The sequence below is a fragment of the Miscanthus floridulus genome, chromosome 3 (genome assembly GCF_019320115.1).
Source record: "Miscanthus floridulus cultivar M001 chromosome 3, ASM1932011v1, whole genome shotgun sequence".
Lineage (NCBI taxonomy): Eukaryota > Viridiplantae > Streptophyta > Magnoliopsida > Poales > Poaceae > Miscanthus > Miscanthus floridulus.
Genome location: NC_089582.1, coordinates 138,316,106 through 138,388,194, shown reverse-complemented (window position 1 = coordinate 138,388,194; position 72,089 = coordinate 138,316,106). Strand labels below are relative to the sequence as shown.

Sequence of the window (72,089 nt, the reverse complement as noted above, 5' to 3'; positions counted from 1 at the left end):
TTCCAGGGCAAATGACTCAACACTGGTATTCTCCTCATTTCACTAACCCCAGTGTTATGCCATTTGCTCACCCCCTGTCTTTCTATTGATGCAGAGCGGAGGCCTGGAGAACACGTGGCTTGTTGATTCTGGCTGTTCGCGCCACATGACCGAAAGTTCCAAATGGTTCTCCAGCCTCGACCCCATGCAATACAAGGAGTACATCACATTTGGGGACAATAGCAAAGGTAAGGTGCTGTCTCGTGGGACCATTCAGGTCAATGAGTCTTTTATCTTGAAGGACGTTGCTTTGGTTTCAAGCCTGCATTTCAATTTGCTCTCTGTTTTGCAACTCCTTCAAGATGGGTTTGAGGTGCGCTTTAAGACTGGACTTTCTCGTGTGCTCGATTCTCAGGGACATTTAGTTTGTCAGATCGTTCCTTTTGGCCAAGTTTTTAGAGCTGATTTCTCTCAGTCTTTCAGTTCTTCTCGCTGTTTGGTTGCCGGATCTTCTTCTGATTTGTGGAGGTGGCATAGGAGACTTAGTCACTTGAGCTTCGATCTCCTAGTGAGGTTGAGTTCTCTTGACATGATCCGAGGATTACCCAAACTTAAGTTTGAGAAGGATCTGGTATGCCATCCCTATCACCATGGAAAGATGGTGGCTGCTTCCCATCCTCCAGTGACTCAGGTCATGACCATGAGACCTGGTGAGCTACTCCATATGGACACTGTTGGTCCGGCTCGGGTTTGGTCAGAGGGAGGGAAGTGGTACGTTCTTGTGATCATGGATGATTTTTCTCGTTGTTCTTGGGTGTTTTTCATGGAGGGCAAGGACGAAGCGTTTTCTCATGCTCGTGACTTGATCTTGAGGTTGCAGACTGAGTTACCAAAGAATGCCATATGAGCTATCCGCAGTGACAATGGCACTGAGTTCAAAAACTCTCAGTTTGACACCTTCTGTGCTTCCTTGGGTCTTGAACATCAGTTTTCTTCGCCCTATGTCCCTCAGCAGAATGGTGTTGTTGAGCGCAAAAATCGGACTTTGGTTGAAATGGCCAGGACGATGCTCGATGAGCATAGGACTCCTAGGCGTTACTAGGCCGAAGCCATCAACACCGCCTGCCATGTTTCAAACTATATTTTTCTTCGTGTTTTCTTAAAGAAGACATCCTACGAGTTGCGGTTTGGGCGTCCACCCAAGGTGAGTCATTTTTGAGTCTTTGGTTGCAGGTGCTTCATTCTTAAGCAAGGTAATCTTGACAAGTTTGAATCTAGATCTTTGGACGGTATATTTCTTGGTTACGCTTCTCATTCACATGCGTACCGTGTGCTTAATCTTGAGACTAACCGTGTCGTGGAGACTTGTGAAGTCACCTTCGATGAAACCATGCCCTCTTCTATTTCGGTCTTTGAACGTGCAGGTGATGAAGAGATGGGTGACAACATTTTCGTTGAGGATGATGATGACGTTGATTGGGATGATCCCAAGCCATCTCAACCGGCTACCCCGATCGAGCCAGCTTCGACCACTTCGGCTCACGGCCCCGAGCCCTCCACCTCTACTTCATGGGGTCCGTGCGAGCCGCTTCCTCAATCAACTGAGGAGGCCCTAGCTGTAGATGAGGGGGAGGCGACTTCATCTTTGGGTGCACCTCGACATATCCAGCGACGCCATCCTCCTCAGACCATGATCGGCGACATCGATGAAAGGGTAACGCGTTCCAAGTCTTATCATATTTCCCATTTCGCTCATTCTGCTTTCGTAGCTTCTTTTGAGCCTCGAGATATTGGACACGCACTATCTAATGCCGATTGGGTTAATGCTATGTACGAGGAGTTAGAGAACTTTGAGCGGAACCAAGTGTGGGTTTTAGTTCCACCTCCACCAGAGTGCCACCCCATAGGTACAAAGTGGGTTTACAAGAACAAGCAGAGTGAGGATGGGGTGGTGGTGAGAAACAAGGCGAGATTAGTGGCTCAGGGTTTTTGCCAAAAAGAGGGAATAGACTATGAAGAAACCTTTGCTCCTGTTGCCTGTCTAGAAGCCATTAGGATTCTTTTAGCATTTGCAGCTTTGAAAGGGTTCAAGCTGTATCAGATGGATGTAAAGAGTGCCTTCTTGAATGGGTACATAGAGGAAGAGGTTTATGTGAGGCAACCCCCTGGCTTTGAAAATCCAAAGTACCCCAACCATGTTTTTAAACTCCACAAAGCCTTGTATGGTTTGAAACAAGCCCCGAGAGCCTGGTATGAGCGTTTAAAAGCTTTCTTGCTTGATAAGGGTTTTAGGATGGGTTACGTAGATAAGACTTTGTTCCTCCTCAAGCAAGGCACAGACATCCTTTTGGTTCAGATATACATGGATGATATAATCTTTGGTGGCTCTTCTCATGCTCTTGTTGCCAAGTTTTCAGATACTATGAGCAGGGAATTTGAGATGAGCATGATGGGTGAATTGACTTTCTTCCTTGGGCTGCAAATCAAGCAAACTTGTGAGGGGACGTTCGTGCACCAAGGCAAGTACATCAAGGACGTGCTCAAGAAATTTGATATGGGTGAGGCCAAGCCTCTTTCGACGCCCATGTCAACCATGACGGCCCTGGATGAGGACAAGGAGGGAGAAGCCGTGGACCAGAAGGAATACCGAAGCATGATCGGGTCCCTGCTATACCTAACAGCGATGAGACCGGACATCCAGTTCGCAGTCTGCTTGTGCGCACACTTTCAGTCTTCGCCGCGCACGTCTCATCGTCAAGCCATCAAGCGGATCCTCAGGTACCTTCGTTTCACACCCGAGTTTGGTCTTTGTTTTTAGCCTCCTCCTCTCTTTCTCTTTGTGGGTATTCTGGTGCGGATTATGCTGGTTGTCATGTTGAGAGGAAGTCCACTTCGGGGACTTGTCAGTTTCTTGGATCTTCTCTTGTGTCTTGGTCTTCTCGCAAGTAGTCTAGCGTCACCCAATCCACCACAGAAGCTGAGTATGTTGCTGCTGCTGCTTGTTGTTCCTAGTTGCTTTGGATGATAGCTACTCTGAGAGACTTTGGGTTAGAGTTTAGGCGAGTGCCTTTGTTTTGTGACAGCACCAGTGCCATAAGTGTAGCCAAAAACCCAGTCCTTCACTCAAAGACAAAACACATAGAAGTTCGCTTTCACTTCTTGCGTGACCACTATGAGAAAGGTGATATCGATCTGCACCACATTGATACCCAAAACCAGCTCGCAGATATCTTCACCAAACCACTTGACCAAGCCCAGTTTGCTCGCTTGCAAGGGGAGCTTGGAGTTTGTTTCCCTTTTTAGAGGAGGGGAACTTTGGTTGTTGTATTCTAGTTTTGCTTTTCTTTGTAGTTTAGCCTTGGTTTTTGTTTTTATATCATTCTTGCATATCATATCATCATGTATCATATTGCATCCTGAGCTTCATCCTTATAGTAGCTAGATTGACACTATGCTCTTGTTGGGGATGTTATGTATATACATGATGTGCTTTTGGCTTAGGCTCCTTTTGATCAATTGATACATGTTATGAGCTAAGCTTGTTTTCCAAACTGTGAACTTGATTAAAACTTGTTGAAACATGAAATGTGTTCACCACTACTTGTGGCACTAGCATGTGTAGAATGTGTCGAGATCTTTTTCTTGCTTCATATATATGCTTAGTTGCTACGGCTCATACCTTGAGTTACACACTTGCTTGAGAAACTTGAATTTGTGCTAAAACTTGAAAATCAAACTAAGTGATTTGAAAAGATCAGGATGGGTCTGTACTATCCTATGTCAGAGTATCGAGACAGCTCCAAATTGCACTTATTGGTGAACTTGAGCTCTGTAATGGATACCGAGATCATTGTCTTAAGCTTCTGATTGCCTTTGGCATAGGCTTGACATGGTCGCTAAGTCAGGTTTTGATGGCACAGATAACCTCCCGCACACACTTGTCTGACAAACTTTGGTAATAAGCTGCATAACTCCGATAAATTTCAATTGGTGTCTAAAATTTGATCAAACCACAAGTTTGTCTCATGACATGATGTGTGAACTTTGTTTGGGGTAGTTCACTTTGCATACATGTGTAGCACAAGGTCGATCTCCTGTCTATTTTTGCTATGTGCTCCCTTGGTGGTGAACCCTCTTTTAAAATTGCTCAAACTTGATCAAACTTGCTTAAATGCCATATTTCGTCTCATTTGGTCACCTTGAGCATTTGCTAGCACTTGTATGTGTTGCTATATATACATGACAGCATCCACTAGAGCATCCTTTCAATCTACTTGCTATAATCTTGAAGCTTCTGCATTCGTGCATTTCTGCATTCATAGCTTGTTTTGAGGGGGAGTTGCAATCCTTGGGCACTAGCTTGATAAGTGCATGTGTCAACAAGGGGGAGAAGTTTCCACACTCACAATGCCACAAGGGGACACAAGGGGAGAAATATTCAGAATAGGGGAAGAAACTTCCAATTCCACCTAAAGTTGAGAGATATGCATTCATTTAAGAGAGATTGCACTTGTTCAGGGGGAGTTACATTTGAGGAGCTTTGCTAGTGGTGTTGAGCCCGTTGCCTCTTCTTGAGGGCTAGTTTTGTTTTACTTGGTTGTGTCAAGCCGTTGCCCATGTCTTTGTGGACCAAGTTTTGCTCATTTTCAAATGACCCGGTTCTTGGCTTTTCTTTGGCTTTTTGTCATTTGGGTGATTTCTTTGTTTTCTCTTCTTCTTCTTCTTTTTCTTTTGCTCAAGCTGTTCGTGTATTGGTGTTGACAATGCACTCATCAAGGGGGAGATTGCGAACACAAGGTTGACAAGTATCCTTGTGTGCTCATTTTGTGATGAGTGATTGTCAATGTGATCCACAAAGTGGGTTGAGTGGTGACTAACTGAAAGCTCTAGTTTGGTTTTGGTGAATTGATGAAACCCTAAGTGCTAACCTAGTTTATCAAGTGATCATGACATAGGTAGCACACTTCAAGTAGAAGAAGCTAATGAAGATCATAGCATGACAATGGTGATAGCATGGAGATGATCAAGGGCTTAAACTTGAAGAGAAGAAAGAGAAAAACAAAAAGCTCAAGGCAAAGGTATAAACCATAGGAGCTATTTTGTTTTGGTGATCAAGACACTTAGAGAGTGTGATCACATTTAGGTTTGATAGCCGTACTATTAAGAGGGGTGAAACTCGTATCGGAATGCGGTTATCAAAGTGCCACTAGATGCTCTAACTTATTGCATATGCATTTAGGATCTAGTGGAGTGCTAACACCCTTGATAACATTTGTGAAAATATGCTAACACATGTGCACAAGGTGCTTGCAGGGTTGAGATGGGTTTGGGTCTCGGCGGGATTCGGCGCTTTTGGAAAAATGAAATGTCTATTTTCTATTGCGCCGGATGCAAAATTCTTGGTGATTGGCTCATTGGAGCAAGGGTGAAGAAGTTAGAAGTAAAAACGAGTTGGTCGCAAAGATGCCAGCGTCGGTCAACTGACCGGACGCTGGATCTGAATGCACCGGACGCTGGCAGGCTGCGTCCGGTCGCGCTGACGTACGGTGACACAGTAGCTGGAATGTGACCGGACGCTGGCTGCGTCCGATCGCATTCGACCGGACGCGTCCGGTCATGCTCGGGAGCTTACTGGAAACGATCGGACGCTGGGCCTTCAGCGTCCGGTCAGTTTATACCGGAGCATCCGGTCAGGTCAAGTGACCGTTGGAATCAGGACACGTGGTCGTCTGCGAGCGACCGGACGCTGGGGTCCAGCGTCCGGTCAACACGACTGGAGCGTCCAGTCAGAACGCGTTTTGCCCAGTAAAGGGGTATAACGGCTCTATTTGATGGGGGCTCTATTTATAGCCCCATGGCCGGCTCAAGGGATAGCTCTTGCATATTTTCATTGACATAGCAACCTTGTGAGCCTAGCCAAAGGACTCCCACTCATCTACATCATTGATTCATCATCATAGTGAGATTGGGAGTGATCCAAGTGCATTGCTTGAGTGATTGCATCTAGAGGCACTTGGTGTTCGTGTTTTGCTGCGGATTTCTCTTGTTACTCTTGGTGGTTGCCGCCACCTAGACGGCTTGGAGCAGCGAGGATCGTCGAGCGGAGGTGGTGATTGTCTCCGGCTCCGATCGTGGTGATTGTGAGGGGTTCTTGACCTTTCCCCGGCGGAGCGCCAAAAGGTACTTTAGTGAATTGCTCGTGGCTTGTGTGATCCTCATCTTGTGTTGGTTGTGCGGCACCCTATTGAGGGTTTGGCGTGTGAAGCCAATTAGCGCGTGAACCTCCAAGTGAGTGAATCGCCACAACGAGGACTAGCTTGCCGGCAAGCAAGTGAACCTCGGTAAAAATCATTGTGTTCATCCTTTGATTCCGAGGTGATTGGTCTCCATTGTTATTCATCTTTGTGATTGATTGGTACTTCATCTACACGGCGGTATAACTATCCTAATCACTCTCTTTACTTTACCGCAAACTAGTTGACAAGCTCTTTAGTGTAGCTAGTTGTGAGAGCTTGCTTGCTTGGTTGGTGTGGCTCTTTAGTTAGTCTTTGAGAGCACACTAACATAGGATAGTGTCTTTGCTATTGTGTGAATAGACACTATCTAAACTAGAATTGTGGTAGGTGGCTTGCATTTTAAGTAGGCTAGCGCAACACTCGCTTCGCCTCATAATTGTCTAACCACTTTGTTAAGTGTTGTTGTAGAAATTTTATTAGGCTATTCACCCCCCTCTAGCCATTAGGACCTTTCAACTGGTATTGGAGCCGAGGTCACCGTTATTTGAGGCTTAACAACCTTCGGTGTTAAAATGGCTCAAATCAACAACACCAAGAAGCCACCCCAATTTGATGGCTCAAATTATTCTTATTGGAAGTCAAAAATGAGCACACATATCAAGTCAATCAATAGAAAGGTGTGGAAGGTGGTAGAAACCAAAATTGAGATTGGTGATCCGGAGAATCCCACCGCCGCCGAAGAAGTGCTTCTCCAAAACAATGACATTGCTCTAAGTGCCATTCATGATGCAATTGATGTGAGAACATTTGAGCAAATCAAGAATATTGAGATGGCTCATGAAGCTTGGAAGAAATTGGAAGAATCTTTTGAGGGCACTCAAGCCGTGAAGGGTGCAAAGGCATATATTCTCAAAGAGAAGTTTGCAAGCTTCAAGATGAAGGAAGATGAGAGTGTGCCGGACATGTTCCATCGGATGGAAGTGATTGTCAATGATCTCAAGGCACTTGGTGAGAAGATAGAGGACAAGGACTTTTCAAATAAGTTCTTGAGATGTTTGCCCGCAAGATTTGGCATGTTAGTCACCTTACTAGTGAGGAGTGGTTTGAACACAATGACACCAAACCAAGTCTTGGGAGATATCATGACCGATGATGCTTATAGAGATGATGATGAGAAGGAAGAAAAGAGGGATAAGAAAGATGAGAAGAAGGATGACAAGAAGAAAAGCGTGGCATTCAAAGCCACATCATCCAAGGGTAAAGCAAAGCAAGAAACATCAAGTGAAGAAGATGAATCTTGGGATGATGATGATGATGAGAGGATGGCTCTATTTGTCAAGAGATTTGGCAAGTTCATGGTGAAGAAGGGCTATCGTGCTAGAAGAAAGAAGTCTTCATTCAAGAACAAAGAAGAGTCAAGAAGGTGCTTCAAGTGTGGAAGCAAAGATCATCTTGTTGCTCAATGCCCATATAATAGCGACAATGATGATGACAAGAAGAACAAGAAGAAGGACAAGAAAGAAATGAAGGAGAAGAAGGGCAAGCCATTCTTCAAGAAGAAGAAGGGTGGATCATATGTGGTCACTTGGGATAGTGATGCTTCCTCAAGTGATGATGATGATGATAGTGATGATCACAAGACCACCAAGAAGAAGGTTCTTGCAAGTATAGCAATCAATGAGAAGCCTTCTCTCTTCGACTCTCCATCATGCTTCATGGCTAAGGCCACTAAGGTACAAACTTGTGATGATGGAAGTAATAGTGAACATGATAGTGATAGTGATAATGATGATGATGAACCTACAAAAGATGAATTAATTGACATGCTAGAAGATGCTAGAGAACACTTTGACATCTCAAGAAAGGAATGCAAAAGCTTGCGAAAGGAACTAAAAGCCCTTAAGCAAGCATTTGATGAGCTCAATGCATCTCATGAGAGGCAAGAGGATGCCCATGAGAAGCTTGGCAAGGCTCACAAAAAGCTTGAAAAAGCTCATTCCACTTTGCTTAATGAACAAGATAAAAAGAAGCATGTTGAAACTTGTGATGTAGGTTTAACTTGTGATTTAATTGATACATCACTATCTATGTCTATCATTGTTCCTCCAACTAACCCTTCTTGTAGCACTTCCACTTCTACCTCATCTAGTAGTGATGGTCTCACTTGTGATACCTCACTAGTGGTTGAGAATGAGAACCTCAAGAAGGAGGTAACTAAGCTCACTCACACCTTGGCTAAGGCTTATGGTGGTGAGGACCGCTTGCTTATGGCCTTGGGTAGCCAAAAAGCTTCTCTCTACAAAGAAGGATTGGGCTATACCCCCAAGAAAGGCAAAGCGGCCTTTGCTCCTCACAAGACAAGTTTTGTGAAGAACAATGGTCGATTTTGCACTAGTTGCAAGCAAGTTGGTCATAGAGAGCACGAATGCACCAACAAAAGCAAAAATGCTAATGTATCCTCCATTAAGCTTAATTCTTCCTATATGCTTGTTAAGGGTACAAATGGTGTGAAGGCTAAGTTCATTGGCAAACCATGGATGGGCTCAAAGAAGAAAGCCATTTGGGTGCCAAAGAGCTTGGTTACTAACCTTCAAGGACCCAAGCAAGTTTGGGTACCTAAAAAGAATTGATCTTCTTTTGTAGGTCAATTACAAAGCCGGAGGAAGGCATTGGGTTCTTGATAGTGGGTGCACTCAACACATGACCGGTGATGCAAGAATGTTCAACTCAATCAACACAAATGGCAATGATGGTTATGATAGTATCACATTTGGTGACAATGGCAAAGGCAAGGTCAAAGGGCTTGGTAAGATTGCAATATCCAATGACTTGAGCATATCAAATGTGTTGCTAGTAGAGAGCTTGAACTTCAATTTGCTATCCGTGGCTCAATTGTGTGATCTTGGATTCAAATGCATATTTGGGGTAGATGATGTAGAAATCATAAGTGTAGATGGCTCTAACTTGATCTTCAAAGGCTTTAGATATGAGAATCTATACTTGGTTGATTTCAATGCTAGTGAAGCTAGATTGTCCACATGCTTGTTCACTAAGTCTAGCATGGGTTGGTTATGGCATAGAAGGCTTGGTCATGTTGGAATGAAACAATTGAATAGATTGATTAAGCATGACTTAGTTAAAGGCTTGAAAGATGTTGTGTTTGAAAAGGATAAGCTTTGTAGTTCTTGTCAAGCCGGCAAACAAGTTGGAAACACCCATCCTAAGAAAAGCATGATGAGCACTAGTAAAGCATTTGAGTTATTGCACATTGATTTGTTTGGGCCAACACAATATACTAGCATTGGTGGTAACAAATATGGATTTGTGATAGTGGATGATTACACTAGATACACATGGGTATTCTTTCTAGTGGACAAAAGTGATGTATTTGCAACATTCAAATCATTTGTCAAAGGCATTCACAATGAATTTGAAACAACCATCAAGAGAGTTAGAAGTGACAATGGTAGTGAGTTCAAAAACACTAGAATTGATGAGTTGTGTGATGAATTTGGAATTAGACATCAATTCTCGGCCAAGTACACACCTCAATCAAATGGCCTTGTTGAGAGAAAGAATAGAACACTCATTGATATGGCAAGGTCTATGCTTAGTGAGTATAATGTGAGTCAATCTTTTTGGGCCGAAGCTATCAACACGGCTTGCTATTGTAGCAACCGCCTCTATTGTCACCGATTGAAAGAGAAGACACCATATGAGCTCTTGAATGGTAGAAAGCCCAACATTGCATATTTTCGGGTCTTTGGTTGCAAATGCTATATCTTGAAGAAAGGCACAAGATTGGGCAAGTTTGACAAGAAATGTGATGAAGGATTCCTACTTGGCTATTCCACTACAAGCAAAGCATATAGAGTTTGGAATTTGGATAGTGGTACTCTTGAGGAAGTTCATGATGTTGAATTTGATGAAACCAAGGGTTCACAAGAAGAGAATGAGAACTTGGAAGATGTTAGAGGCATTCAACTTTCAAATGCCATGAAGAACATGGATGTTGGTGAATTGAGGCCTAGGCAAGTGAATGATGATGAAGATGATCAAGTGCAAGTGCTCTTCAACTCAAATGTTCAAGATGATACAAATCAAGATAGTGCAAGTAACTCTCATGACATTGATCAAGATCAAATGGCTAGTACATCATCTCAACCAAATGATCAAGCAAGTGCAAGCAATCAAGTTCCAATCCTTCAACCGACAAGTATTGCAAGAGATCATCCTTTGGATACAATCATTGGAGATATTTCAAGAGGTGTACAAACAAGATCAAGATTGGCATCATTTTGTGAACACTTCTCTTTTGTGTCATCCATTGAACCAAAGAAGATAGATGAAGCTTTGAAGGATGTTGATTGGGTGAATGCTATGCATGAAGAATTGAATAACTTCACAAGAAATCAAGTATGGGAATTGGTAGAAAGACCAAAGGGACACAATGTGATTGGAACCAAATGGGTCTTTAGAAACAAGCAAGATCAAGATGGGATAGTTGTAAGGAACAAAGCAAGATTGGTAGCACAAGGCTATACACAAGTTGAAGGTCTTGACTTTGGAGAAACATATGCCCCGGTTGCTAGATTGGAAGCAATTAGAATCTTGCTAGCCTATGCTTGTGCTCACAACATAAAGCTCTATCAAATGGATGTTAAGAGTGCATTTCTCAATGGCTACATCAATGAAGAAGTATATGTTGAGCAACCTCCCGGTTTTGAAGATGATAAGAAGCCCAACCATGTGTACAAGTTGAAGAAAGCATTGTATGGTTTGAAGCAAGCACCTAGAGCATGGTATGAGAGATTAAGAGATTTCCTACTCTCTAAAGGGTTCACAATGGGCAAGGTTGACACCACTCTTTTCATCAAGAAGATTGGAAAAGATCTATTTGTATTGCAAATCTATGTAGATGACATCATATTTGGATCAACCAATCAAGAATTTTGTGATAAGTTTGGTAAGATGATGGCTAATGAGTTTGAGATGTCCATGATTGGAGAGTTGAGTTACTTCCTTGGTCTTCAAATCAAGCAATTGAAGAATGGTACATTTGTGAGTCAAGGCAAGTACATCAAGGACATGATCAAGAAGTTTGGAATGATTGATAGCAAAGTCATTAGCACACCAATGGGAACCAATGGCAACTTGGATAGTGATGCAAGTGGAAACATGGTGGATCAAAAGTTGTATCGGTCTATGATTGGAAGCCTACTCTATGTGACCGCATCAAGGCCGGATGTCATGTTTAGTGTATGCATGTGTGCAAGATTTCAAGCCTCACCAAGAGAAAGTCATTTGAAGGCTACAAAGAGGATATTGAGGTACTTGAAGCATACACCAAATGTTGGTTTGTGGTATCCCAAAGGAGCAAAGTTTGAGCTAGTTGGTTACTCCGACTCGGATTATGCGGGATGCAAGGTTAAAAGGAAGAGCACATCGGGCACATGTCAATTGTTGGGAAGATCACTTGTTTCATGGTCATCAAAGAAGCAAAATAGTGTTGCATTATCAACCGCCGAAGCCGAATACATATCCGCCGGTAGTTGTTGTGCACAAATACTTTGGATGAAGGCCACTTTGAGTGATTTTGGAATTAAGTTCAAGAAAGTGCCATTGCTATGTGACAATGAGAGTGCAATCAAGTTGACAAACAATCCGGTGCAACATGCAAGAACAAAGCACATTGATGTCCGCCATCATTTCATAAGAGATCACCAACAAAAAGGGGACATTTGCATTGAGAGTGTAGGCACCGAAGATCAACTTGCCGATATATTCACTAAGCCATTGGATGAGAAAAGGTTTTGCAAGCTAAGGAATGAGTTGAACATATTGGATTTCTCAAATATGTGTTGATGCACCCCCACTCATATGACATGCCTCTCCTTCGAGCAATCTAAGGTAAAAGTTGATTGGCATGACATACATCCTTGCTAAGGACATGTTTAGTGCATCTAGTCATATTTTCAATCTCATTAGGATCTTGCATATGGTTCTATCTTATTAGGCTCATTCATGAAAATCAAATGAATTTTGATGTCAATATGGTATCACTATTGCTTCTATGCTTGACTTGATCTAGTGATGGCATATGACATGTTTATGGGCTTGCAAACCTAGTGTTTAATCTAGAAAATGAACTATAAGTGTTTAACTCAACATGGTACAAGATAACCCTTATTTGGAGGTGTGAAGAAGCTTGTCCTTGGATCAAACCGAGTTAAATATCTTTGGGAAATAATCTAGAATTGAACCAAATTTAGGAAAATGACCCTCACCCCATTGATTGACATTGATAATCTCGACCCTTCAAGTAATTCTATTTAGAACCTTTGTGGTCATTGATGACAAAGGGGGAGAGAAACAAAGATAAAGGGGATAAGGGGGAGAGAAACAAAGGAAAGGGATCAACTAAAATTTTGAGCACACAAGTAGGGGGAGCAAGCTCATGAACTTGTATGGTGCATTTGAACGTGCATTTCATATGTTTGCTTGCATGGTATAAGTTCCATATTTATAATATCCATGCTTGTGTGATGTATGCTAGTTGTAGATTTGAATGATGAAATGCAAACTAGCATGTATAGAATATCTAGTGATTTCACTTCCAAATATTTCTAAGTGGTATTGAGCTAACCATGATGCTAAGGATGGTATATTGGTGCACTCCGATTGGTATCACGCTTCAAAGGTCCATCTTTTATACCTTAGCATCATTTGGTACACATTGACTCCTACATTTCCTATCTAAGCATATGTGCAAGCTTCAATCCAAACTCTTAGCACATATGTAGGGGGAGCAATTGCTACCACTTAGGGTTCATGAAACTTGTCCATATCCTTTTACACATAGTAAATATGCTTGGGCAAGCAACATGGATTCAATTGAATTTCAATTCATATCTTTGTATAAGGGTTGTCATCAATTACCAAAAAGGGGGAGATTGAAAGCTCTAGTTTGGTTTTGGTGAATTGATGAAACCCTAAGTGCTAACCTAGTTTATCAAGTGATCATGACATAGGTAGCACACTTCAAGTAGAAGAAGCTAATGAAGATCATAGCATGACAATGGTGATAGCATGGAGATGATCAAGGGCTTAAACTTGAAGAGAAGAAAGAGAAAAACAAAAAGCTCAAGGCAAAGGTATAAACCATAGGAGCTATTTTGTTTTGGTGATCAAGACACTTAGAGAGTGTGATCACATTTAGGTTTGATAGCCGTACTATTAAGAGGGGTGAAACTCGTATCGGAATGCGGTTATCAAAGTGCCACTAGATGCTCTAACTTATTGCATATGCATTTAGGATCTAGTGGAGTGCTAACACCCTTGATAACATTTGTGAAAATATGCTAACACATGTGCACAAGGTGCTTGCAGGGTTGAGATGGGTTTGGGTCTCGGCGGGATTCGGCGCTTTTGGAAAAATGAAATGTCTATTTTCTATTGCGCCGGATGCAAAATTCTTGGTGATTGGCTCATTGGAGCAAGGGTGAAGAAGTTAGAAGTGAAAACGAGTTGGTCGCAAAGATGCCAGCGTCGGTCAACTGACCGGACGCTGGATCTGAATGCACTGGACGCTGGCAGGCTGCGTCCGGTCGTGCTGACGTACGGTGACACAGTAGCTGGAATGTGACCGGACGCTGGCTGCGTCCGATCGCATTCGACCGGACGCGTCCGGTCATGCTCGGGAGCTTACTGGAAACGATCGGACGCTGGGCCTTCAGCGTCCGGTCAGTTTATACCGGAGCGTCCGGTCAGGTCAAGTGACCGTTGGAATCAGGACACGTGGTCGTCTGCGAGCGACCGGACGCTGGGGTCCAGCGTCCGGTCAACACGACTGGAGCGTCCGGTCAGAACGCGTTTTGCCCAGTAAAGGGGTATAACGGCTCTATTTGATGGGGGCTCTATTTATAGCCCCATGGCCGGCTCAAGGGATAGCTCTTGCACATTTTCATTGACATAGCAACCTTGTGAGCCTAGCCAAAGGACTCCCACTCATCTACATCATTGATTCATCATCATAGTGAGATTGGGAGTGATCCAAGTGCATTGCTTGAGTGATTGCATCTAGAGGCACTTGGTGTTCGTGTTTTGCTGCGGATTTTTCTTGTTACTCTTGGTGGTTGCCGCCACCTAGACGGCTTGGAGCAGCGAGGATCGTCGAGCGGAGGTGGTGATTGTCTCCGGCTCCGATCGTGGTGATTGTGAGGGGTTCTTGACCTTTCCCCGGCGGAGCGCCAAAAGGTACTTTAGTGAATTGCTCATGGCTTGTGTGATCCTCATCTTGTGTTGGTTGTGCGGCACCCTATTGAGGGTTTGGCGTGTGAAGCCAATTAGCGCGTGAACCTCCAAGTGAGTGAATCGCCACAACGAGGACTAGCTTGCCGGCAAGCAAGTGAACCTCGGTAAAAATCATTGTGTTCATCCTTTGATTCCGAGGTGATTGGTCTCCATTGTTATTCATCTTTGTGATTGATTGGTACTTCATCTACACGGCGGTATAACTATCCTAATCACTCTCTTTACTTTACCGCAAACTAGTTGACAAGCTCTTTAGTGTAGCTAGTTGTGAGAGCTTGCTTGCTTGGTTGGTGTGGCTCTTTAGTTAGTCTTTGAGAGCACACTAACATAGGATAGTGTCTTTGCTATTGTGTGAATAGACACTATCTAAACTAGAATTGTGGTAGGTGGCTTGCATTTTAAGTAGGCTAGCGCAACACTCGCTTCGCCTCATAATTGTCTAACCACTTTGTTAAGTGTTGTTGTAGAAATTTTATTAGGCTATTCACCCCCCCTCTAGCCATTAGGACCTTTCACTAACCCTACCATGGCGAAAGCTATGTGTGCGACATGTCTATTGGCTTGTATTGTGTAGGTGTGGAGCTAGGATGCGGTGGTCGACGGTGAGGTGAAGGTCAAGGAGGACGTGCCGTGCCGACATACCAGGAGCGGTGAAGGACGGACGTGAGGCTTGGACCGAGGGACCCAGAGGCCAAGTGACTAGCCACGGTAGCTGACACTTGGGACATCGACAAGTGCAAGAAGACATAGGAGTGACGGTGTTGACTAAGTCAAGACGACAGATGTGCGGGTCGAGCGAGGCTCAGAGGACTTGGCGTGCCGGCCGGTCGAGGACGGCGGTGACATGTGTCGGATGGTGGGAGACGCGTATGGAGTACGCTACCCGCGGACGGTTTGATGGTTTGGGTCTCAAAACCATCGGATGGACGGTTTACGGGTTTGGGCCTCAAAACCCAGGCGGAGGTTCCGAGGAGGGACGGACGGCATGTGGCGGCATCGGAGAGTTCGCGTCGAGGCGAAGCTACTGGTGAGTAGGCGCGGTGGCCGTCGGATCAAGATTACACCGGGTTGGACAACAACGCTCTTGGGCTTAGCGGTTCAACTCATTTGTATCTAGGGGCAAAACTGGGAATGTGTAATAGCCCTGTTAAATAGGATGAGGGAGCCCCCATCTCCCTCACCTCTCCCATTTTTCTTTTCCTCCTTTTAGACTTAGGGTTTCTTGCTCTTGATAGAGGTCCAAGAGCTGAAAAAAAATCATCCTTGTTTTTTGCTTGGATTTTGTTTGGGAATGGAGGCCCGAATCCTCCTCGTGCCCTCTGGGGTGCGTCATCTTTTTCTGTGAATTTTTGGTGTTATCGTTCGTCTGTGTTCTCTTTTTTTGTTCATGGCTGTGATCCAAGTTTCCCAGAGATTGAGTAGAAATTGAGTCATGATCTTTTGAAGTATGCTCATCTATTTCGTTGTGATTGTCTGTGCCAAATTTGGGAACGAGTCATGAAGTTTTTGTCGAGATTTCATCAATTTTTCTCTCGCTCATCTTCTGGTTCGAGCAGTCTCTGTATTCTTCTGATATTTGTCTGAGGAGGGCTTGTGTGGGAACCAACCAGCAGCAGGGGTGCTCCAGTGCAGTGTACACCAGGTTCCAGTGCAGCTGCAGTTCATCCAAGGGAGCTTGGTGCTCAAATCTACTCGTCCCTGCTGTGTGTGGCTGTCCTCCGGCACCAAGCGCCATCGTCTTCTGTCGCTTTATCTGTCTTCCTTTTTTATTGCTAGCAGTGGTGTGCAGTTCCACCATCTGTCTCTCTCCTTGTGATTAGTCACCACCAACAGACCAGCAGGAGGCCAGCTTCGCTGGAAGCACTCGCCAGGTATCTAATGCCATCGATCTCTCTCTGTTTGTTTAGTCACAATCCCATGTCCAGTTCTCTGATTCAGTAGTAGTAGTCAGTTCCAGCGACATTTACAGGAGCAAGGTTCAGTTCATTTTTTGTTGTTGTCTAAACTTTGAGTGGTCACTATCAAGCTACGGTAGACTAATGATCACATAATTCTTTAGCTTTGTTAAGATCATGTGAAAATGAATTTGTGGTCCTTAACAAGTGAAGTTCCTTTCTACAATCATATCTCTGTCATGTGCCGTGAGCTCAGTTTGATCTTTGGTCTGGGACTTCAGTGAGCATATGCTCGGTCCTTATCCAGTCGAGAGGATCTAGTGCTGCGTGTTTGAGCTATTGATTAATCCTAGAAATTTACAGCTTGTTTCAGTAGTGTTTAGAGAGGATTTCAGTAAGCTGCAGAATCTATTTCGTTGGTTTGTTCTCATTGTTTCAGCTTCAGTACAGTGCATGAGCAGACCCGTGCCTGTTCTAGTTTCTTCCGCAGTTTGGTCGTTTGAGCTCCGATTCGATTTTCGTCTGTTGCGTCAGCTTTGTGGTATCCCCTGTGTTCTTAAGGAACATCCACCCACTCACTTGGGTCATGGACATCATAGTGATTTATCTGTGTGTTTGGTGGTGAAGTTGGGACAACGGCCAAATATTTCGCGAGAAATTTGAGGCTCCCATTCACCCCCCCTCTGGTCGCCGTTTCTGGTCCTTCATAATCAATGAGAAGAAATGCGCAAATGATCTGTCAAGTCACGAGTCAACCATTCTTTTGGGCGCGGCAGCCCACCGGGCGCCACCTGAAGCACTAGCCACCAAAGACATATCGCATATATTCTATGGTGGAATGGAATTGAAGTGTGGAACCACGTAAACACCGGTGCATGACTGAGCATCCGTCCGAATTGAAAAACCTCCTTTAGTCCCGGTTTTCTAATCGGGATTGCGAATTCAGGACTAAGGTGGTGTTTGGATTCAGTGACTAAAATTTAGGAGGTGTGTCGGGAGGATGTTGCATAGAGTGTTCGGATACTAATAAAAAAATAAATTACATAATCTATCAGTACTCCACAAGATAAATTTTTAAGCCCAATTAATCTGTCATTAGCACATGTGTACTGTAGCACCACATTATCAAATCATGGACTAATTAGGCTTAAAAGATTCATCTCGCAAATTAGTCGCAAACTATGTAATTAGTTTCGTAATTAGTTTATATTTAATACTTCATGCATACGTCCAAACATTCGATGGGACAACGACTAAAATTTAGGAGGGGCAACCAAACACCACCTAAAGGCCTCCCCTTTAGTTCCGGTTTTGAGAACTAGGATTGAAAGTGGACTTTTAGTCCTGGTTGCTATTACCAGCTGGGATTAAATGGTCCCCAGACCTTGTTCCGGGGCTGACACGTTTAGTCCCGGTTGGTGTTTCAATCGGGACTAAATGTTCCTTTTTTTCATTTTATGGGTTCTTTCCAATTCAATTTTTTTTTGTTTCGATTAGCTTTTCGTATACGAATTCTACGCTGCTAATATACATCCATATATACATACATATAAGGTTCCGTTCGAGCATTATACATAAATAACACACTAAAATGTATAAAACTATATATATAGAAATATTTCAAGAGGTTGTACGAGCATGGAATATGTACATAATAAAGTCACAAAAACCTTATACTCATGCCCTTGGGATTTTATTCAACCCAAATTTGCAGTCGTATGGCTACTAGGTAATAATTCTTTAGGGTCATAGTAGTACGCGCCTTTGGGATCTATGACCTGATCCATAAGAAATCATGATAATGACTCTTGAATTGTTTTGATTTGGTCACATCGTAGAACCTTTTGTTTCTTCCATTCAACCTTCAATTCGAATAAAAGGAAAAGTATGAATATATATATATATATATATATATATATATATATATATATATGATTATATATATCAACACAATGATAATAAATAAATTGTATATATTTTTTACGTACTTCGAGGATCTCTTCTGGAGTTCTCCTTGAGTACTCCATGAGAAACTCGCAGACGTAGTATCAACATAAGTTATTGCCCGATCTCTGCTGCAGACACCACTTTACAAGAAAAAGATTCATCATTAACCAATAAAGCATGGTAATAATGAATTGAACTAAATAAAGATACGGTAACCTAGCTAGTACTTACTAAGTATTAGACTATATTCAGATGCACTTTCCAATGACCATAATGGTGTTTCTGGGCGAACGTTTTTCGAGCACTGCCCAACAAAATAAATAAATGAAGCTATATCAATAAAATGGCATAAGAGAGTATACAGTGTGCGATACCGAAATTACCACTGGAGAATATCTATCATTTCTTGGTAATCTTCTCGTGGTTTTGTCGCTGAGTCAAAGATCTTTACAAGTGTGGCAAAACCGTCCGAAATAACTCACTTACGGAGACGCTTGTCTTTCACTAGACACTAAGCACCCCGAACATGAGCTACATCAGGTAGTTCTGTCGAGTACACCCCATGGGAGAACCCAAAAATCCATATTTTTCAACAGGATCCTAAATGGGAGAATAAAGCTTAGAACATTTTAGCCATTTCTTACATCACTTTCCATGCAACACCAGAGTATAATATTTATTGTTTATAACAGCGGAATATAACCATGTTATCAGAGTTTCAGCGTAAATAAAATCATTTAATGACAAGTTAAACATTAACATGATGATCCGTTATATACATCATAACAGGTTATAAGTTTTTCCATTATAAAACATTTTGGGTGAAAGTTTCAACTAAACTATATGTCCGCAACGTTAAAAAATCCTTGCTGAGCCCACTAAGAGGTTTTCATACACAAGTGTCAACTCCACAAGTTTCTGTCACCTGCAATAGGGTAGAACAAACCCTGAGTACTCAATTGTACTCTGTAAGGCTTACCCGTTAGGAGGAAAGAAAATACTCCAAGGATATGCAAGGCTATCTGGCTTGTGGGTTATTGCATCTGCAGGAAGCATTACTAAGCGTGTATCCTTATATTCAATTTTATTAGCAGTCATCATTAGTTCATTAACTAACCATTCTATGTAAGCACCTATTCTACTTTCAAGCAGGTGTTAAGCAATCAGAATTATCTTATCATCTTTCATATTTTAGTTCTTACTACGGTGCTAGATCATAGCTAAGTCATACCGTATTACACGACGATTCGTGAATCAATGTAGCCCAACTGGGTACCCCAAAACACACGCATCGCTTGTACCCTAGGCACAAGCAGGAGCAACCCACCACTCTCCTATCAAGGGGTCTAGGTCTCTGTCCAAACTTGGACTCTAAGCCCCCACACCTGAGTCCCGGACTCAGTGTGGTGCTTAGACCTCCACCATTCCCGCCTCCAATCAGTCGGTCCAAAAAAAGCCAGAACCCATGACAAGAGAGCAACGGGCCTTCCCATCCTCCATAAGCAAGTATGTGCTCAGGATAATAAGCTTATGACCTGACTAGAATCCAATGCAACGGTTGGTCCTTAACCGACACAGACGAAACAAGTGCAATCTGAGCCTCGCTCGAATGCCAAACCAAGTCTAGATCCAAAGTATCATTCCGCCCGATCTTCAATTATCGTTCATATATATTCTATGTGATAGTCATATATTAACAACAATAATATCTTTCCTATCTCTCGCGAGTGATAGGCAATCACTCGACTTCTACTGGAGTTCTGCAGCATAGCAATCTATATGATCCTGTCCTACTAGTATAAGGATATATATGCAAGTGTGTTTTCATTCAACTCCTTAAAACTTAATGCACAAATATAAAATAAAGTTTAGAATAATAGGGGTTTTGCACCAGGGCTTGCCTGGGTAAGATATAACTAAAAGTTAGCATTCCATCATGGTGACATGATCATCAAGGCACCATCTTTTTCGCTACATCGGTTATCTCCATGATCCATCGTTGTTCCTATTATGATATACGTGGATGTAACGTAGAGACAAAATTAATCAATGGTAACTGCAACTCTATAATACGATTACGCTCCGTGAGCTAATGAGCTAGCTTAATAACTAACGTACTAGTCTACGTATCCACGTTGTCAAGTAAGGCTTGTTTTCGAAAAATGTTTTTGTTCTACAAACTTCCAATTATTTTTGACATTTGATTGATTAAATATATATTTTCGTACTAGGGCTTATTTAGTTACCTTAACAAACTAATTCCTATGGAGCTACAAAAATTACAGTGAGCACCTAATAGTTATAGGAATCTACTGTAAAAATTTCAGAGTCATTAATACTATCAATTCATCACAATAATTCCTACAAGTTCATATTTTACCCATTTTAAGTGCTTCAAATTAATTAGTCTACTCTTGAAAATTCTATGAAACTAAGTGAATAAAACACATTAGAAAATAGGTCATGGTTTTAGAAACCTAACAAAATTGGTTTCACAATTTTTGGTTAACTACACAATTTTATATTGAATTTACAATTTTACCTTAGAAATTAAATTAGAAAATACATTAGAAAAAAGAAAGGGCCGGCAGCAACCCTTCAGGCCCGACAGTCCAGCGCAGCGGGCTGCGCGCGCGCCGTGGCGGCCCAGCAACGGCCCAAGGCCGGGGCGCCTGCGCGCGAGGACGACTTTGTAGAAAAACCCAAGGCCGGGGCGCCTGCGCGTGTCCTCACACCGGACGCCACCAACCAGCCGGCGGGCCTCGCGCGGCGTCGTCGCTCACGGTCACGGCCGGCCTCACGCACTGCACCGCGCGTACGTAACTCGTACCTCAGCTCGAATATAATTTAACCCACTGCTCTTGTTTGCACTGCACAAGATATATAATCCCCGTCAAATCACTACTTTGATGTGACTGCCTCGTCAACGAAGTGCAATCAGTCCAAGGAAATGATGATCCTGCCAGATCGTCAGTTGGGATCTCCTTCTAAATCTCAACATTGCAATGACAGTGGTGGTGCACACACCACACATCACAATCGAATCAGTCAATCTTGCTCTAGCAGATATTTTTTCGCCTCTGTTGCTCTACTAATTTCGAGCTCATTATGCCACCAGGCAGGGGTTGTTTTCTGGACGAAACGACTGCCACCTGTGGCGACCACCGACGCGTCACTTGGTAGCTGAAGAGTGGAGAAGAGACAGCAATAAGCAGACGCTGGGAGATCACTGATTAGCGGCAGGTCAGGCTGGTCAGCAGCCGGGGGCACAGTAAGCAGCACGTACTGACAGTCTGACACAGCTAGCACTGTTAAAGAACCAACAGAGAGATCACCGTCAGCTTCACTCCACATTCCCATCGACCACTCCATCAGCTAGCTCGCTCACTCGTGCTGGAGTAATGTGAAATGTCTCAGACAGACATGGGTAGGGCAGCAGGCACTTTTCTCCTCACTACGGGATCATGGCCGTCAGCGTCACTATGCTTTGTATAACCTCGCTTACTTTTCCGCTTAATGACGATGCGTGCGGTATTACAGGCCACATATTTCACTAACCCTGCCCAGCCGGCCCGTCGATATCAATGCATGTTCCATGTGGAAAGGAACTTGTAACCTGCAAGGGCATGGTCCCAGTGGCAGATTCAGGATGGGATCAAGGAGGGGGCTAAGTAATGGACATGTTGATTGATAATGAAGATTTAATGATGATTTATGCTTGATGCTACAGTAATTTAACGATGAATTAAGGCTCACCGGGGGGGGGGGGGGCTGCAGACCCCCTGGATCCACCAATGCATGGTCCCCATCCGGTCGAGCAGTACCGGTTGCACTCCAAATTATTATGGAAGTGTCTACGTGACGTTCAGTTAATTTGGCCACTCCTATCAACCGAATTTTTTTCATGTACTTTAACTGTCAGCTACACTTACACTGTCTTATTACTATATTTACAATAACTTCTTCAGTATAATTTATTGGACAGAGTGATATAATTTGGGATAACACAATACCTTCAGGATTGACATCAGAAGACATCTATAGTAAAATAAGAATGCAATTAAAATTTCTTATTGAACATATAGAGTCACATACATAAACACAATGTATTACAATACCAACATATGAGTATGACATTACAATACATATTTATTCTCACAATACTCCCGTCACTAACAAGTATGTACAACTCAAAGAACATAGAGTTTGCACAACTTAAATTATTACAACACTTGACTTGCTTAACATAATAATTAAACAGATATCAACTACGGATCGAGATCTTCAGTTGAAGTCTCCATACATGTCATTTGAGTTGAACTCCACGATCATGTCTTCCGTTCCTGGAAGCCTCTCATCCTTGTGAGCATTGTTGTTCTTTGGTTCCTCAAGAGCCTTGCTTGAACAACCCACTTCCTTTATAGCCTCAGAAGCAAGATTGAAATGAGCTTCATATCTTGTCTCTTTATCTTTGCCTTGCTTTGCTTCCTTTAAGGACTTTTGGTAAAGTGCAACCAAGTGCTTAGGAGTACGGCAATCCTTTGCAAAATGGTTGAAAGTACCACACCGATGACATTTAGTGTCATTTTTGGACTTAGCCTCGCCATTTTGCTTATTTTTAGCATTTGGCTTTTGCTTTTTGTTGAACTTGCGCTTACCGGGCTTGTTCTTTGGATCATCATAAGAAGATCCTTTGAACCTTTTATTATTCTTAACTTTTTTCTGTACATTATGAACTTCAGGAAGAGGTGCTGCACCAGTGGGGTGCTTGTGATGATTCTTCATAAGAAGCTCATCATGTTTCTCAGCCTGAGTTAATGTATGAATAAGTTGAGAATACACAGTGTAATTACTAGCCCGATATTGCTGCTGCAAGACTCGGTTAGCGGGAAGCATGGTAGATAGAGTCTTCTCTATCTTATCAGCATCCGTTGGCTCTTTCTCACAGAATTTCAACTTTGAGCAAATTTTATGAACGACATGATTATAATCAGCAACAAACTTAAAGTCCTGCAAACGCAAGTGGTTCCACTCATGATTAGCCTCAGGCCAGATGAGTACCTTTTGCTGATCATAACGCTCCTTAAGAGCAAGCCACAAAGTACGGAGATTCTCTTCCAGAAGGTACTCTTGTTTGAGATCCTTATGGATATAATACCTTAAAATCATTAAGGCCCCGAACTTCTTTTGCTCATCAAGCACCTCCTCCGCAATGGGTTCATTTATATATGCCAAAAGTCCACGGGATGCAAAGTTTATTTTGATATCCGAAGCCCAAGTAGGGTAATTGTGGCCATCTAAGGCAAGTTCATCGAACTCCTTAGCTAAGGCCATAGCCTACAAAGTAGGACCATTTGATTCATTAGACTTACACGTGGTAAATTAAAATTCAAATGGTAAATCAATGTTGTAATAAATGCAAATTAATTTAAATGACATAACTCATCATGATTAAGACAATCCAAGGTAGACAAATAAACATGTAAACCCCAATTATAACTCTCATCAATTGACTATATATGGTTAGATAATCTCAAATGCCAAAGGACATAGAATAGATCTTAATAGTAGGCAAATAATTTGCTGCCTAAGCACGGTCTCAAGGCTGAATAATTCATTTTTGAATTAGACGCAGCCAATGCTTAAGACTCTACTACACCATGTATAGTACAAATTAATGATTAAACAATGGTAATCACTACAATAGTGTAAGCCATAAATTTTCTTTAGCCTTAATCTTTTATTTTGAGAACAAAACATTATATAGGTAATCATCTAGTCCAATGGACATAATATAGACCTTTAGTAATAGGTGAATAAATCACAGCCATGGCATGGTCTCTGGGCAAAATAATCCAAAATGATTAAATGCAGCCTTTGCCTGGACTCTATTACCTAATGCTTTCATCTCAAAATAATAGAGATATGCATAAATTAATTGCCACAAGTCATCAGTAATTATAAACTAATGAGAACAGCGTTAAGATGGAGTATGTGATTTAAAAATTCGCAATAACGAAATAAGTATGAAAGTGCAAAAGAATAACACGAACATACTTGCATTCTATATTAGAATTCGAAATTGCATAGGTACAATGTAAACAAACACATTTGTACATTCACATAAACATCAGATGTCTAATCTCACAAGAACATAGACACTAATACTAATGAACAACAGTAATTAACAAAGTCTAAACACAAGGATTAAAGACTAAAACTGCTGAAATTTACGAATTCGGAAATAAAACAGATAAATGATAAATGGCTTCTGGCCCACGAGCACTGGCTGGCCCGCGAAGCCACTGTAGCCAGCCCAGCAAGGACCAGCAGTAGCCGGCCTAGCCAGGACCAGCAGTACAGCCGGCGCTGGGGCAGGCCGCAACCTGGGCCTGGGCTGCCGAAGTGCGGAAGCCGTGCCGCCGTCGCGCACTCAAGAGCCGGTCCGCCGACGCCGGTAGCCGCTCCGTCGCCGCTCTGGTCCACAGCGTAAGCGCGCGCTGATGCCGCAGTGCCGCGCCATCGTAGCGCCCAGGAGCCACGTCATCGCCATATGGACCGCCGCTGTCTTCCGCGCCCTCCTCCTCTCCCTCCGTCTCGCCCTCTGTAGCCGGTGACGAGCGCCGACGCAGATCGGGGAGGAGCCCGCACGTCGGCCCCAACTCAGTCGATGGCGACCAAGACAGAGGCTAGCGGCTCCCCCTCCCCCTCCGGTAGAAGTTCAAGCGGAAGGAGGGGCGCGCCCCTCTGAGGAGGAGGAAGCGCCACCACCGCCGTTCGCGCGTGGACTGGCGTGCCCGTTCTCCAGCGTCGGGACGCGTCCGTTCGCGCGAGGACTCGCCTGCGCGCGTGCGGACAGGCCATGCGGCACGGAGATCCAGGTCCGACGCATGGTCGGGCTCACCGCCTGGTCGACGATGTTCACTGCCGGAGGAGTGGACGGAGATGGTGGAGGTGGAGCCTGCAGGGCCGGATCTACGATCTCGCCGGCCTCCCTGGAGAAGAGTCGGAGCGGTGCCGCGGACCTGCGCGCAGCGAGGGTCGCGCGAGGCCGTGGCGTCGTCGGAGACGGAGTCGCGGCTGCGGCGGTTCCGTTGGCCAACGGGGTCGCAGCTGCGGTAGCCGACCCTGTCGCCGGTGGAGGTGAAGCCGCCGGAGCCGAAGACGATGGGCCCGCATCGGTCGAGGAAGAAGGTCCGGCGACTGGTGGCATGGCGGCGAGCGCAACTGGTACCCAGTCGGAGGATCCCGGCGCCATGTTCGGCCATGGTGGGTGGTATGGAGCCGCGCCATGGCCCGAACTCTAGGACGTAGGGACTGTAACCGCTGCTTGGGTCGGCGCCACGGGAGCAGATGCTCCATGACGACCACGGCGTCGGCGACGAGTAGGGCCCTCCCTGGCTCCCCCACGTTCCTCCCCAAGGAGGTTGCGCAGGGCGTTGAGGAGGGAATCACAGATGTCATCGTCGTCGAAGGGGACTCCAATGCGGCGCGCGTGGTAGTACACCATGAAGACGAGGCGCAGAATGAGCGCCGCAGAAGGTACGTAGGGCATTGGTGGCATCGTGTACCTTGATCGATCCAGCGATCTCCTGTCTTCACGAAGTCCTTCAGGCACTGTTCCTAGCCTTCTCGCTCAGCGGTAGAACGCTGATAACGTGTTGTAGTATTGTATTATGAACAGTAGAAAGTAGAGAAGAACAGTCAAAGTGAAGGTGTAAAACTTTATTGATGAACAGTACACAGATATATACATGCCCACGATGGGGCAGTTCCAGTGAACGTGGGAGAGCCCCGCTCCCACGTCCCGTCCGTACGACGCCTTTCAGTGGTCACGGTAACTGCAATTAGCAGTTGCTAATTGCCCACTAATTGATTATTACGAATATTAGAATATTCTTAACAGATCACGCACCCGATCGCGCGCGCCCTGGCCCACGCGGAAGGCGGACGGCCCCGGCCCCGGCCCCGCCAGCGTGGCGGAAACGGACGGCATCGGCGAGCGCCGGCTGGCCCCCAGACTTATCGACAAACAAACGGCCGGCGGCGCGACACGTTGCCCCCTCGATGCGTTCTTATCCCCACGATGCATCCGACGAACGCTGCCCCATTCTCCACTCCGCTCTCAAACCCCCTCCCCCGCTCTCCCTCCCAGTTCCAGCTCGCGCTCCGCCTCCGCTGCTCTCCTGCTTCCTCCCCTCCTCCCCTCCTCCCAGTCCCAGGCCAGATTGATTCTGCACGTCCTCCTCTGCGTTTGGTGCGCTCCCGCTGCTGCTGCTCTTGACGTTCTTGCTTCGGAAGCAGTGCGTTTGGATCGTTTCGGTCAGCCTCCTCGGAGTTGTTTGACTTGACCGGACGACACTGTTTGGTGGCTCGGCCTCGGCCGCGATGCCGGACTCCGACAACGAGTCCGGCGGGCCGAGCAACGCGGACTTCTCGTCGCCGCGGGAGCAGGACCGGTTCCTGCCGATCGCGAACGTGAGCCGGATCATGAAGAAGGCGCTCCCGGCCAACGCCAAGATCTCCAAGGACGCCAAGGAGACGGTGCAGGAGTGCGTGTCCGAGTTCATCTCCTTCATCACCGGCGAGGCCTCCGACAAGTGCCAGCGCGAGAAGCGCAAGACCATCAACGGCGACGACATACTCTGGGCCATGACCACGCTCGGCTTCGAGGACTACATCGAGCCGCTCAAGCTCTACCTCCACAAGTTCCGCGAGCTCGAGGGCGAGAAGGCCGCCACGGGCTCCTCCGGCGGCTCGCAGCCGCAGCCGCACAGGGAGACGACGCCGTCGTCAACGCACAATGGCGCGGGCGAGCCCGTCGGCGGCTACGGCATGTACGGCGGCGCCGGCGGAGGCGGGAGCGGCATGATCATGATGATGGGACAGCCCATGTACGGCGGCTCCCCGTCGGCCGCGTCGTCAGGGTACCCGCAGCAACCGCACCACCAGATGGCGATGGGCGGGAAAGGTGTCGCATATGGCCACGGCGGAGGCTCGTCGTCGTCGCCGTCAGGGCTCGGCAGGCAGGACAGGTTGTGACCGACCGTCGCCGTCCATGCTTGCATGGCTCAGGCCCGCCGCCGGCTTCTTGCTTGGTGCCGGCAATTAGCGCCGGCCTGCTGGTTAAGTTAACCTTCATTTTCCTTTTCTTTTTGTGGTAAGTAATGTTGTTCTGAATGGACCCAGTGATATGGTTAAGATAGTTCCTTAACCTCTCGGTAATCCCATGATTTGTACTCCTATATAAGCTGCTGCTAAACTGAGCTATGGCGAACGACGAGTAGCCTTGCCATGACACAAATGCTGCCATTGACAATATGACATGCTTAGCTTATTACCTAGTATGTTATGACTCTGGTAACTACTGACCGTGACATTTTTTCTATTTTATTACTCTCATTGCTGTCTTAGAACTACTTAATTGGTGCTTTTCTTCCACTGCTGTTGAGATAATTTTAAATTTTAAGATGTCATGTCACGCGATGACAAGTGCCGGCACGAGCTTAACCATTCAAAAAGAAAAAAAAATTATACACCCTCCATTTCAAATTGCAAGTGGTTTTGACTTTTCTAGATATATAATTTTTGTTACGCACCTAGATATACGTTATATATAGATACATAAAAGCTATGTATCTAAAAATACAGAATGATTTACAATTTGAAATGGAGTGAGTATATGACAAGTAGCATCGGATCCTTCGTTCTAGTCATCCTTGTTAGTTAAGTGCATAACTTATGCAGAGGCCAGAATAAAAATTTCTTTTCCTCAAAAAAAGTCATCCTTGTTAGAGTCGTTTGGAACATAAAAATGTAGGACTAGTAAAAAAAATTCCCATATTCTAAAAATGGTCTAATCTTGTATATATTACTGATACTGAAGTTTTAGGAATTAACTTGTTGCGAGCCAGGAAACTTTTCAAGAAGAGCTGCAGGTAAGAAACTTAAGACTGATTTAGACCCTGATTTAATCCTCAGAATCACACTAGCATGCACAACAATATCCCAGCTGAAGAACAATGCAAAAATAGATCCGGTGAACAGAATCACAAGACAGGAGCATATATACCAGACTCCGCATCACCGTATACGCTCTCTTTGCAGTATATATTCTTTATTATCCAGCGCATCAGAAATCTTGACACTTGGACATCAGTGTCGGCACTTAACAATGGGGCATATATAAAATAAAATAAAAATATCTGGGGACCGCATCTGCATCACATTCACATCCTTAATGTACAAGAAATGACATGCAAATCGTTGATCTATGAGGAGTCACCATCTCACTATCAATATGAATAAAAAAAGCTAATGTTTTTGTTATCCTCCCTGTCATGCAATGCCAATGCCATGGCATGCATTTGCGGTTTGGCAAAGGATAAGCAGGGTGGCTTTCACTCACAGGCAGCAGCGAAAGGGGGCAGACAAAATAGAAGGCAGGCAGGATAAGGATGGATAGCTCGCTGGATGAATAATGGAGCATCTGGCTTGTGCAGGGAAATGCAAGACCACCTCAATGTTGCCAAGAAGGGGAGGGCCTGCCTGCACTTCCTGTCTGGCATTGCATTGCATGGAGGCTTGGTATGACGTTTCTAATTAGGTTCCGGTCACTGTCCGTCTTGTATGGACTGTAGTCTACCTCATGGTTTTTAAAGACTTGGGATTTTTCACCCGAATTTTAGATCGACGGATCTGTGCTGGGATTCAGGCTTATGACCTCCTTCCTCAACTGTAGTAAAGGCTCCAACAACGACCTTCTCTTTTAGCAAGCAATTAGGGCTTTTTTTTTTGAGCAACAGCAATTAGGACTAGTGTCTAGGATTTGTCGGTTTGGGCTCCAATCTCCGATGAGCTCCACTTGGTCTCGAGGTGTATGGACTGTAGTCTACCTCATGGTTTTTAAAGAGGGAAAGAAGGTCAGAGGGAGTAGCTGTACCGTTAGGAGAAAATTGGGCATTCAAATAGCCAATTTTCTCCACCGTTGGAATCAAAGGATGTACTCAGTTCCGCTCCTAAGCTATAGTTTGGCTTTTTCCTAAGTCAATTTTTTTTTAAAATAAATATTATAACATATATTTCTAGAGAACTTGATAAAATCGAACAAATGTTCTACATATTGGTGTACTTTTTATAAATTTACCATAGTCAAATGATTTTGATTTGGGATAAGAACAAGTAAACTATATTATTTAGGACCGAGGGAATAGCTGGACTAAAAGGTTCAACTGAGCCTCCAAAACATACGACTTCTTTTATTGATTGCGAGGGGAGGGGGTATTATCCATTCCAGGTGAAAAATGGATTTGAGAGCATATTATAAGAAAAAAATTAGGTGTTTAAGAGGAGTTCAACATCTAGATTAAGGCCCTATTTAGATGCAAAGTATTTTTAAAGTATTGAAGAAATGCTATGGTCTTAGAAAATACTTTGATTTTCAGAAGCTACTAGGTATTTGGATACAACAAATCTTGTAGTCTCTAAAACTATGGTTTTATCAAAACTGTAGTTTCTAGAGTTTTAGAAACTACACTCACAGCTTGTTGACCTCTTTTTTCTAAACCACGATATGTGTCCTTTTGGTTTATAATGTTGAGCTATGATCCAAATTCAAGTTTGGGCCGAAGCAAAGCGGCCCATTAGCGTTAAGAGGGACTATACCATCTATTAGTTCCGTATTGCTAATAGACGAGGGTGTGATGTTTTTTCTCCCTATATATACGGACCACCTCCCTCATAGGCATCATAGACTTGTATACGGGAAGGCCCCTAGGTTAGGGTATCCCAGGTTGTAAATCTCCGGCGTTTGTAACCTCACCCGATATAGTGAAGATTTGCTGGCTGGTGCCCGTGGTTTTTCCCTTCCACCTTAGGAGGGTTTTCCACGTTAAAATCTCGTGTCTCCTGTGTTTGATCTACTGTTCTTCGTCGTTTATATTGCCTATCGTTTATAACAAGTGGTACCAGAGCTTGGTTTGACCTTAGGGTTTTGCGATGGCATCGATAAAGTTTGATCTACCGCTGCTGGATTACAAGACGAGATTTGCACTATGGCAAGTCAAGATGCGGGCGATTCTGGCACAATCTTCAGATCTTGATGAGGCGCTGGACGGTTTCGGAGGAAAAGGGCAGAAGTCATGGACCGCTGAAGAGAAGCGGAAGGATCGTAAGGCTCTGTCTCTGATTCAACTTCATCTACATAATGATATTTTGCAAGAAGTGCTGCAGGAGAAAACTGCCGCAGAACTTTGGCTCAAGCTAGAATCGATTTGTATGTCCAAGGATCTAACCAGTAAGATGCACGTGAAGATGAAGTTATTCACGCACAAGCTGCAAGAAGGTGGTTCGGTGATGAACCACTTATCGATCTTTAAGGAGATCGTTGCCGACCTAGTATCGATGGAGGTAAAATATGATGATGAAGATTTAGCTCTTCTACTGTTATGCTCACTGCCTACTTCATTTGCAAATTTTCGAGATACCATACTATTAAGCCGTGATGAACTAACCCTTGCGGAAGTATATGAGGCCCTCCAGACGAGGAAGAAGATGAAAGGTATGGTTCAGTCTGATGTGTTGTCCTCCAAGGGTGAAGTGTTGCAGGTTAGAGGCAGGCCCGAGCAGAAAACCTACAACAACAATAATAATCGAGACAATAGCAAGAATGGTAAAGGCCGTTCGAAGTCCAGAGGCAGGGATAAGTTCTGCAGGTATTGTAAGAAAGATACTCATGTCATTGAGGATTGTTGGAAGCTGCAGAATAAGGAGAAAAGAAACGGTACGTATAAACCGAAAAATAAATCCGATGGTGATGGTAAGGCCTCTGTTGTCTCCGCTGTTGATAATTCTGATTCAGGAGATGTTCTGGTTGTTTTTGCTAGTTGTGTTGCTGGTCGTGATGAATGGATACTTGATTCTGCATGCTCGTTTCATATATGCTCTAACAGAGATTGGTTCAGTTCTTATGAGTCTATGCAGAGTGGAGATGTTGTGCATATGGGAGATAACAACCCCCGTGAGATTATGGGCATTGGCTCCGTTCAGATCAAGATGCATGATGGCATGATACACACACTGAAAGATGTGAGGCACATACCAGGGATGGCCAGAAATCTCATCTCCCTCAGCACACTCGATGCCGAGGGGTACAGACACTCCGGTTCAGGTGGAGTGTGTAAGGTATCAAAAGGCTCTCTCATTTATATGATAGGTGATATGAACTCTACAAAGTTATATGTTCTTAGAGAAAGTACTTTACATGGTTCCGTCACTGCTGCTGCTGTTTCTAATGATGAACCAAGTAAAACTAATCTCTGGCATATGCGTCTTGGGTATATGAGTGAACTTGGTATGGCAGAATTGATCAAGAGAGACCTGCTGGATGGCTGCACTGTGGGTAAGATGAAGTTATGTGAGCACTGTGTTTTTGGTAAGCACAAGAGGGTAAAATTCAATGCATCTGTTCATACCACCAAAGGTACACTTGATTATGTACATGCTGATTTGTGGGGGCCGTCTCGTAAGCCCTCTTATGGTGGTGCTCGTTACATGCTTACCATTATTGATGATTACTCTAGAAAAGTGTGGCCTTATTTTCTAAAAAGTAAAGATGATACTTTTGCTGCTTTTAAAGAGTGGAAAGTTATGATAGAAAGGCAAACTGAAAAGAAGGTAAAATTGCTTCGTACTGACAATGGCAGTGAATTCTGTTCGGATGCTTTTAATGATTACTGCAGGGAAGAAGGCATTGTTAGGCACCACACCATTCCGTACACTCCTCAGCAGAATGGTGTGGCTGAGCGCATGAACCGAACGATCATCTCGAGGGCTCGTTGCATGTTATCCAATGCTCATATGAACAGGCGTTTTTAGGCTGAGGCTGCTAACACTGCCTGTTACTTGATCAACCAGTCACCTTCTATCCCACTTAATAAGAAAACTCCCATTGAGGTATGGTCTGGTATGCCTGCTGATTATTCACAGTTGAGAGTTTTTGGTTGCACTGCTTATGCTCATGTTGATAATGGAAAGCTAGAACCTAGAGCCATTAAGTGTCTGTTTCTTGGTTATGGTTCTGGAGTTAAAGGATATAAGTTATGGAATCCTGAAACTAAAAAGACTTTCATAAGCAGGAGCGTTGTTTTCAATGAATCTGTTATGTTTAATGATAGCTTGTCCATAGATGTTTCACCAGTTGGTTCTGATGAGGAGCAAGAACATGTTAGCGTGCAGGTGGAGCACGTAGATGATCAAGAAACTGAAATTGTTGATAACAATGTTCATGATATTGTTCAGCACTCACCTCCTGTTTTGCAGCCTCAAAATCAGTCTATTGCAGATCGCAGAACAAAGAGGAGTTGTGGACCTCGTCCACGTTTAATTGAGGAATGTGATATTGTTCATTATGCCTTTAGTTGTGCTGAATAGGTTGAGAACATTTATGAGCCGGCTACGTACACTAAAGCTGTTGTTTCTGGTGACCGCGAGAAGTGGATTTCCGCTATGCAAGAAGAGATGCAGTCACTTGAGAAAAATGGCACATGGGATGTTGTGCGCTTGCCTAAACATAAGAAGGCCGTTCGTTGCAAATGGATCTTCAAAAGAAAGGAAGGTTTGTCTCCTAGTGAGCCTCCAAGATTTAAGACAAGGTTAGTAGCAAAAGGTTTCAGTCAGATTCCTGGTGTTGATTATAATGATGTGTTCTCTCCAGTTGTAAAGCATAGTTCAATTCGTACATTTTTCGGTATTGTTGCTATGCGAGATCTTGAGCTTGAGCAGTTAGATGTAAAGACTGCGTTTCTTCATGGAGAGCTAGAGGAGGAGATATACATGGACCAGCCAAAAGGGTTCATAGTACCTGATAAGGAGGATCATGTTTGCAAATTAAAGAGGTCCTTATATGGTTTAAAACAGTCTCCTCGTCAATGGTATAAAAGGTTTGATTCTTTTATGATGTCACATAGTTTTAAGAGGTCTGAATTTGATAGCTGTGTGTACATTAAATTTGTTGAGGGATTACCTATATACTTGCTGTTATATGTTGATGATATGTTAATTGCTGCCAAGAGCAAGAAAGAAATCACTACGTTGAAGAAACTGTTGAGTAGTGAGTTTGAGATGAAGGATCTTGGTGCTGCTAAGAAGATTCTAGGTATGGAAATTACAAGAGACAGAAATTCTGGTTTGTTATTTCTTAGTCAGCAAAATTATATTAAGAAAGTTCTTCATCGTTTCAACATGCATGATGCAAAGTCTGTTAGTACTCCTATTGCTCCTCATTTCAAATTATCAGCTTTACAATGTGCTAGTACGAATGAGGATTTTGAGTACATGTCAAGAGTTCCATATTCTAGTGTTGTTGGTTCTTTGATGTATGCCATGGTTTGCTCTCATCCTGATTTATCATATGCTATGAGTTTAGTTAGTAGATACATGGCTAATCCTGGTAAAGAACATTGGAAGGCTGTTCAGTGGATTTTTAGGTACCTTCGTGGTACAACAAATGCCTGTTTGAAGTTTGGCAGGACTAATAAGGGACTCACTGGCTACGTGGATTCAGATTTTGCTGCTGATTTGGATAAGAGGAGATCTCTCATAGGTTATGTGTTCACTATTGGTGGTTGTGCTGTGAGTTGGAGGGCAACATTGCAGCCCATTGTTGCCCTGTCTACCACTGAAGCAGAATACATGGCTATTGCTGAAGCATGTAAAGAATCAGTTTGGTTGAAAGGTTTGTTTGCTGAGCTTTGTGGAGATAAATCTTGCATTAATTTATTTTGTGACAGTCAAAGTGCTATATGTCTCACTAAAGATCAGATGTTCCATGAGAGAACGAAGCACATTGATGTCAAATACCATTATGTTCGCGATGTGGTCGCGTAAGGTAAGCTGAAGGTATGCAAGATAAGCACACATGATAATCCTGCTGATATGTTGACAAAGCCAGTTCCTATTGCTAAGTTTGAGCTTTGCTCAAGCTTAGTTGGTATAACTGTTTAGTCCAAGAGGCTATTTGGCACCGGAAGTATTTCTTTGTTGTTTCAGGGTGAAGGTTCGTTTTATGCTACAAGAAAGAATTTGTCTCAAGGTGGAGTTTGTTGAGCTATGATCCAAATTCAAGTTTGGGCCGAAGCAAAGCGGCCCATTAGCGTTAAGAGGGACTACACCATCTATTAGTTCCGTATTGCTAATAGACGAGGGTGTGATATTTTTTCTCCCTATATATACGGACCACCTCCCTCATAGGCATCATAGACTTGTATATGGGAAGGCCCCTAGGTTAGGGTATCCCAGATTGTAAATCTCCGGCGTTTGTAACCTCACCCAATATAGTGAAGATTTGCTGGCTGGTGCCCGTGGTTTTTCCCTTCCACCTTAGGAGGGTTTTCCACGTTAAAATCTCGTGTCTCCTGTGTTTGATCCACTGTTCTTCGTCGTTTATATTGCCTATCATTTATAACATATAAAACTACAGTTTTGTGATTTACAGTTTTCTAAAACTGCATCATCCAAACAGGGTGTTGTAAGAATCAATTGAAATATTCTTTTCCCACGTCTAAATTTTTTGTTACACCAACTCTTCCTAGAAATTTCATCAAAATAATCGATGCAACCATGGTGGCATGATATGAGACTACGAGTCGAGTGTAAATCCAACATCAACTGAAACTGAGGTATGGGAGAGAAGATTTTCAACCGAATCTTAGTTTTATCGAAAATATTTCCTGCAGGGCGTCTGTCCGTGACTTTGCATCCGGACGCAGCTCCCCAGGAGCGGCCCCCAAACAAAAAACAAATCCCTATTTCCTTGTGTTTATCCGCTCATCCCTCTCGATCCCATAACCCACTCCTTCGTGCTTATCCGCGCGGCCCCAATGCAGCGTGGCTGCTCATCCGTTCGTCCCCTTCTCCAGGGTGCGCTCGTCGGGCTGCTGCACCGCTCACCTGCGTGGTAGCCACGCCTGTGTCGCTCGGCGTGGCTGCTCATCCATCCGCCCCCTTCCTCAGCACGCGCTCGTCGGGCTACCGCGCCGTGCCCTTCCCCCCATCGCCGGATGCGTCGTGCGCCCTCGCTCCCTGCGCCGCTCACCTACGTGGCAGTCACCTGTGTCGCTCGCTCCCTCGTCGTTCGTTTGTCGCCCATCGCCGTTGGGCGTGTCGCTGACCCCACCATGGCCGCTGGCGCAGACGTGCCGTGGCGCCTCAGGTCTTCCCCGGCCGAGCCAAGGGCACCCATGAGCGTGGCCGGTGCTGGTGGTGCTCGCACGCTGCGACTCGCCGCCGGCTCCCACCCCGACGACCGGAATCGATTGGCCCGCTTCCCTCCCCTATGTATGTTTTCAAGTGTTTCAGATGTTTTAGATGTATGTTGCAATTATTTCATCTTGATATTGTAAAAGTAGATTGGAGGATATTGCATATGTTGAAAGTGTTTCAGAGGCATGTTGTAAGCGTTTGTTCAAAATGTTTCATATGTTTCCACTTTCCAGACGTCTGTTGCAATCTTTTTCTATCTGGATATTGCATATGTTTCACACATATGTTCCAAATGTTTCAGTCCTATGTTGCAGCAAGTGGTTTCATGTTGCAAGTAGCAAATCTGGATGTTTCGTGTGTTTCACACACTTGTTGCAAGTGTGTGTTCCAAATATTTCAACTACTTTCAGACATATGTTGCAATCAAATGTTTTTCATGTTGCAAGTGTTTTATGCTGTACGGTCGGGGTGATCAGACTAGGCGTGCGGCGCGTTGGGGGGGGGGGGGGGGGGGGCGGGGGGGGGGGCCGCTGGGGGCCGGCGAACGTTGGTGCTGCGGTCGGGGCACGCTAGGGCGTGCTCGTCCTCAGCTGCTCATCTCAGCTCCTGAGTGCTGCCCGCACGGAGAGAGAGGAGAGGGTTAGGGGCGGCCGACGGACGCAGAGACGGGACGAAGTGTGCGCGTGGGGCGGGACGAAGGCGGACGGGGGCGGGCTACGTGGACGTCCGGACGCACGCATACCTCTAGACGTCCGGGCGCTAGGCACGCCCTAGTTTTATTCCATCATGCAGGTTTCACCTGGTGACACAACCCTCCAGGAGACGACACACACTGTCAGTGGAGGCTACGAGGTCAACGCTGCGCTTGTGCCCAGAGAGAGATCACCAGTGCCTGCACTGCACTGCACTTGCTGCCGTGTCGCGGACGATCGTCACGAGGCGTCACGTCCGGAGCACGACGATGTATGGGGCGCGCGCCTGTCAACTCGCACCACCAACCGAGCTTGGGCTCGTAGCGGCGGTGGCCTGAGGGGATCATGTCTCCCCGGGGTCAACGGCGACTCGCTCTCCAATCTCCATGCCCAAAAGCAATCCGTGCCCTGCCGCGCAATCCAGGGGCAAAAGAAATCTGGCCAGCTGCCGCCAGGTCGCAGTCGCAGAAAGCTGGGGGAGGAGCAAAAGTCGTGCCTTGGCGTCGTGCGTCCGGCCGGAGTGGAGACGCTGACCGGCCGGGCACTAGAGAGAGTGGCCGGGAACCGAGTGCACGCAGCACAGCGGGAGCAACAGGAGTACCGATGGTGAGAGGTGGGACGAGGCTGGACTGGACAGGACGTGTCCCGAGCGTCCGCCACCGGCGCCGCGCCACCGCACCGGGATAAAAAGAGGTCAACGTCGACGACGTCGAGACAGGAACCGCGATTGTGCGGCGCGCTTCGTGTCCACGGAGCGTGGGCGGCGCGCGAGAGGTCAACGGCCGGCGGCTAGGCCGCAATGCACCTGGCACCTGGGCTAGGGGTGATGCACGTCCGAACATGAGCGGGCCCGCCAGTAGCTCTCACATGACAATTTGTGCCGTTTTTTGGATGTATAGATGTATGGACCCGATTGTTGTAGGGTGCTATCAACTTTGATATGACGAGGCTACAAATGTGAGTACACTGAACCCCTACAATTCTACATCTACAAACAGGAACACCAAACAACGCTGAAGTTTTTTCTGTTCTTTTTTTTTTGCGAAAAAAAAGTAATGAACACATCACTCCTCACTACCTACTGTCAAAACAGGCGCGTAGCTTCGACGTCAGCTTCCGCTTCAGAGTACGATCTCTCAAAGTCGATTACTCCCTATTACCAAAGACAATGTTATACGTCTACTGCAGTGATCGATGGTGAGCGACACATAAAATTTAACAAGCGTAAATCACTTACCTTTAGAATCAAAATTGCCGCCTCCTTGTCCAAAACCTCATTATATTCGCTGCATGTCAGTGACTGAAAAAATAGAGGATATCAGATCGAAGAGCTCCTGTCTTTTCTCTGAAGTTACAGTTCTGCACAGCATGCGTTCAGACTTACTTGGATACAGTTTGGACAGCCAACGGCGCTTGTGCAGTTGCACGTGGAAACGAGTTCTAAAGCAGCTAGTAGAAGTTCCCCGAAGAGCATTTGGGCCTACATTTTGAACAAAAAAGACAGAAGGAATATTTTAGACTTTCACTTAATCAGTTAAAACTAATTGTGCTAGCAAAAACTGTTGATTTATACGGCTGCAGTAGATCCATGAGTACTCCATCACTCTAATGATTAAGCATCTCTCAGGGGAGAGTGACAACATTAACGGATTTACAATCTCTGTAAGTACAACATGTACAACATAGACGGCAATACAATCTCAACCAGTGAAAAATTACCTGTGATACTATGCCGATACCACCTGGATGTGTATCATATAAAAGGATTCTGTCCAGGATGCCACGGGTTTCATGAGGATTCGCGCATTCTGTTCCTAGGTCAGAAGCACTGCACATCATATGCCTGCGAAAATTTATGCACAATCAACACAAAGTTACAGACAATTAAAAGAACAAAAAAAAAACCTGAACAGTTGCACTATAAGTCTCTGGTGTAGCTCCAGAAAGAAATATTCACTACTGCATTACCAACCACCCATATTCTGGTTTAAGAAAATATTTTCTTTAGAAAATTATCGTGACCAGACATCAAATTTTCTGGGGTCAATGAATAACTTACAGAGGCACTACATTCAGGAGTGCATGCGAAGCAGCATGTGAGCCACCTCTGAACTCTAGGTTTCTTTCCTCCACGATCATCTTTACTGAGTGGGGAATTCGCACCCAAACAGCCTGGTTGGGCAACATACAGAAATGTAAGGATCATGTGGGAATGTGTCAAAATTTTATGCAGTAATCGTATTCAAGCCACGGACCTGGGAAATAAAGGAATATGGGGGCAGGTTAAGCTCAAGGCTGTCGGATATTTTATTGCTCGATTTTGATATACGATAAAAACCAAACCATTTAGTAGTCACCGTACAGTCATTTGCTTGAGCAGTTGTCTTCACGCGATTAGTTTTACATGTGCTTGTAGGAAGATAAGCCTTCAACATATATTGGAAGAGTCAAAGTGCAAGAGTTCATAATATTTGATGAGCTAGATTAGAGTTAAATAAACAAGGTAGAAAAATAGTAAACAAAATGAAGTGCTGAAAACCACTCCAGGGGATGAGTCAACAATGAAGAAAATGTAAAGGAAGCTAGAGATGTCAGTCTTGAGAGCATACAAATTCTCCTCCGAGGACATTGATGTCAGTGTAGTCTCGTGTTCTTGTGTAATATTTCAAATCAGCTTTCCTATAGAAGGCTGTCCTTGATGCCAAGTCAAGTTCCTCAACCAAGTAATTGACACCCTGATGCATGTAAACAGCACCTTCATAAACCTGAAATTGAAGAAAATGACGCTTGATACAGATGACAGAAGACATAGTAGCAGATCTACAGTACATACATATGAGTCCATAATAACATACATATTTTTTTTATGCTAATTCAAAAATCCATCAACTAATCTGTCGGTTGTGCTAGTAGTGGAGAAGTATTGAAAGAGGCCTATAGAGATGATGTGTAGTGAAGGAACATATACCTGAAAAAAGGCTTTACTTTCCTCAATTTCCTCAAGTAATCGATTATTTAACTTGTCAATCACTTTATACTTGTCCTGCTCAATTGCCCGTACGCTTACAGCCTGTGAAGGGCTTTTCTGCAGAAAGACAAAATACTTCTCTTACTAAAACAAAATAAGAGACATTATAGGATACAAATAAAGAATGAACAAACCTCAGGTCCAATATAGTTCCACATGCTTGAAGAGAAAGATCCAGCTCGATTATTAATGATATAACCTTTGTCTTTAAGGGTTGTCATTACAATATCGAGACTAGAGCCAAAGTAGCGCTCATCGTATTGCAGGCACAAGGGATGTTCATAAGCAGCGCAAGCAAGGTGCTGTCCTAAAACCTGTAATAAATTTCAATTTTGAGATAAAAGAGAAGGGTTAGGTTCTCAAGGTATTATACTTACCAATTAGTTAATAAAATAAACACAGATCTATAAACCTTTAGATTATGTGAATCAACTTGGCAATGCTCAATCGGCCTGCCAAATAGTTTAGGTGGGAACTTCATGAAATACTGATCTAAAGGACCCTCAAAGGCAACATAAATGGCTAGTGATTGTTTTGCTCTTCTTCCAGACCTACCGGCTTGCTGCCACAAGCTGCAGTTAAAATTCTGTATCTTAGCAGGATGACAAGATAAACATAGAGCTTCATTGAATGTGTCATTCTTCACCTACCTGGCAATACTACCAGGAAATCCAAGATGTAATGTTGCATCAATATGCCCAACATCAATCCCTAGTTCAAGAGCATTAGTAGCAGCGACTCCACGAAGTTTCCCCCCGAAAAGATCAGCCTCGATTTTTCTTCTGTCTTGAAAACAATTCATTTCTCACTGACCAAAGTCGGCGTATAATCAGACTGTTTTCTACCAATTAATGAAGTGACACGCTGCTCTCCTGCGTGTTCGGAAAAAAATATTTCTGAGACCATACTACATTGCACAATAACATAGCCTCTGAACTTGTCAAGGGGTGCCACTTAGGTCCACGAACTTTGAAAATGCATTTCTAGGTCTCTAAACTTGTTAAGTGGTGCACCACACTGGTTGGTATGGTCCAGAAATGGACTTACAGCACACCATCTTAATAAAACGAGCTCTGCGTTTTTTCATTTTCCACTTAGTAACAGTAGCAGAGCAAGCCTCTTACATGTTGATTGCCTTGGGCTTGAGCTCTGCGTATTTCCACTTAGCTATTAGTTATTCCATTATTTAGTGAATGTGTCAAATATTTTCTCCCCTGCCAATCTTTTTTTCAAAGCATTTTGATGCCTAATGTGTCGCTGTGAAAAAATCCTAAAAACATTTTGCAACACATTTTTTTAGTAAGGGACAAAAATCCCTGAAAAAACATAATTGCTGAAGCATTGCTGCTACTTGTAGGTTTTGTAAATGGATGCAAAAGAAGACCTCATTTTGTTTTTAATTTTTTGATGCTCACATCTATGGGCAGGAAAGGGGAACGAGCGTGTTGTAAGTGTTATCCTAGATGGTAGATAGACGGTCACCGCATGACTAGCAATTACTCTTTGACTAATCGCTGTCTAGGTGGTCTAATTGCGCATCCCACATGAGTCATGATGATGGCAGCAGCAAAGTAAACCATTCAATCCTCCAGGGCTCCCACATCTTCACTGTCCTTTCTGACAACACCCCTGTCGTCAGGGTGGCGCTGGTACAGTCGCTGTCAGCGTCATCATCTCCATGCCTCCGCTTTGGCACACATTTGCGTGAAACATCTGTGAACCTCCTGCCGTCCCAACAGTCAAAGGGCGGGGACCAACTGCATTGGCGGTAGCAGCTGCTCGTCATCAGATCTTCTGACCTTGGGTTAATCAATTTTGAACCAGGACCGGCACAGCCCGTAAGTGGCCTCCATACATGGTTTTGACTGGTCTTTCTTTTTTCTTGAATACACAAGAGAGCAGGAAGATTAAACATACAGGGTAGAAAAATGAATGAGCACCATAGGCAGAAAATTACAGACCCGTCTATTAGAAGTTTAAAATATTGAAGTGCTGGGCAGTGGGCAGTGCCGCAAGTATGTATAGTACTATGCTTTTAAAAATCCAACATGTAGCAAACCAATTGTGAGATCATGGACAAGAAATATATTTATAGTATTTTGTCAGCCCAAAAGTCATTAGAGCATACCACAAATCACAAGCAGAATGGCAGAACACTTTAGCGATAGGACATACTAACCTCAGCAATGTAGCCAGCACGATATACACAGATAGAATCTACCAATTCTTTTGCAGTCTCCTGAAGAATTTCACGCCTACAACAAATGGGTTATGGGTCATCTGTAGTAAAAGTGCATGTTCCCGAAAGTTCAACAAAAACAGGAAAATGGTATACATAGAAAAAATGTGTCCTTACGTGTAAGCTAGGACAAGCTCGCATAGCTTCCTACTTTTACAGAATGCAATGCAGCGGAGCCCATGTTGAACCATCTCGGAAAATAGATACGAAACCTCTACTATTGAGCTAGCAAAGAAAACAATGCTATTAGTGTATTTTCATGAAACAGTATCTATTGAAAAGATACTTCTTAATATAGGTGCAAACACCTATTCACTGGTGAGCAGCAGTAAACAAAGTACTTTAAACACATAATGTGTTGCTTACATACAATAACATAGTACTCAAGAATGACAGTGTTGCAGATAAGCAATATTCTTCTGAAAAAGGAAAAAAAAAAACTCAAGTACCATGCTCTTGAATTTCTGAGAATTTCAAGTAACATGGAACATTAAAGTAGAACATTTTCTGATGCATGAAATGCTGTCAAAAGACTAGCCAGTAGTGTAAATAAGGTAACTCCATGGCAATAGACGACCCCTTGGCATTGTCCTTAATATAGGGAGGCACCAGACCTTGGCTAGATGGGAGATATACTAGCCATTCTTCTCAGGGATGTACCACTTCGCGAGCACCTGGGTTTGAGTCCAGGCGGGCAGCCTCATCAACAGGAGATGCAATCAACGGAGCTATCGCTTAGCATGACTTTTAATAGAAATTATGCTTTTAACCAGGCAAAATAAAACTAGGGAACTTGCAATCTGGCATCAATGATCAAACAATCATAAAAAGATCACAACCTAATTACAACACTCATTTATGGTTGGCAGCGGGTAACTACTTTCTTCACATCTAATTGGTCTGGGATAGGTGCTTGACTAAATTACTTCCAGCCTTATAGATGGCGCGTTCATTTTCTTATAAGCACCTCTCTATTAAAGATTCGTTCAACATGGGCAGCAGATTAAGTGATTTATTATTGTCCCTTCTTCTAGAGGAGGTGACACACCATAAGTAACTACCACTCTACAACGCATATAACAACAAAACAACTTAACAACAAATGGGGATTTATTAAGTTTGAACATAGAGTAGTGACTGAAAAAGGTAACAGCACATATATAACTAGAAAGAAGTGAAAGCGTAGTAAATTGGTGCCGGGTTCTACTCCAACAGTTTGATACCAGTCAGCCTTGTTCATAGCTTTCTCAAAAAATTTGGACCATTTCTCGATTTGTGCGTGTCATCCTTGCGCAGGGGCCATGCTAATCTTCTCTGTATCGTTCCAATTTTATCGGATGTCTCCAAAGATGAGCGACCAGAGGAGATGAGCGACCCCTCTCGTGACTCCGCCTACCCTGGCGGCGCCACCACGGAACCGCCGGACAAACCAACCCAGCACCACCGTCCGCCCATTAGCAAGCCGCCGGAACGGCCAGGAGCCGTGCCTGCCCAGCTCGTGCCCCACCCCAGCCTACCCAGCGACACCAGCCAACACCCCAATCCTAGCTCCACCATAGCTTGCAATGAGCCAGCACCCTGCAAAACTCAAGCCGGCCCCAATGCCCGGTCTCGCCAGCGACTTGTGGAAGGCAACGACGCCAGCTCCAGTGTTCAGGTACGTCGCCCCAATGCCCGACCAGGAGAGCTGCTGCAGGATCTTTTCCTTCGAGATTTCCACTCCACCGTTCTTCCCCACACTGTAGCCCCCTCCTCCACCTTCTATGTCTGGTTCACGCCTTCCAGTACAGCACCCCGATACAACCTTGCCTTCGTCCGCAACATGCTGAACTTCCTCCTAACCGTGAGTCCGGGTCGCCTTCGTGTTGTCAGCCTGGGTTCTAGAGTTTTTCGTGCATCTGTCGCGAGTCGTAATGTGGCAAACGTTCTGGTTGTTCGTGGCCCTCTCCACCTCGGCAAATCTGTCCTAGTCCCGCACTCGTCCATGGCAGCGGCGAGGAAAGCTGCAAGTTTGCTCCCTCCCGAGGTTGAAGATGACCGTACAGATTCAGTTACTGTGCCTCACCTGCCCATGCCAAACAATGGAAAAGAAGTCCGTTCTTCAGAGCAGAACCCTGGGCGTGCAGCTCGAGGGCGTACGTCGCTGAAAAAGGATTCAATGCACGCTGTGCCGATGGATTGTCAACAACCTTGCCAGCTGCCCCCGTTACTCCCAACCTACCAGTCACCTCACGCAGTTACTTGCAAGCCGCCCTGACACCTGCAAAGCACTCGCCTCCAGCACCGAACAAGCTGCCTCCCTTCTCCCCTGGTGGCTGTTTCCGCTGTCTTGCTCCAGACCACCGCGTCCAGGATTGCCGCGACCCCGTCCGTTGCCGGCGGTGCCGAAGCTTCGGCCACCGTCAACGGCACTGCAAGTTGCATGTCAGGCAGCCCATTCGTGTCTGGCACAGGGCACAGGGCAGATCAACTTGGTCCGGACGGTAACCTCGCCAGGTCCTCCCAACCCCTTCCACCACCTCCGCCGCCACCGCCTGCCGCTGGTGCTCCGCCTCCACACCAGCAGCCTCCCCCACCACCACATGCCGCAAACCAAATGTTTCCCCCGGCGCCCGCACATGCTGCTGCCAACACCGCGCCTGCCGCCCATACTGAAATGCTGCTTCAGCTTGCAACTGCAATCACCACCAGCGCCCTTACCAAACTCATGCAAAATGCACACACAAAAACCCTGGTGGCGCAAACCCCACTGCTGCTGACCTGGTATGATTCTGACGGCACCGAAGCCCCCCATGCTCCTCCTGCAACACCGGCCACCTCCGAGGTTGCCACGTCGGTGCCCAGCATCAGAAAGACTAGAGGCAAGAACAAGGAGCCAGGGGCAGCTAAGCGCCATAGTTTACGTCTTGCAGAAAAAGCACCTGCCTCCTTTGTGGACATGACTGACAAGGCCATCAAGCTCAAGGCCCTTCAGAACTCACTCCAGCCTTGCTCCGCGGCCTTGAAATCTCAGGTGGCAAAGTGCAAAGCAATGACCAGATCAAAAATATCAATCCCAGTTCCGGACCTTCGCAGGCTCGTCTATGCAGCAGGTCTGGGCTGCAACACTGCCAGTGCAGTTGGGGTGGTGCAAAACCCACCAGAATGAATGAGTCTTTTAAAAAGATCTTCGTTATGTCATGGAATGTGCGTGGCTTAGGCGACCCGGACAAGTGCACGATTGTGCACGATGCGATCTCTGATGCCTCCCCAACCATTGTCTGCCTCCAAGAAACCAAACTCCATGACATGCCCTGTTAAGTGTGAAGATCCTATCTAATAGGCCTATATGCCTATATATAGCCATGAGGCTATCTATATATAGTGACTCCTTCACCTGTGGAGATTATCTTCTGAAATCCCAAGGTTAGTATCATGGTATCAGAGACATGGATTAGGGTTAGGATTAGGCTACTCTAATTCACCCACAATCCAATTTTTCTTTACCTTGGGATCCATCCTGTCTCTTCGCGGCGTCGTCCGTCTCATCTGTTCGGCTCATCGCCGCACATCCGCGCCGTTCGCGCGGCCCGTCGTCGATCCTCCGCGCCGTTCGCGCGGCCCCCGTCCGTCGCCGATTCTCCGCGCCGTCCGTGCGGTCGTCGATCCTCCGCGCCGTTCGCGCGGCCCCCGTCCGTCGCCGATTCTCCGCGCCGTCCGTGCGGTCCTCCTCCGCGCGTCAATTCGCGCGACTCGTCGATCCGCGCGAGTCGGTCTTCCGCGCGTTGATCCGCGCGATTCGTCGCCAGATCGTCTTCGTCGTGCCTTGTCCGCTCGGTCTTCCGTGCGAGCAGAGGAGGTCAGGCCGTCCTTGTCGTGCCGCACGAGTGGCTCCGTCTGGACTTCGTGCCCTGCTCGTCCATCAGAGGTTTCTCTGCTCTGCTCTGTTTTTCCTCTGCTGCTGCTGTTGCTGGTCTCCTCTGTTGGCGGTGGTCTGCTCTGTTTTTCTATTCAGTGGTGCTTGTCATCTGCTACTGCTTATCTTGCACAATGTCGCAGTCGCAATTACTGTCAAATGCCATTGTTTTTCCTCCGAAACTTGATGGTCCATCTAATTATCGAGAGTGGGCTTTCTCTGTCAAAACTGTACTGCGTGGACATGGCCTTGCATCTCATCTGACAGATGATCCTCCAACTGACAAGTCGAAGGATGGTTCTGGTGCTGCTGTCGTCACGACTTGGACTAAGGATGATGGCCGAATCATGAGTGTCATAGTCACCAGCATGAAACCCTCACTAATGATGAGCCTTGAGCACCATCAATCTGCTAAGGAGATGTGGGACTACTTGCAGGGGAGATATGTTCAGAACAGCGGTGCACTTTTGCTTACTCTAATGCAAGGACTTCATGATCTTCAGCAGAATGAGATGTCTATCGAGGAGTATTATACTGCTTTTGATCGTCTGATGGGACCTTTTCTTTCCATGGTTCCTAAGTGTGAGGCAGGGTGCTCAGGCTGCTGTGATAAGAAGAATAAGTTCATTGAAAAATTCCTTATATATCAGTTTTGTCATGGTTTGCGGCCTGATTTTGAGTCCAGTCGTAAACAGTTGTTAAATGCTTCCACCACTCCGTCTATTTCTGATGTGTTGTCCGCCTTGATTGCTGAGGAGACACGACTTAATTCTCAGTCTCCTGTATCAGTACCTCACAGTGTTCTGGCAGCCTCTCACAAGACCAATACAGTGAAGGGCAACTCTTTTTCGCCTTGTGTTCATTGCAAGAAGACTACTCACCGTTCAGAAAATTGCTTTGTTCGGTATCCTGAGAAGTTAACTGCTTATCGCTCACGCCATCCCAAGCAGAGTGGTCGTGGCGCCGGTTCCACCCCTACAGGCTCTGTGCCTGCAGGTTCCACCCCTACAGGATCTGTGTCTGTTGCTGCTGCATCACCTGTTACTGCTCCTTCTTCTTGGGTGCTTGATTCAGGAGCCTCTTTTCATGTGTCATCAGATCAGTCACAGCTTGTTGCCTGCAAGCCAATTGCAGATGATGCCTCTATTCAGACAGCAGACGGTACATCCTGCCACATTACTCATCAGGGTTCTCTTTGCACCTCTAATTTTTCTGTACCTAATGTCTCGTTTGTACCTCAGTTGTCCATGAATCTTCTTTCAGTTGGTCAATTAACGGATCACAATTGTTTTGTTGGATTCGATGACTCATCTTGTTTTATTCAGGATCGTCGCACCGGGGCTGTACTTGGGACTGGCCATCGCCGTAGAGGTTCTCATAGCCTCTATGTTCTCGACACTTTACGTCTTCCTCACTCTACTGCCTATGTGTCATCCGCCGCCGCTGCTGCATCTTCACCAAGTACATCGCCATCGACTTCATCTTTCGCCAAGTGGCATCATCGCCTTGGTCATTTATGCGGGTCTCGTTTATCCACCTTAATAAACAAGGGTTGTTTAGGTCCTACATCCATTGAGTCTAGTTTTCAGTGTAAGGGTTGCAAGCTTGGAAAACAGCTGCAGCTCCCATATTCTACTAGTACTTCTCATTCAGCTAGACCTTTTGATATTATTCATTCTGATGTATGGGGTCCTGCACCTTTCGCTTCCAAAGGTGGTCATAAATACTATGTTATTTTTGTTGATGATCATTCTCGATATACTTGGATTTACTTTATGAAACATCGCTCTCAGTTGTGCTCTACTTATCAAAATTTTGCTCGCATGGTGCACACACAATTTTCCACCCCCATTCGAGTTTTTCGTTCAGATTCTGGTGGAGAGTATTTATCTCACACCTTTCGCCAATTTTTGACCTCTGAAGGCACTCTTGCTCAGCTTTCTTGTCCTGGCGCGCATGCTCAAAATGGGGTTGCTGAACGGAAACACCGCCATATCATAGAGACTTGCCCGCACACTTCTTATTGCATCTTTTGTTCCTTCTCATTTTTGGGGAGAAGCTGTGTCCACTTCTATTTATCTCATCAACAGACAACCATCATCAAAATTGTCTGGTCAGTGTCCTGGTGAGGTTCTTTTTGGTACTCCTCCTGACTATGACCACCTTCGGGTTTTTGGCTGCACTTGCTATGTCCTACTTGCACCTCGTGAGCGGACTAAGTTGACTGCTCAGTCAGTTGAGTGTGTTTTTCTGGGGTACAGTCCTGAGCATAAGGGTTATCGTTGTTATGACGCCTCCTCTCGCCGCATTCGTATATCTCGTGATGTCACTTTCGTTGAGGATCGTCCTTTCTTTTATAACCCTTCTACTCAACCATCCCGTAGTTGTACAGAGTCAACATCCTTTCTGTGTCTTCCTCCTATACTTAGTGATGTTGACCCTCCTATACAACCCGTGTCTTCCAGCCCACCTAACACTTCTGTATCTTCTCCTGACACTTTTGAAACTCCTCCACTTACTCATGTCGACCCTCCACTTACCAATGTCGATCCTCCCCCACTTTCTGAACCTTTGTCTTGTCAACCTCCGGTCTAGCAGCTCCCATCCTTTGACAAACCACCTGTCCACAAATACTACACTCGTCGTCCCCAAATCCCCACAGCCACTTCTTCGGCCAGTCCTGCTACTCCCGATGTTGATAGTTCTGTTAATTCTGATGAGTCATGTGCTTTTTCTGATGAATCACAGGGTGGTCTGAGATATAATCTACGAGACCGTGCTACTATTGGGCCTCCTGACAAATATGGTTTTCCTCGTGTCACTGCTGTTGTGGAAGAGCCAACCACTTATCGAGAGGCCTCTAGCATTCCAGAATGGCAACTTGCTATGTGTGAGGAACTTGCTGCACTTGATCGTACAGGGACCTGGGATATTGTTCCATTACCATCGCATGCTGTGCCTATTACATCCAAGTGGGTCTTCAAGATTAAAACCAAGTCGGATGGTTCTATTGAGCGATATAAGGCCCGTCTAGTTGCTAGAGGTTTTCAGCAAACTCAGGGCCGAGATTATGATGAGACATTTGCACCTGTTGCTCATATGACTACTGTTCGTACTTTAATTGCAGTGGCTGCTGCTTCTTCTTGGACAATCTCTCAGATGGATGTTAAAAATGCCTTTCTTCATGGTGATTTAAATGAAGAAGTTTACATGCAACCACCTCCAGGTGTTAGTGCCCCTCCAGGTTATGTTTGTCGTCTTCGTCGCGCTTTATATGGTCTTAAACAGGCTCCTCGTGCTTGGTTTGAGCGCTTTGTCTCTGTCATTCGGGCTGCTGGTTTTTCACCTAGTGATCATGACCCTGCCTTATTTATCCACCTCTCCTCACGTGGACGTACTTTGCTTCTTTTATATGTTGATGATATATTGATTACGGGTGACGATGCAGACCACATTTCTTATGTCAAGCAGCAACTTGGTGCACAATTTCAAATGTCGGATTTAGGTCCTCTCAGTTATTTCCTAGGCATTGAGGTCAAACAGTCTGCAAAGGGTTGCTATCTTTCTCAGTCCAAGTACATACAAGACCTTATTACTCGTTCGGGCATCACTGACCATCGGACAGCTACGACACCTATGGATCTTCATTTGCAGCTTCGTCCCACTGATGGTACTCCTCTTAAGGATCCATCTCGATATCGGCATATTGTGGGCAGCCTTGTTTATCTCACTGTTACTCGACCTGATATTGCCCATGCCGTCCATATTTTGAGTCAGTTTGTGAGTGCTCCTACGACCGTTCATTTTGGCCATTTACTTCGTGTCTTGCGGTACTTGAGGGGGACATCATCTCGCAGCTTATTCTATGCCCGTGACAGTCCGCTTCAGCTTCATGCTTACTCGGACTCCACTTGGGCGAGTGACCCAACAGATCGTTGCTCTATCACAGGGTACTGTATTCTTCTTGGATCCTCTCCTATTGCATGGAAGTCCAAGAAACAAGCTGCTGTATCTCGTTCTAGTGCAGAGGCAGAACTTCGAGCACTTGCCACCACTACTGCAGAAATCGTATGGCTTCGATGGTTGTTGACTGATTTCGGAATTTCTTGTGATGCTGCCACACCTCTTCTATGCGATAATACAGGAGCTATACAGATTGCCAATGATCCTGTGAAGCATGAACTTACCAAGCATATTGGCGTCGATGCTTTCTTCACTCGCTCTCATTGTAATCAGCATACCATTGCTCTTCAATATGTGCCATCCGAGCTGCAATTAGCTGACTTCTTCACTAAAGCGCAAACTAGAGAGCAACATCGGCTTCATTTGCTCAAACTCAATGCTTCAGATCCTCCATTTCCACCTTGAGTTTGAAGGGGGGTGTTAAGTGTGAAGATCCTATCTAATAGGCCTATATGCCTATATATAGCCATGAGGCTATCTATATATAGTGACTCCTTCACCTGTGGAGATTATCTTCTGAAATCCCAAGGTTAGTATCATGCCCCACACAAAAACACACTCCTTCCTCCCTTCAAAACTAGCAAACAACTTTCAGCTGATCAACGCGGAGGGTTCGCGTGGCGGCATCCTCACAGCGTGGGATGAGAGACAGCTAACGCTGGACTCAGTCACTAGCCGTCAATACTCGCTCTCTACATCCTTCTCCTCTATGGTTTCAGATTTCTCAATTACAGTCACAAATGCGTATGCTCCCTCTGATCATAGACATTCTGAACATTTTCTCCAATGCCTTAAAAACCTCAAACATGTTTTCACTGGCCTGTGGATCATTGCCGGGGACTTCAATTTGGTCCACTGTTCGTAGGAGAAAAACACAGTCGGTGTGTCCCAAAGGCTTTGTGATCTTTTCAATGAAGCCATCGACCATCTCGAACTCCATGAGCTCCCTCTTCTCGGACGTCGTTTTACTTGGTTGAACAAACGAGACCACCCAACCCTCGCCCGACTTGATCGGGTGTTGGTAACATGGATCAATGTGCTAAATTCCCCAACACCTCCCTCAACCCCCTCCCCCGCCCTACATCAGACCGTACTCCCATCATTGCCTCCCTCTCCACTCAAATACCCCGCTCTTGCATCTTCCGCTTCGAAAATTACTGGCTCCAAAACACCAACTTCCTTCCTGCAGTTCTCCCGGCCTGGCATGAGGCCCCTCGCTGCGCTGACGCTGCTGGCCAGCTCGTTGCTTGCCTCAAGTCAGCTCGAACCGCGGCAAAGGTATGGGCTAAATGCAACAGAGCGCCAGTCTGGCTCATCCACAACTGCAAATTTCTAATTCTCTTGTTCGGTTATCTCGAGGAAGACCGTTTTTTGTCTACTGCTGAATCCCAGGTCAGACAGATCTGCCAAGAAAGGCTAGCATTGGCACTGAAAGAGAAAGCAGCATATTGGAAACAGCGAGGCAAAAGAAGAGCAATTAAAGAGTCTGATGCAAACACCGGTGTCTTCCACACTCACGCCACTTTGCGTATGAGAAGGAACCTCATTAGGGAAATACAGGTCAGTGGTACGCAGATCACTCACCATCAAGGGAAGGTGGAAGCACTGACAGCCTACTTTACAAGTCTGATGAATCAAACAGTCAGCGCAAACTGGAATTTCAATCTTCAGTCACTTTACACAGGTCTGCCCACAACAACCACAGCCCTCACTGCTCCTTTCACTGCAGTTGAAGCTTGGACAGCAATAAAAGGATGGTTTTGGGCCGAGTTTCTACAATGCAGCTTGGTCTACAACGCGAGCAGCAGTGATGAAGTTCCTACAGGGGTTCTATGACTGCAATATCGATCTGCAAAGGGTTAATAGAGCTTTCATGGTGCTGCTACCAAAGAAGCCGGGTGCAGTGACTCCGGACTCCTTCAGGCCTATATGTCTTCAGAACTGCAGTGTTAAAATCGTCTCCAAAATAATGACCACAAGGCTGCAGCGAGAAATTTCAACACTAATATGGAACGATCAGTCAGGCTTCATAAAAGGGAGATCCATCACAGACACCTTTGTCTATGCAACAGAACTGGTTCAATGCTGTCACAAGAGGAAAGTCCCCACCCTGGTACTTAAATTGGACTTTGCAAAAGCTTTTGACACCGTCAATTGGGACAGCCTCACCAAGATAATGCAAGCCAGAGGTTTCCCTAAACTTTGGTGCAATTGGGTCATGGAGTTGCTGTCTTCTTCGAGAGCAGCTGTCCGTGTCAACGGATGCCCGGGTCCATGGTTCACCTGCAAAAAAGGACTCCGCCAAGGAGATCCACTATCCCCCTACCTCTTTCTTCTAGTCGCAGACATTCTGCAGACACTAATCAAGGCCAACCCTGAAATCCGACACCCAATCGTGGATTCAACCCCATGTGCAACACTACAATACCCTGATGACACACTAATTCTACTTCGGGGCCACATCCAGGACATCACACTGCTCAAACAAACCTTGACAGCTTCTCAGAGGCAACTGGGCTGTACATCAATTACAACAAAAGCACAGTGGTACCTTTGCACATGGACGAAGCAATGATACAACAATGCATACAGATTCTAAACTGCAAGCGGGATGGATTTCCACAATCCTACCTGGGGCTGCCCCTCTCGCATGAGAAGCTGCGCCTACAAGCTTACACTCCATACATTTGCAAGACCGATCGGTACCTGGCGGGTTGGCAAGCCTCACTACTAAATGCCATGGGCAGAACAGTGCTTATCAATTCGGTGCTTGACAGTCAGTTGGTGTACCTCATGTGTGCAACTCCGCTGCCACCGGGTGTGGTTTCGCAGCTTGATCGTCGAAGACGGGCCTTCCTGTGGAACGGCCAGTCATCAGCTTCGGGCGCTCAGTGCCTCATCGCCTGGGAGCGCGTCTGCACGGAATGCGCCGCTGGAGGACTCGGCGTCAAAGACCTGGCCATCCACAATGACTGTCTCATGTTGAAACTGATTCATCGGTTACATCAGAACTCAACCTCGTCCTGGGCCATCTGGGTCCGCGAACATGCCTGCATTGCCACTATGGAGGGCAATCTCAACGGCTCGCACTGGAACGCTCTGCGATCCTTGCTGCCGGTTTACCGAGCTGTCGCCACAGTGAAACTTGGGAATGGATGCCACACCTCCTTCTGGTTCGACGCTTGGGCTGGAGAAGACTGCCTTGCAGACATGTTTCCTGTGCTGCTCAGCCACTGTAGGAAGCCGACTCAGACTGTAGCTCAGGTTGTTACTTCAGGAATCACTCCACACCTTGTGCCACGTCTATCACCACAAGCCACTGAAGAACTTCAGACTGCCCAAGTTTTGCTGCAACAATTTCAGATAACTGATGAACAAGATACTAGACAAAGCCCACTTATAACCGCGACTAGCAACTTCTCTGCGTCACTGCTCTACAAATTGCTAAAATCAGGGCAGCAACACGATGATCGAGCGAAGTTCATTTGGGGAAGTCGCGCACCACCAAGGGTGCAATTCTTCGCCTGGCTCCTCCTCAACAATCGCATTCAGTGCAAAGAAAACCTGTTCAAGAAAAAGATAACTGATGACAGTACATGCGAAATCTGTTCACATGGGGCTGAAACAGCAGCACATATTATGTTCGAGTGCCCTTTTGCCAAAATTTTCTGGGACTTGATCAAGGTTCAGACAAGCGATATCACCACAGCGGCAGACATATATAAGCTGGCTAGGCCCAGTCATATCCCTGCAACTCATTTTGATGTTTTTATCATCCTTTGCTGCTGGCTACTCTGGAAGAGAAGGAATGATTTCATATTCCAAAGGCAAGTGGCCTCAATGAGGCAGCTAGTCAGTCAGTGCAAAACAGAAGCTCAACTTTGGAGTCACAGACTGCCTGCCCAATCAAGAAACGTAGCTTCTGTATGGTGCTCAATCTTCACAGCGGCCTTGGAGCAAAACAACGGTGCTAGCCAAGTTGGTATGTAACTAGTATTTTTCAAACGGGAGCTTTATAAGGTCAGTGCTGATGTAAACTTAAGTGCTGTTATTGTAACCTTGACATCAGGCCATAAGGGCCAAATCATCAATATATACAGGTGGGGGACTCTCTCACGCCCGCCCCGCCCCCCCCCCCCCCCCCCCCCCCCCCCCCCCCCCCGCCCCGCCCCGCCGGTGATTTCATAAAAAAAAAAAAAAAAACGTAGTAAATTGGGTATAATGTGTGGGAATAGATTGCATTGAGTCTCTCGGGCGGTATATATAGAGTACAGTACAAAGGCCTATAGAGACAAGTGGCCTACCAGAAACATATGACAATAAACATCCCCTGACAGTTCTAGCGACGTCGCATTACAGATGCTACGACTAGAGTAGAAACCAACAAGTAGCTCATGTGGACAACAGCCCTTTTTGTCACCGAAGTAAACGAGGTCGGACTGGTCGAAATTGTGGAGGGAGGCATGGGTCCAAAGCATCAACACAGGCACAAGTACACATAATCATCAGCTTCTTGATGATGACAGCAGCACAATGATGAGCTGACCAAATGGTAAGGCAAATGGGGCTGCCTGGGCGTATCAATAAGCACTCACGCGTCATCCGTCAATGACATTGGCGACGATGTCCAAGAGGTGGCAACAGTAGGCACGGACTTGGATCGAGAGCCAGTGTGACGAGGAGGACCGACAGCATGGGTGGCGCTAGCCTGGATGGTGCCATTGGATATGCGGTGCCCGTGAAGATAGCTTGACCAGAAGCAATGTCATTCTGCCTGGGAGGGCACGTAACGACAACCTTGTCCTTGGGAGAGTAGACTCCTCCGCGTGGCTAACAATGGCACGACCCAACCGGCGGCGGCGGCAGTGAGTATGGCATGCCCCTTGCCCCGGCCTGCAGTGGCACCCTATGAGGCATTGCACCCTACGGTGCAGCGATGGCATGAGACAGTCACGTGGTCCAGCAATGCCCGTGGTAGATCAGCCTAACGACGCACATTTCGAGGTCTGATGTTGCTGCCCAATGCTACTTGACGATGATACACACCGCAGAGCAACTGGATCAGCCCAATCTAACTACGAGGGCGCTGCCCACAGTGGAGATCGATCTCCTAGGGGCCGCGGCAGCAGAAGCCTGAGGGTTCAGGAACAAAACCCGAACTCATGATGCCATGAAAACATAGTAGCTTGGGTATAACGTGGAGATACATTGGGGGCAAGTTGCCACCCGGATACATGTGACAATATCAAATTATAATCCAAAATTACCAAATATACTCTAACAAAAAGGAGCATATATCACTATACCTTGAGCGCCTAGGTACTGAACTAGCTTTTGACCTTCCTTCTGTCATATGTAGTGGGGGATTCCACAAGAGAATGTACTTGGAACCACAAGGACTTCCATCATTCTGAATCAACTCGACTTCATCCAAATTGGCCAATTCCTAGGACAAACATATTTCATTGTGAAGATAAAATACATCCAGTTCCACGCAAATGCAATATTCTTGAAAGATCGGATGAACATAATTTTTAAGAAAAATTATAGCATGAGGCCACTATATTTTAACAAAAGGAGTAAATACACGAGCAGTTAGCAAAATGAGTAAAATACACAAGCAGTCCCTGAACTTGTCCTTGGCTGTCACTCAGGTCCCGAACTCTCAAAATGTATTTTCAGCTCCCAACACTTGTCATATGATGTTCCCCTATCTTAATTGAAGGGCAGAGCTCCTGCCATTATGTTCAAAAAAAACTTGCCATATGATGTCATTCAGGTCCTGAACTCTCAAGATCCCCACATTTGTCCATCCTCAGTGTCATATAGATCCTGGTCCAAACAGGACCTGAACTGCTCCACACCTTGATGTCGCATGCCACAGTAGATCCCCTTGGCTCAGTTCTTGACCAGTGACTGCCACATGATGGTGGGGTCCACAAGTCAACCTCTAGCTTCGTGGAACACCAGCTTCGCTCTTATGGCCTTCACGACCAGGGATGTCATTGGCTTTGAGGAGGGGGGTGAAGAATGAAGGCATGCTGGGGATTGCGATAGCTGCGAGGTCTGCTTGGTGGTATAAATAGAGAGAAAGGATGAGGAAGGCAGAGCACGGAGATGGAGCACCAAAGGTTGGCATGTCGCCCCTACCATACATGACTCACTGGTCAAGACCTAAGCCACCAGGGATGCACAGCAGCCTGCCACATCAAGGCGCAGAGTGGATTGGAGCCCCTTTGGACCTGGATGACACGAGATGAAAAATTCAAGGACGTGAAAGTAACATTTTGAGAGCTTTGGACTTCAATGACACCCCAAGATAAGTTCAAGGGCCTGAAATGCATTTTGAGAGTTTGGAGACCTGGGTACCACCCTGGGACAAGTTTAGGGACCACCCTGCATTTTCCCTTTGAAAAAATATTAAGAACAGCAGGTTTCTTTTTGCTAGGTACAACCATGTCTTCTCAAAACTATGCTAAAGAGAGGGAATAAACTACCATGACATGCTCACATGGATTTGCTGAGGTTGCTGTACAAAATATGAATGTAGGATGACTACCATAAACTGCAAATACAGAAAACCAAGGGCTTTTATAGATTATATTATATGTGTAACTGCATAAGTAGCTCCTAAATTTTTATAGGTCTGCAAAGTCACACATCAGAAGTTACAGCTTGCAAGGAACTGACTGTAATTTTTTGGGCTCTGATTAGGATTCTGGGAGTCAAGTAATAAATTCATGTAACTACAAAACCTAGTCCTAGTACACAAGATAGATGAATAAGTCAACTATCAAATAAAAAGTTATACATACCATTTGAACAAATACGCTTCAATCTCCGAATTATAAGTGCAGTATGGCAGCCAAATGCCCCCTTGTATGAATGTGCTTCATCGATCACAAATTCACAATATACCTGAGTAAAATTGCAACAGAAATGATGTCATTGTGGAAAACACAAGAAATTGCGTACATACTAGCAAAATGCACACCTTATTCATTCGGAAACTTAAAGCAGATCCCAGATGAAAAAAACACATCAATGACAAAAAAAAGGACTAATGGATAAGATCATTGAGAAAACTAAGGAACCAATTACTTTTACCTGAGATTTGATAAAATCCTCTGGAATTGACCATGGTACGGCAAGATTGACACATGCAACATATCTGGGTTGGTAATGAACTGAGAGTAAAACGGTATGTGATTAGACGCGTTAAAATAAAGAAATCAAATTAAAAACACAATTCTATAGCCCTAGACATATTTACCAGTCGAGCATTATCCCTAATCCACAAACGATCTTCTCTAGGAGTATCACCATCATATATTTTAACATCAATATCAATATGAGATGCATTCTTCATCTCTAGTGAAGTCCTCAACTGATCTTGAGCTAAAGCCTGGAAAACAAAAGGAGAATGAATTTCTATCGATATTATTGATGGCCAATTGACCATTACTAAAATGTGATAGGTTATTTCCCAGACCTTTGTCGGAAATATGTACAGAGCACATGCCATCGAGTCTTGGGAAAGAGATTCAAGAACAGGAATATTGTAACATAGAGACTTTCCACTTGATGTAGAAGTTGCAACGACAATGTGCCTTCCAGAAATAGAGGACTTTATGGCTTGAGACTGCACTCAAATAAATAAAAAAACATAAGACAATGACCTAATTAAATATGCACTAAATATGACACACTCCGGCATACCTGGTGGCTATACAGTCTAGATATTCCAATACTCTTCAGCGCTTCTCTCATAGCTTCTGAAAGATTACATGGAAGATTTGTAAATGATGCCTCTCTAGATGATATCTCTTGGATATGTACGATCTGCACATACAAATTGCAACGACTAAAAGACTATTGCTTTGTTTGCAGTATCAATTCCAGAAAGTTATATAAGTGAAAACCTGCTCCTGCTTTCCAAGTCCTTGTTTCAGATGTTCAACCATTTCAGTAGGTTCCAAAGGGTGCATATCCTGCATTGCAAAGGGCGTACCCAGTGCAGAGAGCTCCCGCTCTGTGCGGGGTCTGGGGAAGGGTGTCAGTGGCAAGCCTTACCCTCGCCTGTGCAATGCGAGGAGACCGCGACTCGAACCCGGGACCTTCCGGTCACAGGCGGTAAGACTCTACCGCTTGCACCAGGCCCGCCCTTCATATCCTGCATTGCAACCACATTCAAAAAATCTATCCAGCTTCTAAGTAAAAAATATGTATGGCAAGCCAATATGTATGCAGTATGCCATATGCCTATTGCATTCTTCTTGGGCAAGAAACACTAAGCTGCCATTTGGTTTTCTTCTCCGGGTGATAAAAGAAAAGATGAAATTGGCAGTGGCAGATAGGAAAAAAAAAGAGGTGATACATACATGACATGACATAGCAGTAGATTTGGCCACCCCAGTTTTCTTACTTATGTTGTGTTTCTCAGCTGTACCATTCGCTTCAGGGGACACCATTTGTGGGGAACCATTTCCATTTTCCTTGCATGTTTTCCTCCTTTTCCTTGATGACCAACTTGACGAGCTTTGACCCACTGTCATATCCTCCGTAAATCTCCCAGAGCACGGGTCACGTGAGGAGTAAAATTCTTTGGAAGCAGCATCAGACTGTGGGCTGGTTGGCATTGCTGAGAGGTCATCCATAATGTCTTGTCAAGCTGAATTAGCCGCAGAAGACACTTCTGGTTGTTTTGGTGGATTGAGGCCCTGCTCTTGACTTGCCATGCAAACTGAAGAACGTTGCTGTGGCATTCTTGTGAAGGGTACGAGAACAATGAATTCATTGCCGCCGATTGCAAGGCTGCCAATCTCAGCGTCTAAACGCAATTTAGCACCCTTCAGCACACGAGGAAAATTTCAGCATGAGTAAGGTGCTACTGTATTCAACTAGTGTCGATAGTGAAGCTGCAACCTCTAACAGTCTTAACCCAATGAGGCATCAATGCCATGACGAAGCGAGACAATCTTGGCACACGCCGGAAAGCTAGAGGTAGGTAGAGGTAGGCTGTTGCGTGCACCTTAAGGAAGAGGTGGAAGCTGGGGGCGACTTGCGCCGGCGGGAATGAGGTCCGGAGCGCGGCCTTGAGGTCCCGGACGGAGCCGCCGGGGGGCAGCTTGACGACCGTGGATCGCCCGTCGAGGGCCCGGACCAGGACCTCCCTCCCCTCCTGCTCCGCCGTCATCAACAAGCGCGGTGAGGAGGTGGAGGAGCCGGAGCGTAGGCCTGCAGCTCCGGAGGCGGCGGCCGGTGGCTGGTTTTGGCGCGTGCCGAGCGAGGAGGTGGGGCGGACGCGGAAGCGGCGGCGGTTGCGCAGCGCCGCGGCAGTTTCACACTCTCGTCGTCCCGTCCCGTTGTGTGCGTGCTACCTGATGTGGGCCGGTTTCGTCCTCTTGTCTGGCAGAGCCCAGCTTCAAAGCATGGGTTGTCCCCTGCCATAGCCCATATCCATCCACAGCATACTGGGATGCGAATGGATACCCCCAGTGGCCAGCGGGCCGTGAGCCACAAAGTCCTTCTTGCCCCCGTTCTGGTCTGATACGTGGAACTCTATTAAATCTATGGCTTTCTCCTAGCCTGGCTAGGGCTAGCATAAGATTGTCTCCGACAAGCCAAGATGGATTTGTTTGGTTGCCTACACAATCTAAGTCTGGCTAGCATCTAGTTTGTTTGGTTGGCTGGTTTAGCTTGGATAGAGTCACCTCTTCTTTGTGTAGGTAACTTCACCACCTTTGAGGCAATTCGTCAAACACGTGGTGAGCGTCACTTCTCTGCAAATCGAAGCCGTGGAGATGGCCGGCGTGGCAAATCCACCAAAGCAAAAGATGAACCATCAAGTAACAACAACAGTAGAAAGAGAATAGTTTACTACAAGTTGCAATCTTGTCGCTTATGATCTAGTACTACTTCCTCTTATCGCCCTCTCGCACATGAGGAGATGGGTCAATGGCCCAGCCAACGTCGGCGCCTCTCCGCCGTCCTCCCAAGACTAGTAGAAGAGAAGGTGGCCCTCTCGCAAGCCAATCTTAACATACAAGTTGTCCACCTCATCAATGTATCTCCCTCTAACGCTGGCTACCACAAAGCAGCCCGCCCTAAGCCCATCGTTCTCGCTCTCTTCCCTTGCCTCCTCCTCCCACCTAGGAGGGAGCCTGGTGGGGCGTTCAAGGGCTCGTTGGTGAGTGGACGATGATATCCTCGACGCCTCAGATGTGGAGTTGTCGCCGACCACTTCCCCACCCCCTACCTGGATGTGGTTCGTCAGGAGCCGCCACCACCGCCAAGGACGTCATAGCTGCCTGAGAGAACTCCGTCGTGCCCCATCTCATGGGAGGCATGCGCCGCGATGTCGTTGTTGAGAAGGGTGTCAGGTGGCGATGCAAGTGCCCAAAGCATCGTCGGCTACGCCTGCGGCTCATTCACGAGCTTCCCGTCCACGGTAGGGACGATAACGGCGGAACTAACTGGGTTGCACACGATGACACGCGGTGCGTGCTAGCCCATCTGCAGCTCGGACCACAACCTACCTCTGGCGCTCGCATGCGCATCTCCGCTCGGGGACGCTGATGGTTGGCGCAAGGTCTTGTCGCAAGGGCCATTAGGCAGCCGGAAGACCGTCGACCCTCTACCCGTTTCCCGATAGACCTACATGGGGCCGATGTGCCTCAACTGTCTCTCTTCCTCGCACATGTCTGCCGCGACCTTTGATCAGCGTGTTGTTATGGTATTGAATTGCAAACTTTATAACCTTAACCCTTATGTATGTTGCAACCCCTAATTAATATATGCCTTGTAACCCTAATTAGGGAAATCTCGACCTAGAAACTATGAGGTGGTTTCCATGCTTACCAAGGCAACTAGACATTACAAATAGAAACCACATTTCTAATAGATAGTTTTTTTTTAAATTAATTTTTGTCCTATCAAATGTTTTCTCTCTCATATCATCTACCATTCAGATTTCTTTGTATCAACGTTCCTGTATAGACATAGTTTCCTATATAAAAAACTATATCTCTCTCTCTTTATTAACTACAATGCTACGTCAATATTTTATTTAGTTGGTATATTAATTAATGGTTATAAAAAACATCTAACTTCTACGCTGAAAGTGTCCTTAGTAGGATAGTACGATCCTATATATATATATATATATATATATATATATATATATATATATATATATATATATATATATATATATATATATATAACGTGCATACAGCCCATGTTTTTAGGCAAGAAAAGAGGCCCAGATGTCCATACCTGTCACGATCACTCATTCACGTACCTAATGCACATCCTACTAATATAATGAACATGCATACAGCTAATTGTATTAAAATTAGGCTCGTGCATACATATTCTCGCACGTATTCTCTGCTCATTTAATAGCGTGTTTGGTTCGATGGTGAGGGGAGCCTTGCATCTGGGAACCAGGCTTTCGCAAGGCTGTGCAGGTGCAAGAGTTGTTGTTTGGTTGTTTGCGTGTATAGAGTTTGGTTAAGAAGAGATAATATTCGTACCGTATGAAATAAGAATGAAAAAAAGACCTTAAAATATTTAACTTGTATAACTACACTCTAGCAGTCCATATTTTACTTTGAATATCTTAGTCTACTTTAAAATATACTAATGTCACTTAATACGTATTAATCATAAGTTAGGCCCCGTTTAGATGACAGAAATGTTTCGGATTTTCAATAGAATTATCAGAATCGCTGCCAAACACCTAAATAGGTGACAGAAACGTTTTGGATTCTCGGAGAAACTTTTCTCGTTTTTTTACTAGGAATGAGAATCACCCAAATAGGTGTTTCGCAGTAATTCTAGTTCATTTCAAGGAGAATCTGGATCAATAGCCAAATGTTTCACCGATTCTTACTAAGTGATTCCTATTTCAACGGAGAAATATTTTTGGAGAGAATCTAGATCTGAAACGTTTCTGGGAAAATCTGGATCCCTACTAAACGGGCCCTTAATAGCATCATTAAGAAACTTTGCGCTGCAACATGCGAGCCATGCTCGTGAGAAACACAAATGAAATCCATATCTAGGGAGTCAGGCTCTCTGGGCTATCTTTAGCATATGAAGAGCCAGATTCTAATGGCAACCAAACACTTTAAAGATGTATCGGAGCAGTCTGATTAGGCATGAACCGAGCAACCAAATAGGCTTTAAGGGGGTGTTTGGGACTGCTCCGCCGCTTCATGTTTTTTAGCCAAACAGTTTCAGCTCCAAGCACTCTGTTCGAACAAAAAAGGTGGAGTAATAAGAGCACCTAAAGAGGTGCTCCACAAACTCTAAGTTTTTATGGAGCTGCTCAGTGGTGAAGTTTATGAAGAGTTAGTGGAGCAGTTCCACACGCCCCTTAGATAATTCCAATGCTCTACATGCACACATGCATGAGGTAGGTGTAGTTGGGGACGACCATTAACTTCGTATAGCATGGTCGTCCTAGGATGGCGTGATAGGTTCCGTGGAACCCAACCACTTCGAAGGTGAGGGTCTCCGTCCTATAGTTGGACGGACCCCCAAAGGTGACAGGCAGATCGATCTGCCCAAGTGGCATGGCCTGCTTTCTAGGCACGACGCCGTGGAAAGGCGCTCCGGTCGGCCGGATGCGCGCTCGGTCAATGCCCATGGCGTCGATCGTCTCGGCGTACATGATGTTGAGGTCGCTGCCTCCATCCATCAGTACCTTAGTGAGCCACTACGTGCCGACGATCGGGTCGACCACGAGCGGGTATCTCCCAGGTTGCGAGATGCTCTTCGGGTGGTCGGTCCGATCAAAGGTTATGGCGGACTCCGACCATTGGAGGAAGGCAGGTGTGGCCGGCTCGGTCGTATAGACCTCGCGGTGCGTGAGTTTCTTATGGCACTTGGATTCAAAGGCTACCGACCCTCCGAAGATCATGAGGCAGCCATCCGACGTCGGAAAGCCATCGTCCTTCCCCTCGGCGTCGTCCGTGGTCAGATCAGGGTCCTTCCCACGCTCCCCTTTGTTGGAGCCTCTAGACAAGAACCGCTTCATGAGGTCACAGTCCTTGTACAGATGCTTGATAGGGAAGGCATGGTTCGGGCATGGCCCCTTGAGTAGCTTCTCAAAGTGGTTCGGAGTGCCCTCCGTGGGCTTTCGGCCACCCTTTCGGTCGGTGACGGCCACGAGCGAGCCCTCACGCTGCTGCTTGTTCTTCTTCTTGGCGGGACGGTTGGAGGCGCCTTCGCCGGTGTCCTCATCCTGTTTCACCTTGCCCTTGAGGCGGTTGAAGATCGCTCCGACCGCCTCTTCGCCCGAGGCATGGCTAGTGGCGATATTGAGGAGCTCCTTGGTGGTTCGTGGGCCCTTGTGTCCCAGCTTGTGAATCAGGGACTCACAGGTAGTCCTAGACAGGAAAGCTCCTATAACGTCGGCATCGGCGATGTTAGGCAGCTCGTTGCACTGCCGGGAGAAGCGCCGGATGTACCCACGAAGGGTTTCTCTAGCCTTCTATCGGTAGTTCTTGAGATCCCATGGGTTCCCAGGGTGTTTGTACATGCCCTAGAAATTCCCCTACGAAGATCTCCTTTAGGTCCACCCAACTTTAGATTCTGTTGGATGGGAGGTGTTCCAACCATGTTCGTGCCGAATCGGCCAAGAACAATGGAAGGTTGCGGATAATGAAATCGTCATTATCCGTTCCACCGGCTTAGTAGGCAAGTCGATAATCCTTGAGCCACAGTCCGAGGTTCATTTCCCTAGAGTATTTTTGGATGTTGGTTGGTGGTCGGTAACTTGGCGGGAAGGCAATGTTGAGGATGTATCGATCGAAGGCCTGAGGCCCCGGTAGGCTAGGGCTTGGGCTTTGGTCCTTGTTGTTGTCATAGCATCTGCCATGACGAGGATGATAGCCGTGGCTAGCTCCCTCTCTTGGGTCATTGTGGGTACGTCTACGGGCGTCAAGGGTGTCACGTGCATCACGGTTGTGGCCGAGACGCTGATGCACCGGGACCACGATGCGATGCCTACCGCCTTGTGGCGCCTAGTGGACTGACATGTCTTTGCTAGGGCGCTCTGAGGGCGTGCGCTAGCTAACATCGAGCTTGCATCATCGAGACAACGAGCTCTTGGCCTGCTACGCCGCCACACACTCGAGCAACATGCGGATCTCACGGTGGGCCCATCGATCCTTGGGCGTCGTAGGCCCTAGAAGCCCCCTGAGCAAGGCTACCGTAGCAGCAATGTTCTGGCTTACCCAGGTGAAGTGCGGGAGCACTTGATTGTCCTCGACGATCCTCTGGTTCACGTCACGGGCCATGGCACGTGCGCGCCCACCGTCTTCATGGTGCTCGATCTCTCAATCGAGCTTCACGTGCTCCTGCTCGAGCTGGAGTCGCGCTTCTTCGAGCTCTTGGTGTTGGGCTTTTAGCTTCTCCACCCGTATGCGAGGTTGGGTGACCGTCTCCCCCTCGACCTCGTCGTTGGGGTCATTCATTAAGGTAGCCTCCTCCTCGTGGATGCTTTTGACGTGTCCCTCGGGAGTACCTATCATGAAGCATTCATGAGAGGGGTGATGGCTCTAACTGTTGGAGTTAGAGCCAAAGGGCGACTCTAGCTCCTCTGTGAGGAGGTCATGGAAGGACTTCGTGACATGTTCTATCACCCCCATGAACTCGTTGTTCATGGGGGATGGAATCATGCGTTGTGCCACAAGGTGGCCAATGGTCTCTGCGGCATTGCGAAGACCGAACGAGAGCACTGTCAGAATGCTTTGGATGAGGTATTCTAGGGAGAGGGGCTCTCTTCCGGCGAGCTATGCCATGATGTTGGTGAACGAGAAGGTGAGGTGGCACATGTCTTCCCAGGACGGTCGTGGTCCTAGGAAGGCGCCGAGTTGGTGCCCCAACCTCCCGTAGTCAAAGTCGAGGGGCTGGTTGCTCCTAGGGGCATGAGCCTCCGGTGCGTGCAGCTATAGCTCCTCAAGCGCCTCGGCGATTGTGTCGAGCCGGTGGAGGGGAGTGGTCGGACGACAGCGGGAGCCATCGCCAGCTCCCCCTCCGTCGTGATGATGAAGTTCAGGTCCTTGAAGCGCACATGCGCACCTGGGACCCAGCTGATATCATGATTGGCCATCCAAAGCCTGGTGTTGATGTCAAGACGCACAAAGGCTCCTACCTGGCATGCCAACTGTCAGTGTTTCGAGTAAACACCAACAAATAAATTTGTATTATCGCGCGTCTGGCCCGGATGGTGTGCTAAGAGAACATGAGGTTTAAACTTGTTCGGGCTGAATATCCCTACGTCTAGTTCGTTGTTACTGCTCGTGTTACTAGCACCAAAAAGTTTATAGTTGGGGTTACAAATAGGCGAGAGAGGGACTGGTCCTAAGTCTCTGGTGGTGTGTTGTTCATGATGAGGTGCGGTGAACCAATGCTATGTGATGCACTTATTTTGACCCCCTTAATGGGATGCCCTGCTTTCCCTTTTATAGGCTAAGGGAAAGCATGGGTTATAATGGGAGAGGAGGAGAATGAGAGGCCAAGGAAGTCTTTAGGGTCGCCGGGCCTTCCTTTTCCTCCATACAGGCCCCGCTGACATAGTAGGCGGTGACAAGGATAGCTCCACGCGCGGTCGCCTGTCCCCTAACAATGCCATGCCCTGGCATTTGTCTGCGAGTCATAACGTCCCACTCCACCCTGGTGGGCGGTGCGGCTGACCAATGTGTTGATCAGTGGCCGCACAGGGAGTGGACAGCATAGTGACCACGCGTTCGTCACTGTGGGCGATGTGAGTCCACTGGAATGACATGTTGAAAGCTCTAGTTTGGTTTTGGTGAATTAATGAAACCCTAAGTGCTAACCTAGTTTATCAAGTGATCATGAGATAGGTAGCACACTCCAAGTCATGAAGCAAATGAAGATCATAGCATGATGATGATCAAGTGCTTGGACTTGAAAAGAAGAAAGAGAAAAACAAAAAGCTCAAGGCAAAGGTATAAACCATAGGAGCTATTTTGTTTTAGTGATCAAGACACTTAGAGAGTGTGATCATATTTAGGATTGATAGCCGTACTATTAAGAGGGGTGAAACTCGTATCGAAATACGGTTATCAAAGTGCCACTAGATGCTCTAACTCATTGCATATGCATTTAGGATCTAGTGGAGTGCTAACACCCTTGAAAATGTTTGTGAAAATATGCTAACACATGTGTAGAAGGTGATACACTTGGTGGTTGGCACATTTGATCAAGGGTGGTGAAGTTTGGGAGCAAGGGTAAAAAACTACACCGACGGAGTGTGGACAGTCCGATAGTGCCACCGGCGCCCTAGACAGAAAAGACGGTGGTCAGTGGGAGTGACCGAACACTGGCCTTGGTTGGACCAGCGCATCCGGTCAGATGTATCAGCGTGGATGCTGGCATCGATCAAACGACCGGACGCTAGGTCGCTCTACGACCGAACGCTGGCAGGGTGCGTCCGGTCAGTGCTGACGTACACCGACGTGAGACGCATAGAGGAGACATCGTCTGACCGGACACTGGCATGGTCTGGTCAAGCATGACTGGACGTGTCCAGTCAACAAAATATGTTTTTGAAACCTTACTGGAAATGACCGGATGCTGGAGGCTCAGAATCCAGTCAGTTGTAGCGGAGCGTCCGGTCAACTGATGACCGTTGAAATCTGACGAATAATATTTGAAACAGGGGACACATGGTGTGAATCATGTGCTCGGACACTGGGGGCCGCCCCCAGCGTCCGGTCGATCAGACCAGAGCGTCTGGTCACCCCGCGCTGTACCTAGTGAAGGGGTATAACAGCTCTATTTCATGAGGGCTTCTATTTAAGCCCCATGACCAGTTCAAGCTCACTCTCTTGGCTATTTGCATTGACATAGCAACCTTGTGAGCTTAGCCAAAGCCCTCCCACTCATCTCCATCATTGATTCATCATCATAGTGAGATTGGGAGAGAATCCAAGTGCATCGCTTGAGTGATTGCATCTAGAGGCACTTGGTGTTCATGTTTCGCTATGGATTTTGCTTGTTACTCTTGGTAGTTGCCGCCACCTAGATAGCTTGGAGCAGCGAGCATCGTTGAGCGGAGGAGGTGATTGTCTCCGACTCCGATCGTGGTGATTGTGAGGGGTTCTTGACCTTTCCCCGATGGAGAGCCAAAAGATACTCTAGTGGATTGCTCATGGCTTGTGTGATTCTCATCTTGTGTTGGTTGTGCGGCACCCTATTGAGGGTTTAGCGTGTGAAGCCAATTAGCGCGTGAACCTCCAAGTGAGTGAATCGCCACAACGAGGACTAGCTTGCCGGCAAGCAAGTGAACCTCGGTAAAAACCATTGTGTTCATCATTGATTACGAGGTGATTGGTCTTCATTGTTACTCATTCTTTTGATTGATTGGTTTCTTCATCTACACGGCGGTATAACCTTCTTGATCACTCTCTTTACTTTACCGCAAACTAGTTGACAAGCTCTTTAGTGTAGCTAGTTGTGAGAGCTTGCTTGCTTGATTAGTGTGGCTCTTTAGTTAGCCTTTGAGAGCACACTAACATAGGGTAGTGTCATAGCTATTGTGTGAATATACACTATCTAAACTAGAATTGTGGTAGGTAGCTTGCATTTTGAGTAGGCTAGCGCAACACTTGCTTCGCATCATAATTGTCTAACCATTTTGTTAAGTGTTGTTGTAGAAATTTTTATTAGGCTATTCACCCCCTCTAGCCATTAGGACCTTTCAAGTGGTATCGGAGCTGAGGTCACCGTGATTTGAGGCTTAACAACCTTCGGTGTTAAAATAGCTCAAATCAATAACACCAAGAAGCCACCCTAATTTGATGGCTCAAATTATTCTTATTAGAAGTTAAAGATGACCACACATATCAAGTCAATCAATAGAAGAGTGTGGAAAGTGGTAGAAACCAAAATTAAGATTGAAGATCTGGAGAATCCCACCATGGCCGAAGAAGTGCGTCTCCAAAATAATGACATTGCTCTAAGTGCCATTCATGATGCAATTGATGTGAGAACATTTGAGTAAATCAAGAATATTGAGATGGCTCATGAAGCTTGGAAGAAATTAGAAGAATCATTTGAGGGCACTCAAGCCATGAAGGGTGCAAAGGCATATATTCTCAAAGAGAAGTTTACAAGCTTCAAGATGAAGGAAGATGAGAGTGTGCCAGACATATTCCATCGGATGGAAGTGATTGTCAATGATCTCAAAGCACTTGGTGAGAAGATAGAGGACAATGACTTCTCCAATAAGTTCTTGAGATGTTTGCCCACAAGATTTGGCATGTTGGTCACCTTACTAGTGAGGACCGGTTTGAACACAATGACACCAAACTAAATCTTGGGAGATATCATGATCGATGATGCTTATAGAGATGATGATGAGAAGGAAGAAAAGAGGGAGAAGAAAGATGAGAAGAAGGATGACAAGAAGAAGAGTGTGGCATTCAAGGCCACATCATCTAAGGGTAAAGCTAAACAAGAAATATCAAATGAAGAGGATGATTCATGGGATGATGATGATGATGATGAGAAGATGGCTCTCTTTGTCAAAAGATTTGGCAAGTTCATGGTGAAGAAGGGCTACCGTGCTAGAAAAAAGAAGTCTTCATCCAAGAACAAAGAAGAGTCAAGAAGGTGCTTCAAGTGTGGAAGCAAAGATCATCTTGTTGCTCAATGTCCATACAATAGCGACAATGATGATGACAACAAGAAGAACAAGAAGAAGGACAAGAAGAAAAAAAAAGAGAAGAAGGACAAGATGGCCTTCAAGAAGAAGAAGGGTGGTTCATATGTAGTCACTTGGGATAGTAATGCTTCATCAAGTGGTGATGATGATGATAGTGATGACAACAAAATCACCAAGAAGAAGGTTCTTGCAAGCATTGCTATAAATGAGAAGCCTTCTCTCTTTGAATCTTCATCATGCTTCATGGCTAAGGCTACTAAGGTACAATCTTGTGATGATGGAAGTGATGAAGAATATGATGATGATAATGAACATGAAAATGAAAATGATAGTGATAGTGATAGTGATAGTGATAATGATGAACCAACTAAGGATGAATTATTTGACATGCTAGAAGATGCTAAAGAACACTTTGACATTAAAAGAAGGGAATGCAAGAGCTTGAATAAGGAGGTAAAGGCCCTTAAGCAAGCCCTTGATGAGCTCAAAGCAACTCATAAGAAGCTAGAGGAAGCCCATGAGAAGCTTGGCAAGGCTCACAAAAAGCTTGAAAAGGCTCATTCCACTTTGCTTAATGAACAAGATAAAAAGAAGCATGTTGAAACTTGTGATGAAGGTGTAACTTGTGATTTAATTAATACATCACTATCTCTACCTATCATTGTTGCTCCTACTAATCCTTCTTGTGGTACATCTACTTCCACCTCATCTAGTAGTGATGGTCTCACTTGTGATATCTCACTAATGGTTGAGAATGAGAACCTCAAGAAGGAGGTCACTAAGCTTACTCACACTTTGGCTAAGGCCTATGGTGGTGAGGACCGCTTGCTTATGTGCTTGGGTAGCCAAAGAGCTTCTTTCTACAAAGAGGGATTAGGTTATACTCCCAAGAAAGGCAAGGCGACCTTTGCTTCTCACAAGACTAGTTTTATGAAGAACAATGGTCGGTATTGCAATAGTTGCAAACAAGTGTGTCATAAAGAGCAAGAATGCAACAACAAGAGCAAAAATGCTAATGTATCCTTCATAAAGCTTGATTCATGCTATATGCTTACTAAGGGTACAAATGGTGTGAAGGCTAAGTTCATTGGTAAACCATGGATGGGCTCAAAGAAGAAAGTTATTTAGGTACCAAAGAGCTTAGTGACTAACCTTCAAGGACCCAAGCAAGTTTGGGTACCTAAAAAGAATTGATCTTCTTTTGTAGGTCAATTACAAAGCTGGAGGAAAGCATTGGGTTCTTGATAGTGAGTGTACTCAACACATGACCGGTGATGCAAGAATGTTCAACTCAATCAACACCAATGGCAATGATGGTTATGATAGTATTACATTTGGTGACAATGGCAAAGGCAAGGTCAAAAGGCTTGGTAAGATTGCAATATCCAATGACATGAGCATATCAAATGTGTTGCTAGTAGAAAGCTTGAACTTTAATTTGCTATTCGTGGCTCAATTGTGTGATCTTGGATTCAAATGCATATTTGGGGTTGATGATGTAGAGATCATAAGTGTAGATGGCTCTAACTTGATCTTCAAAGGCTTTAGATATGAAAATCTATACTTGGTTGATTTCAATGCTAGTGAAGCTAGATTATCTACATGCTTATTCACTAAGTCTAGCATGGGTTGGTTATGGCATAGAAGATTTGGTCATGTTGGAATGAAATAATTGAATAGATTGGTTAAGCATGACTTAGTTAAAGGCTTGAAAGATGTTGTGTTTGAGAAGGATAAACTTTGTAGCTATTGTCAAGTCGGCGAACAAGTTGGAAACACCCATCCTAAGAAAAGCATGATGAGCACTAGTAAAGCATTTGAGTTATTGCACATGGATTTATTTAGGCCAACACAATACACTAGCATTGGTGGAAATAAATATGGCCTTATGATAGTGGACGATTACACTAGATACACATGGGTATTCTTTCTAGTGAACAAAAGTGATGTGTTTGCAATATTCAAATCATTTGTCAAGGGCATTCACAATGAGTTTGAAACAACCATCAGGAGAGTTAGAAGTGACAATGGTAGTGAGTTCAAGAACACTAGAATTGATGAGTTATGTGATGAATTTAGAATTAGACATCAATTCTTGGCCAAGTACACTCCACAATCAAATGGCCTTGTTGAGAGGAAGAATAGAACACTCATTGATATGGTAAGGTCTATGCTTAGTGAGTACAATGTGAGTCAATCCTTTTGGGACGAAGCTATCAACACAGCTTGCTATTGTAGCAACCGCCTCTATTGTCATCCATTGAAAGAGAAGACACCATATGAGCTCTTGAATGGTAGAAAGCCCAACATTGCATATTTTCGGGTATTTGGTTGCAAATGCTATATTTTGAAAAAAAGCACTAGATTGGGTAAGTTTGATAAGAAATATGATGAATGATTCCTACTTGGTTACTCCACTACAAGCAAAGCATATAGAGTACAGAATTTAGATAGTGGTACTCTTGAGGAAGTTCATGATGTTGAATTTGATGAAACCAAGGGTTTACAAGTATAGAATGAGAACTTAGAAGATGTTAGAGGCATTTAACTTTCAAATGCCATGCAGAACATGGATGTTGGTGAATTGAGGCCTAGGCAAGTGAATGATGATGAAGATGATCAAGTGCAAATGCTCTCTAACTCAAATGTGCAAGATGATACAAATCAAGTTAGTGCAAGTGGATCTCATAACAATGAACAAGATCAAGTGGCTAGTACATCATCTCAACCCAATGATCAAGCAAGTGCAAGCAATCAAGTTCTAATCCTCCAACCAACCAATGTTGCAAGAGATCATCCACTGGACACTATCATTGGTGATATTTCTAGAGGTGTACAAACAAGATCAAAATTGGCATCATTTTGTGAGCACTTCTCATTTATATCATCTATTGAACCAAAGAAGATAGATAAAGCATTGAAGGATGTTGATTGGGTGAATGCTATGCATGAAGAATTAAATAACTTCATAAGAAATCAAGTATGGGAGTTGATAGAAAGACCTAAGAGACACAATATGATTGGAACCAAATGGGTCTTTAGAAACAAGCAAGATCAAGATGGGATAGTTGTAAGGAACAAAGCAAGATTGGTAGCACAAGGCTATACACAAGTTGAAGATCTTGACTTTGGAGAAATATATGCCCCAGTTGCTAGATTGGAAGCAATTAGAATCTTACTAGCCTATGCTTGTTCCCACAACATAAAGCTCTATCAAACGGATGTTAAGAGTGTATTTCTCAATGGCTACATCAATGAAGAAGTATATGTTGAGCAACCTCCCCGTTTTGAAGATGATAAGAAGCCTAACCATGTGTACAAGTTGAAGAAAGCATTGTATGGCTTGAAGCAAGCACCTAGAGCATGGTATGAGAGATTGAGGGATTTTCTACTCTCTAAAGGGTTCACAATGGGCAAAGTTGACACCACTCTTTTCATCAAGAAGATTAAAAAAGATATATTTGTATTGCAAATCTATGTTGATGACATCATATTTGGATCAACAAATCAAGAATTTTGTGATGAGTTTGAAAAGATGATGGCTAATGAGTTTGAGATATCCATGATTGGAGAATTGAGTTACTTTCTTGGTCTTCAAATCAAGCAATTAAAGAATGGTATATTTGTAAGTCAAGGCAAGTACATCAAGGACATGATCAAGAAGTTTGGCATGATTGATTGCAAAGTCATTAGCACACCAATGGGAACAAATAGCAACTTGGATAGTGATGCAAGTGGCAATATGATGGATCAAAAATTATATCGGTCTATGATTGAAAGCCTACTCTATATGACCGCATCAAGACCGGATGTCATGTTTAGTGTATGCATGTGTGCAAGATTTCAAGCCTCGCCAAGAGAAAGTCATTTGAAGGCTACAAAGAGGATATTGAGGTACTTGAAGCATACACCAAATGTTAGTTTGTGGTATCCCAAAGGA

The 72,089-nt window shown here is 45.4% G+C and overlaps 2 protein-coding genes, 1 non-coding gene and 2 pseudogenes across 3 annotated transcripts; 1 reads left to right on the top strand and 4 right to left on the bottom strand.

The window, feature by feature from the left end:
* Positions 1 to 22,654: 22,654 nt before the first annotated feature.
* On the bottom strand, positions 22,655 to 23,704 carry LOC136544537 (uncharacterized). Its single transcript, XM_066536669.1, has one exon. The coding sequence runs from the start codon at positions 23,702 to 23,704 to the stop codon at positions 22,655 to 22,657; it is 1,050 nt and encodes a 349-aa protein (XP_066392766.1).
* A 1,387-nt stretch (positions 23,705 to 25,091) lies between these two features.
* LOC136547615 (classical arabinogalactan protein 9-like) lies at positions 25,092 to 25,934 on the bottom strand (annotated as a pseudogene).
* A 552-nt stretch (positions 25,935 to 26,486) lies between these two features.
* LOC136542592 (nuclear transcription factor Y subunit B-10-like) lies at positions 26,487 to 27,867 on the top strand. The gene has a single exon (XM_066535099.1). The coding sequence runs from the start codon at positions 26,759 to 26,761 to the stop codon at positions 27,410 to 27,412; it is 654 nt and encodes a 217-aa protein (XP_066391196.1). The 5' UTR covers positions 26,487 to 26,758; the 3' UTR covers positions 27,413 to 27,867.
* A 9,344-nt stretch (positions 27,868 to 37,211) lies between these two features.
* On the bottom strand, positions 37,212 to 58,805 carry LOC136542591 (uncharacterized; annotated as a pseudogene).
* LOC136547769 (U6 spliceosomal RNA) lies at positions 42,839 to 42,946 on the bottom strand. Its single transcript, XR_010781725.1, has one exon. It is a non-coding gene; the product is annotated as a U6 spliceosomal RNA (small nuclear RNA).
* Positions 58,806 to 72,089: the final 13,284 nt, after the last annotated feature.

Coding starts and splice junctions, on each gene's coding strand:
- LOC136542592 (XM_066535099.1), top strand. CDS start 26,759: ATGCCGGACTCCGACAACGAGTCCGGCGGGCCGAGCAACGCGGACTTC.
- LOC136544537 (XM_066536669.1), bottom strand. CDS start 23,704: ATGGCCTTAGCTAAGGAGTTCGATGAACTTGCCTTAGATGGCCACAAT.